General features: G+C 52.2%; 3 protein-coding genes across 17 annotated transcripts in view; 2 read left to right on the top strand and 1 right to left on the bottom strand.

Annotated features, from left to right (window-relative positions):
- Positions 1–1,464, bottom strand: part of TOP6BL (TOP6B like initiator of meiotic double strand breaks) — a 105,836-nt gene extending 104,372 nt beyond the window's left edge. For 6 of the 9 annotated variants that reach the window (XM_058438981.1, XM_058438982.1, XM_058438984.1 and 3 more), the window contains exon 1: positions 1,210–1,390. In XM_058438981.1, the coding sequence (XP_058294964.1) occupies positions 1,210–1,374 (165 nt within the window). In that variant the 5' untranslated portion in view covers positions 1,375–1,390. Of the gene's footprint in view, positions 1–1,209; positions 1,391–1,410 lie in introns of those variants that run through there. The other 3 variants (XM_058438989.1, XM_058438987.1, XM_058438990.1) reach the window with 3 other exon arrangements.
- Positions 1,465–17,207: 15,743 nt separating this feature from the next.
- SPTBN2 (spectrin beta, non-erythrocytic 2) lies at positions 17,208–59,995 on the top strand. 3 transcript variants are annotated; one of them, XM_032153578.2, is made up of 38 exons: positions 17,281–17,296; positions 24,441–24,532; positions 24,620–24,798; positions 29,578–29,729; positions 30,158–30,331; positions 31,146–31,237; positions 31,382–31,462; positions 31,805–31,920; positions 34,531–34,643; positions 34,791–34,978; positions 36,544–36,661; positions 37,264–37,422; positions 37,746–38,048; positions 39,720–39,873; positions 40,089–40,959; positions 43,209–43,346; positions 43,646–44,402; positions 45,620–45,822; positions 46,146–46,236; positions 46,458–46,604; positions 48,704–48,967; positions 50,878–51,102; positions 51,380–51,469; positions 51,797–52,057; positions 52,156–52,286; positions 52,516–52,720; positions 53,585–53,959; positions 54,957–55,201; positions 55,297–55,435; positions 56,060–56,144; positions 56,392–56,588; positions 56,930–57,072; positions 57,163–57,238; positions 57,324–57,374; positions 57,599–57,819; positions 58,079–58,252; positions 58,806–58,848; positions 59,142–59,995. In XM_032153578.2, the coding sequence occupies exons 3-38, from the start codon at positions 24,642–24,644 to the stop codon at positions 59,373–59,375; spliced, it is 7,173 nt and encodes a 2,390-aa protein (XP_032009469.1). In that variant the 5' UTR covers positions 17,281–17,296; positions 24,441–24,532; positions 24,620–24,641; the 3' UTR covers positions 59,376–59,995. The 3 variants fall into 3 exon arrangements, with proteins under 3 accessions (XP_032009468.1, XP_032009469.1, XP_058294953.1); XM_032153577.2 differs by lacking the exon at positions 24,441–24,532 and having other exon boundaries at positions 17,208–17,296; XM_058438970.1 differs by lacking the exons at positions 17,281–17,296; positions 24,441–24,532; positions 24,620–24,798 and adding an exon at positions 27,068–27,438.
- Positions 59,996–66,853: 6,858 nt separating this feature from the next.
- Positions 66,854–69,014, top strand: part of LOC116469058 (RNA-binding protein 4B) — a 12,343-nt gene continuing 10,182 nt past the window's right edge. For 3 of the 5 annotated variants that reach the window (XR_009213568.1, XR_009213567.1, XM_032153568.2), the window contains exons 1-2: positions 66,854–67,217; positions 67,903–68,326. Coding sequence is in view for 3 of the 5 variants with exons in the window: in XM_032153568.2 (XP_032009459.1) it covers positions 67,915–68,326 (412 nt within the window). In the remaining 2 variants the exon portion in view is untranslated. The remainder of the gene's footprint in view (positions 67,218–67,902; positions 68,327–69,014) is intronic. The other 2 variants (XM_058438975.1, XM_032153569.2) reach the window with 2 other exon arrangements.

Raw genomic sequence — 69,014 nt, 5'->3', positions numbered from 1 at the left:
AGAGTCTAAATCTTCCTTCACACGTCCTCTGTTAACGATATTCCCATATCGGGCCGGGCACGGTAGCTCACGCCGGTCCCAGCACTTTGGGAGGCGGGCACATCACTTGAGGTCAGAAGTTCAAGACCAGCCTGGCCAACATGGTGAAAACCTGTCTCTACTACAAATACAAAAATAAGCCGGGTGTGGCGGCGTGCGCCTGTAATCCCAGCTACTCGGGAGGCTGAGACAGGAGAATCCCTTGAACCCGGGAGGCGGAGATGGCGGTGAGCCGGGATCACGCCACTGCACTCCAGCCTGGGCGAAAGAGCGAGACTCCGTCTCAAAAAACAAACAAACAAACCCTAAAGATATTCTCATGTCGGTATGACAGCGCAGTTGGGAAAAGAACACTGGGCTATGAGTCAGCGCCCTGGGTTCTAGCCTGGGTTCTGTTATTTGTAAAATGGAATCCCGCCGCCTTCTTTGATGACAACAAACAGGCAGGACGCCCGGGGGCACTCTCTCAGGTGCCCTCAGAGCCTGTGCTTCTGTCACCTGCCCACTACCCCTCACAAACAGCAGCTCAGCGTCCCATTGGGCACCGGCCGTGAAAGTGGGTAATGAAATGAGCACACGGGGCGTGGCCGGCGCCAGGTGCTCAGTGCCGTCTTCCAGAGCAGCTCCCCGAGCACAGGTGTGGCCTCTGAACCTCGCCCTTTCACGTCCAGCTGCTCCTAACCCAGAAACCTGCACCTGCACCGGGGCCTAAAAAAACTCTCCCTCGCTCCCAGTCTGCACTGGGTCCCTCCTTGCCTCTGTCCTGACGCCCCGATTCCCCCCACCCGCGCAACGCCAGGGCTTGCCCCTTTCCTTTCCCTCTTTCCGCGTCCCCTCCCGGCACCCGGTACATGGAAGGCGCTGCGCTCCGGCGGGCGCCTCCGAGGCTGCGTCAGGCTCTGCCCCTGGGTGTCCGCCGGTGCTCGGCAAACGCCGCAGCTTTCTGAGCCGTCGGCTGGAGAGAAGGCGTCGTTCCCCCACAGAGTACACCGCGAGCGAGAGCCCTCATCTGCTCCTACTTCCTCGCTTCCCCGTAAGAGACAGGCCTCGATTCCCGAACCTTCCTCCACCTTAGCGACGCCCGACCCCTCTGCCCAAACTTCGCGGTCTCCTCACAAAGCCCGTCTCCTCAGAAAGTGTCCTCCGCTTTTTCTCCCTTCCCAGCATCACCTCGAACACGGCCACAGCCGTCCCCTCCATGCCGCGCAGGGAATAGCGGCAAGGCTCAGTCGAAGGGTACCCGCCCGCGGCTGCCGCCCCCTCCTCAGCCCGGGCTTGGAACTCCGCCAGTCCCCACGCCCGAGTCCACGCCCACGGCCGGCAGCGCGAGCCCATCCCTTCCCGAGCTGAGGGCGCGCACGCCCCGCCCACCTGCCCGCCGCGCCTGCGCACTCGACGTTGCACGGCCCCGAGACCGCGAGCCGCCGTCGGGAGCCACGTAGAGCCTCTGACGGCCGCGGGTGCCAGTGGGCCCGCAGGTGGGAGGTTCGGGGCGGGGAAGAGCCCGCCTCGCGGCCAAGGCTGGAGGCGAGCGGGAATGAGGCCAGGCCACGACTCCTCCCTCCTCTCGAAGACAGTTTCCCACGGTGGCGGCGAGATGCGGCCCTTGGCCCTAATCCGGATTTGGCCGCCCTTAGCGCTTTCCAGTACCCTTCCCTCGGCCGGGAGGGGCGACGGTGACGGCGCGGGGCTTCCAAGCGGGTTCGTGACCCCTCCAACAGCCTTGCCTGCTGCGGGGGCTACCCCAGGCCAAGCCCCGGGTCCCAGACTTAGCAAAGAAAAAGACGGCCAGTTAAAATTGAATTTCATATAAACAGTGAATTTTTTTTATAACCATACACAGATCTCGGCAATTTTTGGGACATATACTAAAAAATTATTAATCTGAAATTAAAAACGACGCCCTGGGCTGAGCGCAGTGGCTCACGCCTGTCATCGCAGCACTTTTGGAGGCCGAGGCGAGTGGATCACCTTAGGTCAGGAGTTCGAGACCAGCCTGGCCAACATGGTGAAACCCCGTCTCTACTGAAAATACAAAAATCAGCCGGGCGTGGTGGCGGGCACCTGTAATCCCAGCTACTCGGGAGGCTGAGGCAGGATAATTGCTTGAACCTGGGAGGCGGAGGTTGCAGTGAGCCGAGATCGCGTCATTGCACTCCAGCCTGGGCAAAAAGAGCGAAACTCTGTCTCAAAAAAAGAAAAAACGACTCCCCGTCTTTTCCCTGCCAACCAGCCCCAAGCATCTCCCAGCCTAATCCAGGGGGACCAGCTTCCCCCGCAAAGGTGGGACCCGGGAGTCGACCCCGCCCTATCCAGCCCCCTTTCCACATTTGACTCTGCACTGAATGTGCCAAGACCAGAAGCTGGCTTTTCTGGGCTCTGGCTGACAGGAGAGGCTCTGGGGTTTTCCAAGTGCATTCCTGGCTGGAAGAAGGTGGTCCTGCAGAGTCCCAGCTGCTGCTCTCTGCCAGGTTCCGGGAGGGGCATGGTGACAGGGGCTTAAGCCCATAACTGCTGGTGATCTGACAGCCAAAAGAAAACCCTGATGAGAGATTCCTGCCTGGCAAAGAGTTGCCCAAGGAGAAGGATGGGACAGGGTGTTGGCTGCTTTCCTTCAGGGAAAATTCTTCCACCCCAGCTCCAAGACGCCAGGATTGGACAGAACAGACTGGCGAGCTGGCAGAGTGCCTGCCCAGTACACAGCCTTGGTGCTACTCCAAAGAACATTGTCTATCGAGACCTGAATCATACCCTTCTCGTGTCTATGCTCAGCGCTTCTCCCCATTCCTCCCCATCTCAGTTGCTCACAGGTAGACCTATTGGAGCAAGGCAGCTTTTATTTCTGGAAAATCCATCATAACCATCAAACTTGATAAACAGCTGGCATTTGAGGAATCACTGGAGTCTTCCTTTCATTCCCCCCACCCCACGCAGAGCTCCCCATCCCCACCCCCAGTCTCTTGTCCTTTTTCAGAAGAGGAGTTGCCAAGGGGAAGGGACCAGTAACATGATTGAATGACTGCTTGTTGTCGGACACCACTAGCTCTTTACATAAATGATGTCATCCTCTCAACTATCTTGTAAGAAAATTGTTAACGTCACTACTTTATGGGTGAGAAACCAAGGTATTGAGGATGGTTCTTTAAAATATTTCCCATCGTGGCTGGGCGCAGTGGCTCATGCCTGTAATCGCAACACTGGGAGGCCCAGGTGGGTGGATCATTTGAGGTCAGGAGTTCGAGACCAGCCCAGCCAACATGGTGAAACCCCACCTCTACTAAAAATACAAAAATTAGCCAGGCGTGGTGGCATGTGCCTGTAGTCCCAGCCACCTGGGAGTCTGAGGCAGGAGAATTGCTTGAACCCGGGAGGTGGAGGTTGCAGTGAGCTGACATCACCCCACTGCACTCCAGCCCGGCTGACAGAGCGAGACTCTGTCTAAAAAAAAAAAAAAAAAAATTATCATTGTGAGTGTTGGCCCAGCAGAAAATGCTCCACCTTGAGAATGGCATTGAGAATGAAGATGAGTTGGTTTCCTAGCTTCCAGCCCTTGTCCTTGGAAATGAGCCTCTAGCTTTCAGCCCTTGTCCTTGGAATCAACTTCAGGGATAAAGGTGTAATGGAGCACCCAATACCACCCTAGAGGAAGTGGAGGCCTCTCAAAGGTAGCCAGGGACACAGCTGTCCTCCCCACTAGACATAGGGAGAAGCAAGGAGGGAAGCCTTTGATATGAGGGTTTGCCATCAGGACTTCCGTAGCGTAAACCCATGTATTCAGGCAGCACGCAATATAGGCTTGATACATGGTGAGAATCCACTCTGTGCTAAGTGCTCTTCACTTTTTCTTATTCATCTTAAGCAGTTCTCCCAATCTTGTAATCTTGTAAGAGAGATGTTATCTTTGTTTTAGAAATGATAAAAATGAGAATCCAAGAAGAAGTTGTATGAATAAATCAGGCATGGTGGCTCATGCTTGTAATTCCAGCACTTTGGGAGGCCAAGGCAGGAGGATTGTTTCAGGCCAGGAGTTTGAGACCAGCCTGGGCATTATAGTGAGAGCCTGTCTCTACAAAAAAATTTAAAAATTAGCCAGGTACAGTGATGCATGCCTATAGTCCTAACTACTTGGGAGGTTGAGGTGGGAGGATCTCGAGCCCCTCGAGTTGGAGGTTACAGTGAGCTATGATTATGCCACTGCACTCCAGCCTAGTGACAGAGCAAGACCCTGTCTCAAAAAAAAATTAAAATTTTAAAAACGGTTTTTTGCTCAGACCCCATCCTCAGAATACTAGAATGTTAGAGCCAGAAGGGACTTTGGAAATTACCAGTTATCTATTAAGATGAAGAAATCTGAAGCCCAAGGAAACTAAATGACTGCCCTTGGTTAAGGTCACCTTAGTTAACTAGGCCAACCAAGGAGGCTTTGAGTATGGCTCTCGATATTTTCAGCCCTGGCCTTCCAGGTCTCATTTATTGGCAGTGTCTGTAGGGAGCCAGTTATTTCCAGTCCTTAGACTGGGTGACATATTGTTTCTGCTTCCATTTCTGCACCCACCTCAGAATTTAGATTACTGTTTCATGTTGTATTAGTTCATTCTCACGCTGCCAATAAAGACATACCCAACACTGGGTAATTTATAAAGGAAAGAGGTTTAATTGACTCATAGTTCATCATGGCTAGGGAGGCCTCAGGAAACTTAGAATCATGGCAGAAGGGGAAGTAAACAGATACTTCTTCACATGGCAGCAGGAAGGGGAAGAATGAGTGCCCAGTGAAGGGGGAAGCCCCTTATAAAACCATCAGCTCTCTTGAGAACTAATTCACTATCAGAAGAACAGGATGGGGGAAACTGCCCCCATGATTGAATTATCTCCACCTGGTCCCTCCCACGACACATGGGGATTATGGGAGCTACAATTCAAGATGAGATTTGGGTGGGGACACAGCCAAACCATATCACATGTCTACTTTGGATATCCTGTTTATTCCAAAAAGAAACCCTCTGTCTGAGACACACTCCCCGCCCCCCTATAAGAAGAGCCCAAGACTGATTCTGACCCAAACTCAAGGGTTTGAGTGGAACCAGAACATCCCAGGGAATGCTACCAGATGAATAATGACATTTTAGGGACTGTTGAGCTTTCTTTCCTTTTGAATGTGCCCTCTCTGTCTCCTAGACACTTCTTAAGGCCCCACCTTGTTTCTTAGGCTCCCCTAGAGCTTTCAAATGCCCTGAAGAGGCTGACCCTAGGAACTTAAGTAGAAAATATCCTTGAGGTCCGCCTTTCCAAGCTGATGCAAAAGGAAGTCCCTTTGAAGACTCCCTCCCCTGAGAAAGAACCAAGCAACTATTAAGCTGTTTCCCATCCAGACAGTAGGAAAGGGTTAACTGCTTCTCTCGGGTCCTGAGCAAAGTCTGTCCCCTACCAGTTCCCATAACCGGGTTTCCTGAAATGGAGCAGGTCCCAGGTGACTCTCCACTAATCACATCCTTGGAAATGGGGCCGTGAGGCTCAGATTAGCTCATCCCTTCACCTTCTTGAGGCCTTCTCCACCTGGAGCACAGAATCTGGGGCAGCTTCACCACTCACCTCCCTCTGCTTTCTTATCAGGGGTCAGACAGGGATGTTCTAGTAGAGGAATATTATTGGGCTAATGGGGGCAACTAGAGGCCATAATGGTGCTGACTTTTGTGCAATTCTTGGACTACAGCATCTGTTCTTCCTAAGACTTAGGGGAAAAGAGAGATTCTTTTCCTGGGACAGTACTAACGTTTGTATAACTAGAGTATTTCCTTCTTCACACCCATTCCCTGTTTTCTTCCTCTCCTTAGAATAACTGACTATGATACTGACTAACTTCCTGTTCTTCCTGGCCAAGTCACCCTTTGCACAAAGTCTGATTTCTCATCCACCAGCAGCAGGTGCCAGGCCAGCCCAGGAGATTTCATTCCTTTCCTATTATTGTCCAATTTTTCCTCTGCCTAGGTAGCCAATAAAATCTACATCACAAAGTGGTTCTGCCCTGTGTAACTGGCTTTTTTTTTTTTTAGAAGGAGTTTTGTTCTTGTTGCCTGGGCTGGAGTGCAGTGGCATGATCTTGGCTCACTGCAACCTCCATCTCCTGGGTTCAAGCGATTCTCCTGCCTCAGCCTCATGAGCAGCTGGGATTACAGGCGTGCATCACCATACCTGGCTAATTTTTGTATTTTTAGCAGAGAAAGGTTTTCACCATGTTGGCCAGGCTGGTCTCGAACACCTGACCTCATGTGATCTGCCTGTCTCAGCCTCCTAAAGTGCTGGGATTACAGGCGTGAGCCACCACGCCCAGGCTATAATTGGCTTTTTACCTTATCTCTAAGTAGGGCTAGATTTGTCCTGCCAGCTGATGTCCACTGGAAGAGAAGTATTCTTTGTGGCTTAGAAGCCTTGGGAATGCAAACAGCAGTGTAATCTGGTCACATATGGCCAAGTAAACCTATTGATCCAAAGACCAGATGATCAACTGTATTTGAAAGACAAGTAGGCTAATTGAGACAAAAATTCTTCCAGCAGCCCCATTAAAGAGGACATTGACTCCACATATTCTAAAACTTTCAGATTGTTTCATAGACATTATTTTAACTATACTCCTGGGAGAATTTTCCTATTTTAGCTATGGAAAACTAAAACATAACACCTAAAGAGAGGTAAAATGGGAAAAGAATTGAGACATCCTGACTGTGTGTGATTACAGTACTCTGAAGCACTTTGCCAGGGATACAGGTGTATAGTCTTTAAAGCTAGTTATCTGGAACCTTAGTTGAGCTGATTTTTCACTGACCTCTAAAAGTTGACTTGGCTGTGCACAGTGGCTCATGCCTGTAATCCCAGCACTTGAGGAGGCCTAAGCAGGAGGATTACTTGAGCCTAGGAGTTGGAGACCAGCCTGGACAACACAATGAGACCCCATCTTAAAAAAATTAAAACTTAGGCCCGGCACGTTGGCTCACACCTGTAACCCCAGCACTTGGGGAGGCCAAAGCGGGCAGATCGCTTGAGCTCAGGAGCCCAAGACCAGCCTGGCCAACATGGCAAACCCTGCCTCTACAAAAAATAAATTAGGCAGGCACAGTGGTGAGCGCCTGTAGTCCCAGCTACTCATGAGGCTGAGGTGGGAGGATTGCTTGAATCTGGGAAGCAGAGGTTGCAGTGAGCTGAGATCGGGCTGCTGCACTCCAGCCTGGGCAACAGAGTGAGACACTGTCTTAAAAAATAATAATAATGGCCAAGCGCAGTGGCTCACGCCTGTAATCCCAGCACTTTGGGAGGCCGAGGCAGGCAGGCCATGAGGTCAGGAGATCGAGACCATCCTGGCCAACATGGTGAAACCACATCTCTACTAAAAATACAAAAATTAACCAGGCGTGGTGGTGCGCACCTGTAGTCCCAGCTAATCAGAAGGCTGAGGCAGGAGAATTGCTTGAACCCGAGAGGCGCAGGTTATAGTGAGCTGAGATCACGCCACTGCACTCCAGCCTGGCGACAGAGAGAGACTCCATCTCAAAAATAGTAATAATAATAATTTAAAAATAATAAAGTCAATTTGATTTTCATCTGTTCTGGCATTAAGGCCACTTCTTTTTTTTTTTTTTTTTTTGTTGAGACGGAGTCTCGCTCTGTTGCCCAGGCTGGAGTGCAGTGGCACAATCTCGGCTCACTGCAAGCTCCGCCTCCCAGGTTCACGCCATTCTCCTGCCTCAGCCTCTCCGAGTAGCTGGGACTACAGGCGCCCGCAACCACGCCCGGCTAATTTTTAAGGCCACTTCTGACTTCTGTTTCCTCAACTTTCATTCTCACCAATTGGAAAGAGACTATAGGATCAAAATTCTTTTCCCATTTTTACCTCTTTCTTTAGGTGTTATGTTTTAGTTTTCCATACCTAAAATAGGAAAATTCTCCCAGAAATATAGTTAAAATAATGTCTATGAAACAGAGTTTTCGAATATTTAAATTAGAAGAAATCTTTTTTTTTCTTTTTGAGACCGAGTTTTGCTCTTGTTGCCCAGGCTGGAGTGCAGTGGCGCGATCTCAGCTCACTGCAACCTCTGCCTCCCGGGTACAAGTGATTCTCCTGCCTCAGCCTCCTGAGTAGCTGGGATTACAGGTATGTGCCACCACACCCGGCTAATTTTTGTATTTTTCATAGAGATGGGGTTTCACCATGTTGGCCAGGCTGGTCTCGAGCTCCTGACCTCAGGTGATCCACCTGCTTCAGCCTCCCAAAGTGCTGGGATTCCAGGCGTGAGCCACCATACCCGGCCTACATTAGAAGAAATCTTAAAGTTCATTTAATCTAGTATTTCCCAGCCAGAGAAGCGATATTTTTTTCAACTCATTTCCTTTATCCCCACCTCTTCTCCTGATTAGCCTCTCTCTACCTGCTTCCTCAACCTCTTTCTGGTATCCAAGGTAGAGCGTTGGTCCAGTTTGCATAGTATATTTGGTGTGTTTAGGGTTGGGAAACACTGACCTACTTCACCTCCCTATTTCATGCAGTAATCATTCTAACAGTCATAACAAGTTGGTATCTAGCTTTTACTTGAATATCTCATGTTGGGAAATTTGCCGCCTCAGAGGCAACCCATTCCAGCTTTGGGCAGCAATGGTTTCGTAGAGAGTTTTTCATTATATCAAGCTAAAGTCTACTCCCTCTCTCTGCCCCATGTCTTCCACCCATTGGTCCCAGATCTGCCCGTTGAACCCACAGAGAATCCATCTAATCCCTTTATAAAGGGGCGTGGAGAATACCCAGGAGTGTAATTGTTAACTTGTCACAGTGGCTCAGACCTGGCTTGAATGATTGTATTATAGATATCCTGTGCTTTGTATGCTAGCTGTGTTCCTAAAACATTGTATAAGCCAAGTTTTGTATGAATCAAATCATTTTAGACATACTGAGAAGTTGACTGTTTAAAAGAAACCCTGTTATCAGTTCTTTCATAAATTGAAGAATCCTTTTGTAATGCAAATAATCTCCCCCTTTAACATTTCATGAAAATCTAGATTTTCGTACATTATGCTTTACCTAAAACAAGGTTTGCCTACATACAAAACAAGTAAAATAATGATAACAGTAATAGCTAACACTTATTAAGCCCTTATCTGGTACCAGGTGTCATGCACCTGACAAGCACTATTTAATTTCTCATCACAACTTCCTTCTGTAAAATTATCCCTGATTTACAGATGAGGAAGCTCATGCTTAGAAAAGTTAAATACCTTGTCCAAGTTCACACAATTAGAAAAATATGGACCAGAATTCAAACACGGTCTGATATCTTCACACCCTGGAAGTTTCAGAAGCCATAATTGACATGACTAGCCACTAGCTGTGTGCCACAGCACAAGTAAATTAGGCTGAGATACAGAAAACTGACCTCAAATGTCTATAGCTTCAAAGATGTACACAAAACCTATTCTTCTCTGGGTGTCCTGGGTTTTCTAGTACAACTCAGTTTCCAGTGCAATTCAATTGAGGAACCCCAAAGCCTTCCCCTCAGTTATTAGTATTAAACAGATGCCATCAAAATTTATTTTAAGCAGATGAGTGTAATCAGACACTTTTTCTTTTCTTGTTTTTCTTATTCCTGCTGAACAAATTAAGACACTTTCTCAAAGGTCTGTGTATTCACAGGGGTTAGTGGCATGAGCTTCTTGGGAGAAAAAGTGGTTCGTTATTGGCTGGTAAAGTCAAAGGTATTGAGAATCATGGTTGGTCCCAGACTGCTCCCAGATGAGTCTGAATCATTCATATGGGCCCAGTTTTTAATGGCATTTAGGTTTGCAAGTTAAAAATAGTTTGAGAGGAATCGTCCACAAATAAGTGCTGGTTTGAGTCCCAACTGGACAAAGATAAATGGATGTAATATTTCCATGTTCTCAAATCGGTTCTACTTTCTCCGATTTCATCCACAGCAGCATGCACTCACAGCATTGCTCAGCTTAGAACATCCCCTGGGGCTCTGAGAACCCACACTTTTCTACACTGTGTAAGGGAGCTCGAGGCATGACTGTCTTCAGTGCTCTGTACCCCACCTCCACCTACCCCCACCTATTAGAATTCCCCATCTGATGTGACACTTTATCTTGGCTCATTTGCAGACTTTTGCTTTCAAATACTTGATTATCCTTTGCAAACCATGCCCCAAGCTGGCCAAGACCAAGCTGACATCATGGCCTAAGTAATCACAGGAAATCAGGTCAGTCCTCAGAAGGTATCAAGCTCCCCTAGCAAGCCACCTTTCTGACCTTTACTTGTGCAGCATGCTTGTTTACAATTTCAAGTCATAGACTCAGGTGAGGAAATACGTCATTTTCTTTATTACTCAACTTAGTTGGTCAGCTCTCATTTCTACTGATAGCTAAAAAAGAATTAACTTCACCAATCAAGATAACGCAATCTGACATTTTGGGCTGGATGATTAAAAAAATAATAATGCAATCGTTGCAAGTTTGGTTTTTTGTTTTTATTTGTTTGTTTGAGACAGGGTCTCACTCTGTTGCTCAGACTGGAGAGCAGTGGCATGGTCATGGCTCACTGCAGCCTCGACCTCCCAGACTCAAGCAATTCTCCCACCTCTACCACCCAAGTATCTGGGACCACGGGCATACACCACCATGCCCAGATAATTTTTAAAGTTTTTGTAAAGATGGGGGTCTCACTATTATTGCACAAGCTGGTCTTGAACTCCTGGCCTTAAGCAATTCTCCTGCCTCAGCCTCCCAAAGTGCTAGGGCTACAGGCGTAAGCCACCATGCCCAGCCGTCAATCGTTGCAAGTTTTAAACTCAGTCTCTCAGTCTCTCAGGAGCTCCTCCCAGCCCCCTTCTCCTGATTTTTTTTTTTCTTTTTTTTGAGACGAAGTCTTGCTCTGTCACCCAGGATAGAGTGTATTGGCGTGATCTCGGCTCACTGCAACTTCTGTCTCCCTGGTTCAAGCAATTCTCCTGCCTCAGCCTCCCAAGTAGCTGGAACTACAGGCATGCGCCACCACGCCTGGCTAATTTTTGTATTTTTAGTAGAGACAGGGTTTCACCATGTTGGCCAGGCTGGTCTCCCACTCCTGATCTCAGGTGATCCACCTGCCTCAGCCTCCCAAAATACTGGGATTACAGGCGTGAGCCACTGCGCCCAGCTCTGTGCTATAGATTTTAAAGGGTCTAGTTAAGGGTTCCAAAGCGAAGAATTTAACTTTGATCTCTCTGTATTATCCCTACGCAGAGGGCAGTGCATCTACAAAGAACTTGCTGTTGCCGTTGCTGCTGCTGCTGCTGCTGCTGCTGCTTAAGTGATGGAAATAGATTAGGGATAAAAGAAATGGGAAACACATCATTTGATATGAAAACATTTCATTTCATCTACTTACAATAAGGATTCATCTTCTCTCCCAAGGTCTTTTCTTCCATTCATTAGTTTACTGCACAGATATCTATGTGTTTGCTCTGCTGGGGATACAACTGTGAAATAATTGTGTTCTCTTCCCCCATGGTGCTCATGCTGTAAGAGAGAACACAACCAATGGGCAGTGACAGTCCAGTATGGAGTGCTCTCAGAATGCCCCTGTCTCAGACTTGGAGCTCAAGGAAGGCTTTCCAGAGGAAGTAACATCTAAATTGATACCTGATGGATGAGTAAACATTGGGTGAATGGAAGAGGAAGAGTGATTCCAACCAGAAGGAAGAGCATGCTCAAAATCCCATAAACATTGGGGAAACTCCAAGAGGTTCCTTACGGTGAGGACATATTGTGCCAAGTGCAGAGTGGTGAGAGACCAGGCTGGAGAGGTAAGCAGGGTGTGCAAACTTTGTTAAGAACTTTGGACTTTGTCCCAAGGGCAGTGGGGAGCCACTGAAGGGTTTTCAGAAGATGAATGATCTGTCTGATGTATTAAAGAGACTACTGTAGCCGCACAGTAGATAAGATGGCCCAGGAAGAGTGCAGAGAATAAGAAAAGGCCTATACAAAACACCACCATCGACAACAAAATTAAGCGACAAGCAGAAAAGGAACTCACAAAAGAAACAGAGAAGGGACCACAGGGGTTGAAGGAAAACCAAGAGAATGGCAACCCCATACCAAAAGAAGAAAATTTCAAGAAGCAGGGCATAGTTAGAGTCCATTGCTGCCAAGAGGAGAAGTAAGACAGCAATTGGAAACTAACAGCTGGATTTTGCAATAGGATTATTGACAACTTTGTTGAAAGCAGCTTTAGAGTGGAAGTTCTATTGCATTGGATTAAGTCAATTGTATCAACGCTCATCGATCCCCTTCAATTACCATCTATTTCTACACTGATGTATTCCAAATGGATATCTTAAATCCAGACCTCCCCTTTAAAGTCCACGCCCATATACAACTGACTACTCAATATCTCCACTTGATAGATTCAAAGATACCTCAAACCCAGGTTCCAAAACCAACCATCTCTCCACCCAAACCTGGTTTTCCTGGAGTATTCCTCATCTCAGCAAATAGTAGCTCCATTATTCCAGTTGCACAACCCATCCTCCACTAACCCTTTTTCCTCACCACCACCCCTATATCTATCCCATCACCACATCTGGTCAATTCTTTCAACCTGTGCACTCCATCTCCACTGCCAGCAACTGAGTTCAAGCTACCATCTTCTCTGTCACCCTACCCACAGTGGTAGCCTCCTAACTGGTTTCTCACATCAGTCTTTGCACCCCTCCATAGCAGCTAGAGTAACCTATTCCCCCCATAGCAGCTACAGTAACCTTTTTAAAATACAAAGTTGATCCTATCACTTCCTTATTTCAACCTCTCAATAGTCTCTCAGGGCTCTAAAGGTGAAAATCAAAATTCTTTAAAAATGACATAAAAAGCTCTGCATGATCTAGCCCTTGCCTATCTCCCCAGTCGCAATTCTCTACACATTTCCTCTTCACCTGTTTTCCCTGCACCCTGGTCTTTTCTCCATTTCTTTTGTATTGTTTTGTTTTTGGTTGGTTTGTTTTTTGAAAAAGAGTCTTGCTGTGTCCCCCAGGCTGGAGTGCAGTGGCACAATCTCAGCTCACTGTAGCCTCCGTCTCCTGGGCTCAAGTGATTCTCCTGCCTCAGCCTCCCGAGTAGCTGGGACTACAGGCACTTGCCACCACGCCCAGCTAATTCTTGTATTTTTAGTAGAGATGAGGTTTCACCATGTTGGCCAGGCTAGTCTCGAACTCCTGACCTCAGGTGATCCACCCGCCTCAGCCTCCCAAAGTGCTGGGATTACAGGCATGAGCCACCGCGCCCGGCCTCTTTTCTCCATTTTTTTTTTTTTTTTTTTTTTTGAGAGACAGAGTCTCGCTCTGTCGCCCAGGCTGGAGTGCAGTGGCATGATCTCAGCTCACTGCAACCTCTGCCTCCTGGGTTCAAGCAATTCTCCTGCCTCAGCCTCCCGAGTAGCTGGGATTACAGGCGCGTGCCACCACGCCCAGCTAATTTTTTTGTACTTTTAGTAGAAACGGGGTTTCACTCTGTTAGCCAGGATGGTCTCGATCTCCTGACCTTGTTATCCGCCTACTTCGGCCTCCCAAAGTGCTGGGATTACAAAGGCGTGAGCCACTGCACCCAGCCTCTTTTCTCCATTTCCTATGTACACCATGTGTCCTGCAACATCAAGCCAGTTAGCCATACACTCTGTGGCTAAGAACATGGGTTCAAGGGTCAGATTGGGTTAAAATCCCAGCTCTACCCTTGCCTGGTTTGATGACCCTGAGTAAGGTACTTAATCTCTGAATGTCTCCATTTCCTCATCTGTGAAATGGCGTTAATACTTACCTCTCAGAGTTGTTATAAAGGATTAAATGAAATGTTATGTGTAAAGTATTAGAAATACAGTTCCACGTTAATGTTAGTAACAGCTATTATTATTCCCCACTCTGTCTAGTTAATGCTTCTCATATTTCAGATCTCAACTCAGGTGATCTGAGGTTATGACTCTGTTCAGTTCTCTCTTAACATCCTGAGCTTTTCATTCACAACACTCATTATACTTTGTGGTTATATATCTGATGGATTATTTTATTAACATCTGTCAATCCCACCACAGGCTCTTCCAAGAGAAAACAGACAGTATCCATTTTACTCATCATTATATCCCCAGATCCCAGCACAGTGCCTGGCATATAATTAGCCATATAGTTTTTGCATAAATATTTGATTGAACAGGGGCGAGGAAGTGAAGCCAATGAATGCAAAGGACTCAGGAAGACTGTGAACATAAAGAGCAAGGGGAATGCATGGAGGGAGATCAGGGCTTCTTGATTATTTTTTAAGCTGGCAAATGCTTGAGCATGTTTAAATGCTGATGGGAAGGAGCCAGCAGAGAGAGAGGAGTGAGGGCCATGAGGCTGCGGAAGGGGATGAGACTTAGCATAGGAGCCATAAGAATCCATCTTAGGTGGAAGGAGGGACACCTCTTCCCTGGTATTGAAACAAGAACTGATAATTCAGCTATGTATGTATGTTTGGTGGGCAGAGCCAAGACCTTTCCATGAATCTTGGTAACGTAAGCAGCAAATGTGGATTCACTGAGAAGCTCAACAAACTTGGTGGACATCATTCCATTCGCTTTTGCAACTCAAATAAGAAGGAACCAGATGTTTTCTTCATCATTGACTGTACTGGTTCACTGCAGAGCAAAATAACAAGTTTCCAAAGCAACCCAGTCACAGAGCTGAGATAGGCGATCTCAGTGTTCTCTTTATTCAACGTGCTTCCTCTCCAAATCAGGAAACAGTATGGGAAATAATACGGTAAAGTCATAACAGCTGATACTGATTAAGTGCTTACTATGTGGTGGGCACTGTTCTCTTACTTTACCTGCAATAATTCATTTGATGTTCCCCACATTATGGTGCCATTTTACATATAAGGAAACTGAATCCTAGGGAGGTAACTTGCCCAAGGTCACATAGTGAGTGGGTGGCAGAACTACGTTTTAAACCCAAGGAGTCTGACTCCAAAATCAATGCTTTTAACCATTCTGCTATACTCCCTATCTAGCAGAGAGGAAAGAACATATTAGGATTCAGAAGACCTGGAGTTTCTATGATGAACTAATTCTGTGAACTTGTACATTCACTTAGGTGTCTGAACATCAGTCTGTTCATCAACAGAATAAGAATGAGAATGTTTATCTTACGAGGCTTCTTGAAGGATTATGAAATGCTGAAAATAGGAAATAATTCTACAAAAGATATTATTTTGCTAATCATAAGACTTAATACCCTTGACTTCTAATTGGGTCACAATATTATAGGCTGTCATTGAGACCCTCAGTTCCCATAACCAGTACAGCAGCAGCAGCTTGGTGGTTCCAGTTCCTTCGGCAGGGCAGCTGATTCTACTTTTTTTTTTTTTGAGATGGAGTCTCGTTCTTGTTGCCCAGGCTGGAGTGCAGTGGCACAGTCTCAGCTCACTGCAACCTCTGCCTCCCGGGTTCAAGAGATTCTCCTGCCTCAGCCTCCTGAGTAGCTGGGATTACATGCCCACCACCACGCCTGGCTAATTTCTGTATTTTTAGTAGAGAAGGGGTTTCACCATGTTGGCCAGGCTGGTCTCGAACTCCTGACCTCGTGATCCACCTGCCTCGGCCTCCCAAAGTGCTGGGATTACAAGGGTGAGCCACTGAGCCTGGCCATGGGCAGCTGATTCTCATCCCATTGGCTTTAATGTCCCTGACCAAGTGTCCCTGATGACCGTCATGCACAGGTTGGTGCCTCCTTCCCCCAAACCAACCAACACATACTCCTACCTCTGGGAAGAGTTGCAGTTTATCCCCTTGTTTCTTTAATACCATTGCCTGAAAGAGTGGCTATTAAAAATAATAATAATAAATAGCATCAGGCCCGGCATGGCAGCTCACATCTGTAATCCCAGCACTTTGGGAGGCTGAGGCAGGCAGATCACCTGAGGTCAGGAGTTCAAGAACAGCCTGGCCAACATGGTGAAACTCTGACTCTACTAAAGATACAAAAATTAGTCGGGCATGGTGGCATGCACCTGTAATCCCAGCTACTCGGGAGGCTGAGGCAGGAAAATTGCTTGAACCTGGGAGGAGGAGGTTGCAGTGAGCCGAGATCACGCCACTGCACTCCAGCCTGGGTGACAGAGCAAGACTCCGTCTCAAAATAATATTAATAATAAATAGCCTCAAATGCAGCTAACTGTGAGGTACACACCAGAAAGCCAGTTCCAGTTTCGTGGTAGAAGCACAGATATCAGAGCTAGGAGAGAACTTCAAAGTAATCTTTCAGTGGAACTCCCCAACCCTCCTCCCAACCCATTTTATAGACTAGGAAAACCAAGGGGAGGTAGATGACACCACTAGTTAGGGTTGTCAAAACCATATCTGGAAAGTACTTCAATTGCACGTATTTGTTTCAGTATGGATACCTTTTCAGAAAGGAGCAAAATCCTAAATTATCCATAAATCTATTATAAAACCTTAAATCCAATAATTCACTCAAAGCTCATTCTTCGAGTGCCCTTACTTGGCCATTTCAGGCATTCCCTGGATAGAAACGGGCCCACATCTTCAGGGGCAGTACATAACCTAACGGCTCTGTACAAAGCTTACTCTGTTACCACTGGTTCATCTCTGAGCTGAGTTTTCTAATCTGGAAGAACAGCACCTACTTCTCAGAGCTGGAGTGGGGGTGGGAGTGTCACATGAGATGATGCGCTTTTAGCACCCACCTGGCACTCTGTGAGTTTGTCATGATTTGGGCATAATTCCTTCCTCTCCTAAGCAGGCAGCAGTTCATCTTGGTTAAGGACCTTAGACCTTAGACCACTCAGACGCTAAAAAACCAAGGAGAAACCCAGCCGTGTCAGGCCTAGAAATGTCTGCCCCCACCCCCACCCCCCTCAAGACGGTGACTAGGCCGGAATTCTCCTGGTTGATAAATGAGAGGAGCTGAGAAGGGCTGAGATGCCTGTTCCGAGCATCTGATCTGTAGAAGGCGAATCTTCACTGTGCCATGGAGATGTTCTGGGAGGGAGAGCCGGCCCAGCTGCCTGAAGGAGGACGCGAGAGCGAGGGGACGGGTGAGAGGAATGCTTAGCGGAGACGGACTGGAGGTGCCCGGAGAGGAAAGCGGAACGGAGGCTGGATCTCGGGAAACCTCGTCGGCAGTGTCATTAGAGGAAGGATCGCGTGTCCCGGGGATACGGATTTTGGAGGAAAAGCAGAATAGGTACAAAGGTGAGGTGTCCGAACCCGGGAGATCAAGACCTGTAAGCTGTTGTGGGGGACCCGGGGGCCAGCGAGGACGGGAAGGCGGGGTTTTGGGGCGAACCTGCACGGTTGCTGGGGGTCGGCAGCCGGCCTCGGAGGTGCCGCCGCGTTCGCCCCGGGGCAGGTCAACGACCCCGGGCGGGGAGCACCGAGAGGGGCCTCGGTTGCCATGGCGCTGGGCGGGGAAGGGGCGACTCGGGCCCCGCCCCGAGCCCTGCGGGGCCGCCGGCTCCAGATGGTCCCGGGCCTCCCGCGGGAGCCGGCGGCCTGCGGCAGGGGGAGGCTATTGTCCTCCTTCCGCGGCGCCGCAGTCCCGCCGCTCGCGCCCGCGCGCCGCCGCCACGCGCGCGCCCCCCGCGCCGCCTGCGCCCCGTGACAGCGCCCGCCCGCCGCCCGCCGTGCGCCCGGCCGCTGCCTGCAACCGCCCGTCGCGGCCGGGCTGCGGGCGCGGCAACTACCGGTGCGCCCCGCCCGGCCGCCGCTCTGCGCCGAGGTAGGTGCCGGCGCCCCGCCCGCTTTGTCCCGGCCCGCGGGGCGGCGCGCTTTGTGCGGCCGCGTGCGGTCGGCGGGGTCGGGGTCGGGGTCAGGGTCGGGTCCCGGCGGCCGGGGTGAGCCGGAGCGGGAGCAGGCGGGGACGGGACGGAGAGGGTCCCGTGCCAGCCACACAGGTACCGGGGTGAGGGCGGTGGGGGCCAAGGCCGGGGGGCACTCGGGCCTCTCTAGAGCTGGGAGAAGAGTCTGGAACAGTTAGGGCTGACGGACACGTTCGCGGCGAGGCTGGGAGCGGGTCTGACAGCGCCGGCCCCTCGCGTCGCCGGGGCTGCGGGGCGGACGGGCCGGCGCCGGGCCAGGTGCTGGGGGCGCGCTCGGCCGCCTCTGCCCGGCGGACTGCGGGAGCCCGGCTCCCTCCTCCCGGGAGCCGCGTGGGCTCCTCCTCGCCTCTTTGGCAGCTGGCTCCACGCGCTCCCTTCTGTTCCCCCACAGTGTGTGGGAGAGGGGCACGCGGTTGGCTGTGGTGGCTGGAACTGGCCCGGGGAGAACGCAGACGCTTCGGGCTGCGGGGAAGCGGCCGCGTGCGGCGTTTCTGTGGCCGGGACGCCGATAGGGCTGTGCGGTCCGCCCCGCACGGAACTACCCAGCAAGGCCTGCTCGCGGGGGTGTTCCAGCTCCGGGGCCAGAGTGGTGATTTACCTTCCACTCGCTTGGAACTTTACCCCATTGACCCTAGGACATTGCATGCTTGTGTGAGGTGCGGGTTTGCCCCGGTCTTAACCTGCTACATGTCGTCTGCCCTCCCCGTCTCGGAGCAGCCACAGTTCGAACGCTGGAGAGCCCGGGGGTTTCAGGCATGGGCAGAGGTAGCCACAAACCAGTTTTCCTTGAAGGTGAAGAGGGCAGAGTGAGTTCCAAATATGTGTCTTAGCTTGAGGTGTGGGGCAACCTCTTGGCTTATTCAGAAAGGCAAAGGATTGGCCGAGGAGAAGATAGGATGGAGTATACATTCTTCCCTTAGAGAAATTGATGTGACCCCGGGTTGGGGAAGGGAGGTAGCAAGGGAGTGAAGAATCTGAATATTTGAATAAATCTGCCATAACTGGAGGATTCTAGAAGAGAAAATAAAATTTCAGCCCCCCTCTTCAGCCCAGTTCCTAACTTCCTCCGAAGGAATTGATCAGGAACACAGTCTGAGAGGTGGGTTGGGGTTTTGCTGTTCCTTCCTTCTGCCCTGGGCCCATCTGTCTCTTGCCTTCCTGGGGGCCTTGAGCTGATTTGTGACTTCTTTTTCGTTTTATCTCTCTGCCAGTCCACCCATTTATACTTAGAAGCAAATAAGATTTGAACTTTGCCAAAGTCCCCATTTCTTCTAATCTATTATTCATCTCACTGTCATTTGTTCAACTCTGCCTTCCCATGACTTCTCTAGCTCTGCCGTTCTCCTCCCGCATATCTGCGGGAGGGCGTCAGCACTGTTTCTTTCATTACCTCTGGTACCTACTCCATCTTCATCTTCCTCTCTCATCGCCTGAGCTCCTGAGGGGAAGTGATATTTGAGTTTAGTGTGGGGTAGGGCCTCAGCAGACCTAGAAGCCAACCCTGGGTCACACTCACCCCTGAAACTTTGTGTCTTCTCAGCACTCATGGCTCCTCTAACCAATTCCAGCTGCTTCTCATCTTTGGACAAGGGTGGCCCTCAAAGTGTGGTCCCCAGACCAGTAGCTTCAGTGTCACCTGGGAACAGGTTAGAAATGCACATTCCCAGGTACCATCCCAGAAGTACTGAATCAGAAACTGGGGGATGGGGGGAGTGACCTGTGATTTAACAGTCCTCCAGGTTGTTGTGATTCATGGAAGTTTGAGAATCCCCAGTCCTGAGCTGTTGAGCTCAACCCTGAAAGTATTCCAGCCCAGGAGCAGGTCTTCTTCAATCCCGTGTTCATTCTTTCCTTGAGCTTCTCTCTAGTCCTAAGAAAGACATTAATTCGATGGCCAAAAAAATGAATTATAGTCAAGTCATTCAATATCTCTTTATTGAATATCAATTGTACTGAGTCTGGAAAAACATCAAAACGAGTAAGACAGCCCTTGTCCTCAATGAGTTAAATGTGGAGCGGGCAGAGAGACACATAAACAACTAACCGTAATGCAATGTGATAAGCACAATACTAGCTGCATGCCGAAGTGCCCTGGAAGCACAGAGGAGAGAATGATCAACTCTGAGGGAGGGAAAGAATTCATCAGGAGCAGGATGTGGTGAGAGGAAGAATTAGGGTACAAGGCAACCTGTAGCCCAGGGTATAGGATTTCTAGCTTAACATGTCAGCTGAAAGAGAGGAAAACTGCCCTGGAGGATCGGCACGGTGAGTCTAGTCAGCAGCGCCTGGAGTAGATTCCAGCAGGACCCCAAGCCTGCAGCCGGCGGGGGTTGGCATTCTTCTAGCACTAACAGTGTAAGCTACTTGGGCCTGGCCTTGAGGTCAATTGCTAAGAATAAGGTATGATGAGACTGTAATCTGGATTAGCTACTGCACCACCCTATTGCCAGACTTCAGGAATCCGTGGAAGAGAGGACAATTGAGGATTCTCTGGCTTCAAGAGAGACAGGGGGTCATGAAGCCAGGGGGCTGCTGGCTGACTGAGGAAGTGTCAGCATGGAGACCCTGGTCATAGGTGAGGAATGATCTACTCAGTGGCAAGAAACCAGCACTGGATATGTGTAGGAGAAAAGCAAATAGAAATCAGTGGGAATGTAGAGATGGCAGCCGGGGACACAAGCTGAGAACACAGCATATTGTCCAAAAGGCCAAGGAGCTGCAGAGCCAGAATGCTTGGAAACCAAGACCTAGAGACACAAAGGTAGCAGAGTCTCAGAGCCACATGCTGAACAATGCCAGAGAGCACCATTCACATGGAAGGCTGTGGTGTTGCAACATGGTGGCCCTGTGGGGGTCTATGATCTAAGGACACCAATGCTAGCTTGGTTCCTTATCCATATCACAGCATTTCTGGAAACTCAGGACATACAGCATGCATGCTTCAAATTCAGTTTGGGAAGAGGAGCATTGAAGTGGCTGAGGTTTTATTTGGGGGAAGAGGAAGTTCTAGCTCCATACTTCCTCCTGGTAATGGTAGGAATCCACAGAGACATTCTAACAGTTGGACTTCCCTGGAGGGTCTGGCTCCCAACTGGGCCCCTTTGTAACTTTAACAAAACCCCCAATTCTGCATTTCTCCTGAGCCCTACTTCCTAGGACCAGGGCTGTGGTCTTGGCAGTCTCTGGTTCTGGAAAGGAAGGAGGTATGGAGAAAAGAGAAGTGATGGGTGGTGAGACTCGGGTAGGTAGGGAGGTGTGTGCCCATGGATACACAAAGGCAGAACCTGGCTTCCATCATTAACTGGTTCCACGAAGCTGAACCTGACCTGCTTGAAGGCCAGGGTTGTCTGCCCCTCCCCTTGGGAGGACCAAGTTGGATCCCCAAAAATAAGCCAAAGCAGTCCATGTTTGGGTTCTGTGCAGCTTACAGGGGCCTCAGAGATACTGTAGTTTGGAGACAGGGTCAGATGGTTAGCTTCTTTGAGTTTCTGCTCTTTGTAGAGTACAAAGATATGAGGCAAGGTTTGCAAACCTCAACAGTTGGGGCCAGGCAGGTAACGTAGATATGTGAAGTGGCTGGGCCTGTAGACCCATCTAAAGGAATCCAAATCAGTCTTTTTTTTGAGACAAATTTCACTCTGTCATCCAGGCTGGAGTGCAATGGCGCAATGTCGGCTCACTGCAACCTCCGCCTCCCAGGTTCAAGCGATTTGACAGCCTCAGCCTCCCGAGTAGCTGGAACTACAGGCACCTGCCACCACACCCAGCTGATATTTTGTATTTTTAGTAGAGATGGGGTTTTGCCTTGTTGGCCAGGCTGGTGTCGAACTCCTGACCTCAGGTGATCCGCCCGCCTTGGCCTCCCAAAGTGCTGGGATTACAGGCATGAGCCTCCGTACCCAGCCAAAAAGTCAGTCATTTAAAAATAGCTTATTGGCCCAGCAAAACACTCCTGGGGGCTAGCCTTGGTAAGTTTGTGACTCCTAGTGAGGGGTCATGGAAACCGAAGTGGGGGCAGGGTGAGACTTGGGTGTAGGCGTTTTTGTGGGCAGGTCTGTGCAGGGAGAGTTTGAGTGCTGGAGATGTCCATCCCAGAGCTGAGCTTAAGTGTGGCTGCTGGTTAGGAAGCACTAATCTGAGGGGCCGAGAGAAATGGAATTACACTTGGTCCTGAGGTGTGGACTTCTTTCCTGTCTAGAAGCTGAGAGTATTAGGTGACGCTAGTTCAGGTTATGCCTTGCCCACAGCACTCTTTGCTCAGGGTGATTCAACTCTGCCCTAGAATATATTTTTATACAAATATTTACAGAACAAATCTAGAGAATCTGTGGGGGGAAATGGTGGATTTTTGAATGAGAAGAGTCCTAGGCCTAGTAGAAATTAAGCTCCCTTTCCTTCTACAGGGAATTAAAGCCCAAATCTACAAGCCTTAGACCTTAGCTCTCTTGCATCTCATTAATGCTCCTCCCAAGAAAAATCCTTGTACACATTTTCTCTTTAGGAGAACGGGGAGGGGCAGACAACCCTGGCCTTCAAGTAGGTCAGGTTCAGCTTCATGGAATCAGTTAATGATGGAAGCTAGGTTCTGCCTTTGTGTGCCCATGAGTCTCACAACCCAGCACTTCTCTCTTCTCCAGACCTCCTTCCTTCCAGAACCCGAGACTACCAAGACCATAGCCCTGGTCCTAGGAAGTAGGGCTCAGGAGAAATGCAAAATTGGGGGTTTTGTTAAAGTTACAGACCCAGTCCCCTCCCCCTCTCTTGAATGCTGCTGAATGCTGAATTACACAAGAACTGTGGATGGTAGAGGTTTTTTTTTTTTTTTTTTTTATCCCCAGCAGATATTCTGAACCTCATTTGTTAGTTTTGAGGACAGAGTGTGTTTGCATAAGTTAGAGCCGTAAGTAGTGCTGGTGAGCAGACATGGTCCACATTTCCCCAGCCTGGGCCCTAGGCAGGAGCCACAGCTGCTCATCCCGGACGGTTGAGGAACCTGTGTATGTTCTGTGTTCAAGAGGCTGCGATTAAGAGCGTGTCCCCCAGAGTCAGAAAGAACTTGTCAAAACCCAGCACTGTTTCTTCCAGCTGCGTGACCTTGAACCAGTAACTTAATGTCTTTTTTTTTTTTTTTTTTTTTGAGGCGGAATCTCACTCTGTCTTGCCCAAGCTGGAGTGCAGTGGCGAAATCTCAGCTCACTGCAGCCTCCGCCTCCTGGTTTCAAGTGATTCTCCTGTCTCAGCCTCCCTAGTAGCTAGGACTACAGGTGTGTGCTACCACGCCCAGCTAATTTTGTATTTTCAGTAGCGATGGAGTTTTACCATGTTGGCCAGGCTGGTCTCAAACTCCTGACCTCAGGTGATCCACCCGCCTTTTTCTGAGATGGAGTCTTGCTCTGTCGCCCAGGCTGGAGTGCAGTGGCGCGATCTCGGCTCATTGCAAGCTCTGCCTTCCAGGTTCACACCATTCTCCTGCCTCAGCCTCCCGAGTAGCTGGGACTGCAGGCGCCCACCACCACACCCAGCTAATTTTTTGTATTTTTTAGTAGAGACGGGGTTTCACCATGTTAGCCAGGGATGGTCTTGATTTCCTGACCTTGTGATCCACCCGTCTCGGACTCCTAAAGTGCTGGGATTATAGGCATGAGACACCGCACCCGGCCAACTTAATATCTTTTGTGCAGCTTCCTCATCTATGAAATGGAGACAACAGTGGGCCCTCACCCCACAGGGGGTTATGGTGAGGTGATGCATGTCAATGGCAGGGACATGTCACAGCTGACATTTATTGAGTACTTACTAACATTCTCTGTGGCAAACCAAAGGAAACAAAGTGGAGAGAACCATACTGTGTCCTCCTTTGAACTCCTGGGCACTTGCCAAACAGCGTATCAATCTTCCTGGTGTATCATAGCTTTTTCTTAGCTCAGGAGCAGAATCTAGGTCTTTTTTTTTTTTTTTTTCTACAAGTCTCGCTCTAAGGCGCGCCCAGGTTCAAGCAATAATCCTGCCTCAGCCTCCCGAGTAGCTGGGATTACAGGCGCCTGCCACTATGCCCAGCCAATTTTTTGTATTTTTAGTAGAGACAGGGTTTCACCATGTTGGTCAGGCTGGTCCTGAACTTCTGACCTCAGGTGATCCACCCACCTCGGCCTCCCAAAGTGTTGTGATTACAGGCGTGAGCCACTGCGCCCAACGAATCTGGGTCTTTTTCTCTCAACTTCCCTACAGGGTATAGGAGGCCATCTTGGGTTGATCATGGGCTCAAAACAGTTTGTAGAAGGAAAGAATGCCACTTTCTAGTCATTATTGCCCATGGGGCCCCATATGTGCTGCCTGCATTACCCTGGCCTGCACACTGCTGTCTGAAGCACTGAAGCCCATCACCCCTTTCCTCACCCCCCAAACCCGTCCCTCTCTGGCCCGAAGCCATTAGAGCCTTTCCTGACCACCGCATCGCTCTGAGCTGCTGCTGCCTTCCTGCTTCACTTTCTGTGCTTCTGATGCATTCCTGTCCCCAGGCTTCCCGGGTGGCTTCCCCTCTCCCCCTGGGGGCTGATTTCCACTGAGCAGCCAACTGCAGCCTCTGGCCACAAGGAGAGCGGAGCCACAGGTAGGGGAAGAAGACAGAAGGGGCTGGTGGTGAGTGGAGGGCTTGGTGGTCCCTGGACGTCCCTCACTGGCCACATTCTCCTTGCAGGAGCAGGAAGCCGCCTACCACCATGAGCAGCACTTTGTCACCCACAGACTTTGACAGCTTGGAGATCCAGGGCCAGTACAGTGACATCAACAACCGCTGGGACCTTCCTGACTCGGACTGGGACAATGACAGCAGCTCGGCCCGCCTTTTTGAGAGGTCTCGCATTAAGGCTCTGGCAGGTGAGGTCAGGGGAGGGTCAAGGTGGGGGGATGCTGGAGGAGGCTGTGTCAGTTGTCACGAAGAGCCCTTTAACTTTACGGGAAGACTGACTTTTCTTTCTAAGTGGGAGACCCAGAGCACCCTATCAATTCCCTGGTCTCCACATCCAGCTTCAAGAATAGGCTCCAGGCCATTCAGAACTTTCCCCAGCTCCTCCCCCAAGCATAGAGACGCTTCACTGGCCCCTGGACTGGCTGAGCTGACTAAAACAGCTTCCCCCTCTGGCCCCCGGGTCATGTCCCTTTATCCTTCGGCACTCTCGCTCTTGCCACTCCTGTCTCCGCCCACCTCTCCCTTACCTGTCATGCCCTTGTTGTGTCTTCTTTGATTTCCACTGTCATTTCCCACACCTGTTCCCATTCTATTATTCCCCTCTGCTCCCTCCCCACCTGTTCCTTCCACCTGCCGCCTGTTACTCCCATTATCTCATCTGCCTGTTCCCTGAAGCAGGTTCCCTCCACCCGCTGCTGCTGGTTTCTGCAGCCGCCCATTCTCCCGGGTGTGCTCTCTGCCTGCCTTGGCCCCTATCCTTCCCTACAGCCCAGGGCCTGGGCTCTCCGCTCTGAGTGGAAACTCGTCCAACAGCCTCCCTGTCTTCCGGGGGAGGAGTTGTCATGGCAACAAGAGTTCGGCTGCCACCTGACACCACCAGTGGCTGGCATGGGGCTGACTCACCCACACACCCCAAGGCCACCCATCCCGTCTGGCTTCCTCCTCCATCCCACCCTTGTCATTGCCATTGACCTGCCGGCCATCCAGCCCAGCCCAACCCAACCCAGTCTGAGAGGCCCCAGCTACTCTCACCCAGAGGTGGTGCTCCCAGTGGGGGTGGGGTTGGCCCCTAGAAGAAGAGAGACTCCAAGGGGGAGGTTCCCAAACCTGGCCACATGTTTTACAGGATCACCCAGGGATGTTTTTTACAAATACAGGTTTCCAAGCCCCTCCCTAGACACAATAAGTTAGAATCTTGGTCTAGAACTCAGGATTTTTCAAAAGCTCCCCAAGTGATTCTTTTGAGCCAGCTCAGCACCAGTCTGAGGACCCCCTTGTGGCAGCCATAGCTTCCCAGGACCCCTTCTCATTTTCTCCTGGGCCTCTCTGTTCTTCTGGTTGGGTCTTCAGGCTGGCTGTGAAATACTCCTACCAGTGCGTCTATACATCAGAGAAGACAGAAGGTGTGGGTTATGGAGAATGTCATGTTTGAGGAAAATGTTCCTGGCAGTCTGGTTTTGGATTCATGTAGCCTCTAGAATGGTCATGATGTCTATGTGTGTACAACATGTGCCACCCACCACGTTTGCACACATGACAAGTGCCTCCCAGGACTGTCACCATGCCTGTGTACATAGGACACATGCCTCCCAGGACTGCCACCATGCCTGTGTACTTAGGACACATACCACCCAGGACTGTCACCATGTCTGGCTGCACATAACTCGGGCCACCCAGCACTGTCACCATGTCTGTGCACACATCCGTGCGACCTCGTGCTCTCATTGGGTGTTTATCTCCATCACTAAACTGGGCTCTCCTGAAGAGGCAGCTCTGCATGGGCTTTGCCTAGCACTGTGTCTCCAGCCAGCAGGTGTCAAATAAACACTGAATGAGTGAAGATGGGGAAGGGCAAGTGTAGGCTGCACGTGACAAACGCTGAAGCCCAGAGGAAGGGCGCCTGGTAGATGTGCCCAGCAGCGGGGTGTCTGGGGGCAGGGATGGCCTGGTGGAGGATAGCCCTGGTGGGCCAGAGGGCAGGGAAGGGGCTGGCACTGGAGGTGGTGATAAGCAAGTGGAAAGGATGGTAACAGCGCCCGTTTCACAGATGAGGGAATGAAGAAAAATGCCTCGCACGGTGCCTGGCTTTTCCTCTTCGAGGATTTCCTCATTTCCAGATTTCTCTTTGTCTGTTTCTGAGCTGGGGCTCAAAGCCCACACATCCTGGAGAAGGACCTCCCAGAGTCACCCAGAGAGGGGTCGCCCTCACTGTTCCTGCAAACCTCTGGGAAACAGGAGTTTGCACTGGGGGCCCCTCTCGTGGGTCCTGTGCATTGTTAGGTAACTTGGGGCCTGATGGGCGGGTCTCAAAGGCGTTGGCAGTGCCCTCCTCCGCCACCCCGCCACCCCGCAGGGCCTGGCCCTGCCCCCGCCGGCCATGCTCCGCCTCTCTCCCCTCCCCAACACCGTCCAACCTGTTTGTCTGGAGCCGCCTGTCTCCTCTCACCGCAGCCAGGCGTGCCCCTACTCTCTGTCTCAGGAGCTCAGGACACCCCGTAACTCTTTTTGCCACTCTTTGAAATTCCCACCATTCTTGAATCCCCCAACCCTGGACTCCAGCCTGAGGTTCCACTGGGGAACGGAAACTGGCCCCCTGCCGGCGGCGAGCATGGACTCTGGGCCCTGGGCTCTGTAGCTAGCAGCTGGCAGCATGAATGGGAACGGAGTGAGCAGGGTGCACGGGAACGGCCTGCACGAGGCCTGCGAGTTTTACTATGAGGCTGTGGAAGGGGCCCACAACCCCGGGGGCCTCCTGCTCTCACCAGCTGCCTTCATCAACCCTGTTCAATATGCCAGCGTGCTGGAAGGACGCTTCAAACAGCTGCAAGGTGAGGCCCGGGGGCTCCCTGTGGGGACAACTGCGCCTGGGCGAGAGGGACCTGGGTGTGGGGAGAGTGGCCAGAGCTGAGGACCTGGCATGGGACACGGTGTGACTCCAGTGTTTGTGTTGGGAGACAACGTGATGCAGCTTAGAGGGGATAATTACAAGAGGCCGGAAAATACACAGATGTCAACGGAATGGGGAAAGGCTTGGACCCGCTGGCAGGGACCGTGTATGATGGCATGGGTGGGTGTGACTGCTGGGCCTCGGGGTGCTGCATGGAGCAAAGGCAACCAGCCATGGAGGGCGTGGGGGCGCCAGCACCCGGGGAGGCACCAGCAGTGCCTCTGAGGTGGATCCAGATCTGGCGGTGGAGCGCTCGCCAGGACAGTTAGGGGAGGTGGAGGGGTGACCCAGGCCCAGGGACCTGGAGATTGTGTTTTCCAGGCTTCTGAGCGTGCGTCTGAATGTGTGCAAGGGGGCAGCGTGTGTGAAGCAAAGGGAGTGTCTCAAAGGAGAGGATCTGTGCAAACAGGCCCAGGTAGATGTCTGTGCAGGTGTGTGTTCACTCTGGCACAAGCGCTTAGGTGTGTTTCTGGGAATCACTGTTGTATGTGTGTGTAAGGATCTAGGGATGCTGTGGGCGTCTTGTGACGTGACACTTGGTTTCTGGTGCTTGGCTTTGCCCATTTTCCTCCTAGTTGCCACTAATTCTGTGTCTTCTGCCTGTGTGCCAAAATGGCCTCACCCGAGGGTGCCCAGCAGTAGGGAAGTGCCCCTGGATCCAGCAATGGCCTGTGACCCAGGCTCCTCCTGGCTCACTCAGATGGGGCCTGTAGACCTGCCGGGAGGCCCGAAGGCACCCTTGGTTTCACGGGTGCTGGGGAGCATGGGGCCATCCCATGTTGTTATTAGGACTCCAGGTTTGGTGCTGGTATAGTGGCTGGAGATAAGAGACAGGGAGTGACGTGGATGTGTTGCTGTGTCTTATGGGTGAGGTGCTTAGGAATGTGAGATTAAAGGATGAGTCTTTCCGGTTTCTGAGATGCTGGTGCTGAGGTGGAAGCAAAAGTGACTCTTCAGACCCCAGCCACTTGGGTTGGGTCCTTGCACAGGGCTCTCTGTGGGGAAGTGGCAGAAATCCTTATCACCAGAGCAGTTTCTGATGCTTTCACTTTGTCACTTAGAATGTTCTTAATTTTTATTTTCCTACGGAACCTAGTACTTACTTCGCCTCTTCGGTAACTCCCCTCCCCTGTGGGCTGGGCAGCAGGGCATTGCCTAACTTTTTTTGAGATTGGTACCTAACTCTGCCTGGCTTTTTTTCCCCCATGTTTCCTGGCCTCACTGTTTTCCCAGTTCCCAACTCTCAACATCTTGTTCTTCTGAGCAATGGGGTGTTTATGTCCTGGAACTGGATCCCCTTGCAGCCAGCTGAATGTACCGTCCCCAACCCCCAGAAGCAGAGGAGCCTGCCTTTTCTTTAATTTATCCAAGGACAGTAAGCTGACTCAGGAGGCCTGCAGCCTCTATACCATCAAGTCCTAATAAGCGCTTGGAAGAGCCGCTGCTATAATTTTAGCCCACACCCTCTCCTTTGTCCGCAACCAAAAGAGAACAGCCATACCTCCCCCTGGCCCGGGCAGCTGTTGCTCTCCTTCAGGTCAGATCACACCACTTTATAACAGCAGCTCACCAAGGAGCCATTTTGTGCCAGGCACCAGCTAGTTGTTTTATATATCTTATCTCATTTAATCAACACGATGACCTGTTGAAGTAGAAAGTGATGTTCCCATTTTACAGATGAGACATTGGGGCTCTGATGAATGAAGTCACTTGACCAGCATTCCACCGCTTACATGACTGCCCCATCCCAGCCCCTCCCTGCATGTCCCATGGTTTCTGAGGTCTTCATCCTTTCTTCTCAAAGCCTATTTTCTTTCTTTCATCTTTCTTCTTTACCTTGCTTATGAGCTCATTCCAAGTTACGGGCTTTCCTCCTGGTCATCTTCCTTCCCTTCCTCCTCCTTAGAGGACCCCACTTCCCATCTCTCAGGCTCCTCTATCCCCCACCCCTGCCAACTGGTGTTTAGAAGCAGGCATACTGAACTCGAGGGACAGAAATAACCCCCTGTTGCCACCACAGATGAACGAGAAGCCGTGCAAAAGAAAACCTTCACCAAGTGGGTAAACTCGCACCTGGCCCGGGTCACGTGCCGGGTGGGGGACCTGTACAGCGACCTCCGGGACGGACGCAACCTGCTGAGGCTACTCGAGGTGCTCTCGGGAGAGATACTGGTGAGCTGTGGTCATGAAGGGAAGCGGGGAGCTCAGAAAAGTGTCCAAGGGGACCAGCTGGAAGAACAGCCCTCAGAGAGAGTGATGGCACAGGGCAGGAAGCAGTGGCTCCCTCTGCTCAGAGGATGGTTTCGTTTCCAGCACCTTTGCCACTTAGATTACATAGGAGCATTGCTTCGTGGAGACAGGAACAGTGGCCCCATTGAAAACATTTCTTTTCCCACCTACTCTGGGTGCAGTTAATTCCCTTGGGAATCTTAATCTGCCCAAGCCTCATCTGTAACCTCAGCTTTGGCTCCAGCCCTGGGGCTGTGCCCGTGTTCCTGAGGTAGGTCATGGGGAAGGTGTGCAAAGCCGGGCCCTGCGAAGGCTGGGGAAGAAGGTGGAAGCCCACAGTCCCGTGCCATTTTGCCCCCGTCCCTCCACAGCCAAAGCCCACAAAGGGCCGCATGCGGATCCACTGCCTGGAGAATGTAGACAAGGCACTGCAGTTCCTCAAGGAGCAGAAAGTGCACTTGGAAAACATGGGCTCCCATGACATTGTGGACGGAAACCACCGACTGACCCTTGGGCTGGTCTGGACCATCATCCTTCGATTCCAGGTACCCCAGCACACTGTCACACAGAGTGGTTCCTGCCCTGGTTCTTCACTGCAAACCATTCCTGCTGGCCCATGACACAACAAACACAAAGATGGATGATTTAGAACCTTATGTAGCAGCTGCCATTGCGGTGCTATCCAAGCACCGGATCAGTGGACTCCCCTCCTTCAGCAGGGTAGAAACCAGCTTGGGTGAATGTCAAACCCCTGTGGCAAGTTCCTTGTGTGCTGGTCTGTGTATTGGTCATGTGCAATAGGACCAGGACCACAGGTTGATCCACAAGGGACTAGAAGTTTTACCAACTGGTCCTTCACCTCAAGGGATTTGGGAACTTCTAGAGGGTCTGGTCACTGGCACCAATCCCCTGCCATAAACTCTGCCTGTCTCCCCCAGTGGAACGTCACCCTCCTCCTTCCCACGCCCCAGTGTCCTCATGCCATCACAGCGTTCCTGATCACCCCCTTCCTTCCCGGGTTCTGTCGGCTTCACCTTGGAGAGCCAACTTTTAGAGACCTTGGAGAGTCAGCTCTCAGAAAATGTTCACTCTTCTGCCTGCAGTTCCCCACCTGGAGGGACCAGCACCTTCCACTCAGAGACACACCGATTCTTCAGCATCCTACCCTAATCTGCTGCCTCAAATCCCTTGCTCCCAGTGTTTTGTGGTCCCTGGCCTAGGTTGAAAGGACCTCAGGCTATGCCTGTCCACCCCTTTACCACAGTCTAAAGAGCGGTTTCCTGCCATTTATCTGAGCATCTCTGATAACACCAGGAGTTCCTGTCCAGGGAGTGAGGGCCCTGCTTGCTTCCTTCCTAGATCCAAGACATCAGTGTGGAGACAGAAGACAACAAGGAGAAGAAGTCAGCCAAGGATGCCCTGCTTCTGTGGTGCCAGATGAAGACTGCAGGGTGAGGACACCCTGGGCGTGTGGCACTGGAGGGTCAGTGACCCCCAGGCTGTGCTGGGCTCCAGGAACCATGAGCTGGTGACTGTCCTGGAGTCATTGACCAGGGCTCAGCCCTAGTCACCAATTTCTGAATCTCTGTTTATAGTTATCCCAACGTCAATGTACACAACTTCACCACCAGCTGGAGAGATGGACTAGCCTTCAACGCCATTGTGCATAAACACCGGTGAGAAGATGGGGTTAGCACGCAGCAGAGCAGCTGGGTTGGCTAATGACCTGGGGTGCACATGTGGAGACAGAGAAGAGACGAGCTGCACAGCAGTCAGAAGGAAGGAATAGCGCTCGGAGCAGAACCAGAACATGCGGGTGCAGGGCTGCACAGAGCACTTGTGATGGGAAGCAGGGGAGGCAGTATGGGGAGGGGCTGTGAGCAGCAGTGTGGGTTTGGGATGCCTACTTCTGGACAAAATTGGGTCGGTGACTTAGGGATAAAGATTGGTGTGGGTTTCCTCTTCCTCTTTAAGATCTCACATGTTTCTGATCCCTTCTGTCTTTCCTCCCCACCCAGGCCAGACCTGCTGGATTTTGAGTCTCTGAAGAAGTGTAATGCACACTATAATCTGCAGAATGCATTCAATCTGGCTGAAAAGGAACTGGGACTTACCAAGCTGCTGGATCCCGAAGGTGGGGCCAGAGCTATGTGAAAAAGAGGTGGTAGGGTAGAGACAGGAGGTGGACCAGTGGTTGCCAGGGGCTGCGGAGGGGGAAGACATGGAGTAACCACCAACCGATACAGGGGCTTCTTTGGTGGGGGAAGAGAATGTTCTGGAATTAGAAAGTGGTGATGGTTACACAACCTTGTAAATATACTGAAAAACGCGTGGTTGCTCACACCCAGCACTTTGGGAGGCCAAGGCAGGAGGATCACTTGAGCCCAGGAGTTTGGTACCATCCTGGGCAACATAGTGAGACCCCATGACTACCTCGCCCCCGCCCCAAAAAATATATATCTTTACACTGAAAACCACTGAATTATATACATTAAAAGGGTGAATTTTATGGTATGACAATTATTTCTCAGTTTTTTTTTTTAACAAAAGACTGTAGGTAGGAAGAAAAGCAGCCCAGTGACAGAAAGAGCCCTGGGCTGTGGGTTGTGTGCCAGACAGAGCACAGAGGAGCTCCGTGACATATAGCCAGTGGCTGGTCTCTCTGTGGCTCAGTTTCCTCATGTCTTAAAAGAGAGAAGTGGTCTCTAAGGACTCTTCTAAAATTCTAGGATTCTAAATTAAGCTACATGTTGCTGGCCACAGTGGTACCTGCCTATAGTCCTAGCTGCTAGGGAGGCTGAGGCGAGAGGATCACTTGAGCCCAGGAGTTCTAGGCTGCAGTGGGTTATGCTGATTGGGTATCCACACTAAGTTCAGCACTGGTGACCTCCTGGGAGCAGGGGACCACCAGGTTACCTAAGGAGGACTGAACCGGCCCAGGTCAGAATGGAACAGGTCAAAACTCCCACACTGATCAGTAGCCACTGTCAATAGCCACTGTACTCCAGCCTGGGCAACAGCGAGACCTGTCTCTATTTTTTTAAAACAAATTTTTAAGAAAAAAAATTAAGCTGCATGACCTTCTGCTCTCACCCAGAACTGACCTGTGGTCAGCCGACCTTGCTGATTGGTTCCTGTGGTTCTGGTCATAATGCCGATGAGATCAATGAGATCAGTAACAGCGACTGGGCTCTTTTTTTTTTTTTTTTTTTTTTTTTGAGACAGAGTCTCGCTCTGTTGCCCAGACCGGAGTGCAATGGCGCAATCTCGGCTCACTGCAACCTCCGCCTCCTGGGTTCAAGCAATTCTCCTGCCTCAGTCTCCTGAGTAGCTGGGATTACAGGCGCATCCTACCACGCCCGGCTAATTTTTGTATTTTTAGTAGAGACGGGGTTTCACCATGTTGGTCAGGCTGGTCTCTAACTCCTGACCTCGTGATCCGCCCACCTCGGCCTCCCAATGTACTGAGATAACAGGTGTGAGCCCCCGCACCCGACTGCGATTGGGCTCTTATTTGGTACCTGGTTCTGCGCTTGACGTGCTTTAATCTTCACAACACCCCTTTGAAATCAGTACTGTTGTTATCCTCAGTTTATGGAAGAGAAGATGGGGGCCTATAATGGGTAAGCAACTTGCCCAGGTCCTCTGGCAGATGGAGCTGAGACTGGCATTCAGGCAGCCTGGCTCCAGAGCCTGTTTCCTCCGCTGCCTCTGGGAAAGCGGAGACCAATCTTGGTGCAACCAGAACAGGGAGGAGAGAAAGGCCCAGTGACTCCCCTGCTGGAGATGCTCCTTAAGTTCAGTGGGTGGATGTTCACTGGTCTTGACCATTTTCTCCCTGTTTTCCATTCTACCTGTAGCCATATCACCTGGGCCCTTTTACTGCAGAATGACAAGTGTCAGCAAGCTAGCAACAGACGTAGGCTTCATGCAGTGCTCCTTGGAGAGCCTCTGGGCAGCATGGCTGTAATTCAGAACCTGGAAATAAAGCTAAGCATTCTGTAACTTTCCGAGATGACTTCAGTGGCTCCTGCCTGCCCATGTGTTTCCAGAAATAGGCAAGAGGCTTCTGGTCTCATAGTCTTACCTTTAGGATAAAATCTGGCCTATTTAAGAGAACCCACAGATTTCAAGTTATGGTCAGCCTCAGTTGGGCGCTGGAAGCCAATTCGGCTTGAAAGACACTCCCTTCCTTGGGCCCACAGCTGAGCTTTAGGATTGAGGTTAGAAATGGTGTGATCACACCTGGAGATGGTGCTGAGAGCTGGCCTCTGTCCCCACTGAGCTGCAGGGATCACAGGGCCCATCACTCTGAGCATCCTAGGTTCAGGAGGCTTAGTTCATGCCTTCCATCCTGCTGCCCCTCAATCCATTGACTTCTTAGACATTATTCCAGCCTAAAAGTCCATGATCCATCCCCACATAGCAATGCTGTTTCTTTTCTTGCTTTTCTTCCCCAAACAACTAATTTTGGTCTCCACAGGGAACTCTGGGTAAAAGCCTCCTTGTGCTTCTGGAGTTTGTGCTCTCCTTGGAGGGCACTTCTTGTTTCCAGGAGAAGGGGAAAAAAAGATGAGCTTTTTTGGTGCCCTTTTCATTTGAATGGCTGAGTTGTCATTTTGCTCTAAAAGGAGATGGAGAGATGTCAGCCTTGGAGGACTGGGCAGGCCCAGGGTTTGGGGTAAGTGATGCAAGTTATGGATGAACTTCTGGGAGGCCTGACCCAAATGGTCCTCTCTTGCAGATGTGAATGTGGACCAGCCAGATGAGAAGTCAATCATTACCTATGTGGCTACTTACTACCATTACTTCTCCAAGATGAAGGCCCTGGCTGTGGAAGGCAAGAGAATTGGCAAGGTACTGTCCATGGGCAGTAGGCATAAAGGCCAGAGGAGGCCCGGCTGAGGGGTCTTACTCCCCCAGTGCAAGGGCAGGGTGGAGCTGCAGGACTGGGCCAGGGACCCTGTGGCTGGGACTGTCATGTCCCTGTCTTCTGCCTCCCAGGTGCTGGACCATGCCATGGAGGCAGAGCGCCTGGTGGAGAAGTACGAGTCCCTGGCCTCGGAGCTGTTGCAGTGGATCGAGCAAACAATTGTGACCCTCAATGACCGGCAGTTGGCCAACTCCCTGAGCGGGGTCCAGAACCAGCTGCAGTCCTTCAACTCCTACCGCACCGTGGAGAAGCCGCCCAAGTAGGTGTCCCTGGGGCCCCACCCTTATCTGAGCTATGCTCCCACGAGAGGAAGCCTAAATTAGCACAGCCTTCAGGGAGGGAAATTTGGCAGTACGTAAATGCAGTGGAGATTTCCCGCACCAGAAGCATCCAAACAACATAGCTGATACAAAATAAATTTTTTTAATGATTAGCTGTTTTTAAAAATCATGCTGTGGGCCGGGCATGGTGGCTCACGCCTGTAATCCCAGCACTTTGGGAGGCCAAGGTGGGCAGATCACCGAGACCGGTCTGGCCAACATGGTGAAACCCCATCTCTACTAAGGTCGGGAGTTTGAGACCAGCCTGGCCAACATGGTGAAACCCTGTCTCTACTAAAAATACAAAAAAATTAGCTGGGCTTGGTGGCACACGCCTGTCATCACAGCTACTCGGGAGGCTGAGGCAGGAGAACCACCTGAACCCGGGAGGCAGAGGTTGCAGTGAGCCGAGATCATGCCACTGCACTCCAGCCTGGGTGACAGAGCAAGACTCCATCTCAAAAAACAAACAAACAAACATGCTGTGGAAATGATTGCTATGATGTGTTGAGTCAGTGCGATCCATCAGATAAGATTACTGATCAGATGTCATGGCAACCCAATCCCAGCATAGGATAGAGGGGACTGGACCTGACAGGCAGGTCACAACTGGCAATGTGGGTGTGGCTGGTAACGTGAGAATTGCAGAGGTTCTTATCATTTCAATATTTTAGCAATTAACTGTTCCAAGTATGTGACTGCTGTTAGGCAATTCTGTTCAGTACCTGCCAAAACGTCTGTGTTTATGTTGTCATGGAGTTCTTTTGGAGTTAATATATATCAGCTCTGAAACTAATATTAGTCCAGAAGACGATTGTTTCTATACATTCCAGGGAATGATTTAAGGTGTACCCTTTAACCTAGGAAGTCGTCTTCTGGACATTAAACAAAGATGTAGCTTCAAGGATGTTCATCAACACAACCACCAGAAAAGAAAAATAAGTCATGGGCAGCCACTGAAAATAATATTAAAGAAATGCATTTATTGACATGGAAAGATGTTCATGAAAAATAAGCGGGGAAATAGGTTATAAAAGAATTATTTCGGCTGGGCACCATGGCTCACGCCTGTAATCCCAGCACTTTGGGAGGCTGAGGCAGGTGGATCACTTGAGGTCAGGAGTTTGAGACCAGCCTGGCCAGCATGGTGAAACCCCGTCTCTACTAAAAATACATAAATTAGCCAGGTGTGGTGGTGCACGCCTGTAATCCCAGCTACTTGGGAGGCTCAGGCAAGAGATTGGCTTGAACCCAGGAGGCAGAGGTTGCAGTGAGCCCAGATCGGACCACTGCACTCCAGCCTGGGTGACAAAGCAAGACTCTGTCTCAAAATAAAATAAAATGATGTTCTTTTGGTTAGCCCGTATTTTCTGGCTTCCACATAAAGAGTTTATATTGCTTTTGTAAGAAGAAAAGCAACACAGGACACCCATTTGGAAGAGTAAAGAGTCCTTGTGACCCTTGTGGGCTTTAATTCTGACCCCAACCCGGCCTCCTGCCTCAGGTTTACCGAGAAAGGGAACTTGGAAGTGCTGCTCTTCACCATCCAGAGCAAGCTTCGGGCCAACAACCAGAAGGTCTACACACCCCGCGAGGGCCGGCTCATCTCGGACATCAACAAGGTCCGTGGCTGCCCACAGGCTACCCACCCTCAGGGCAGCCCCTAGCCCAGACACCTTGCACACATCCCCAAACCCAGGGCCATCTCAACCTTCACCAAGTTCTACTATCTGCTGCCCCATCTGGAAACTCGAGCACTCTACCCAGCTGCCCACGCTGTGCCAGATGTGATTGTCCCATCCTCTCAGGCACAAGGCTCCCTGTCCCTTTGTCTGACTCTCCATACAAGGTCACGTAAGGAAATTATGCCCCAAGTCCCTCAGCTTATTAAACTTGTCCCCAACTTACTATCCCTTCTTTTATTTTTTTCACAATATTGTAAGATTACTAAAAGTAAAAATAAGGTTTGCACACAGTCCTGCCAATACAAAGGAATCAGATGGTTTCCACTGTTTCTGCTCCCTCCAGTCCTTTTCCAGAAGCTTCTACATGGCTTCACAGACTCCCAGCGCTGCCCTTTTTCCTATTTCCACGCCCAGCCATCTCACCCACTGCATTCCACGGATCCACCAGACCAAGCTTCCGTGGGACTTACCATGTGCCTCCAGCCCCACTGAGCCCTCCCTGCCCTGTCCCTTCCACTAACCCTGTCCCCACCCCACAGGCTTGGGAGCGGCTGGAGAAGGCGGAGCACGAGCGTGAGCTGGCCCTGCGCACCGAGCTCATCCGCCAGGAGAAGCTGGAGCAGCTGGCCGCCCGCTTCGACCGCAAGGCTGCTATGCGGGAGACATGGCTCAGTGAGAACCAGCGCCTCGTGTCCCAGGTAGGACTTGAGGCTCCTAGGATGCTTAGGCTGGTCAGAACTGGGAGAGAGACAGGGGTGGATAAGAAGCCCTGTGGGGTGGAGAGACAATGAACCACAAAATCCGTCACCTGGGTAAAAAGGCCTAGAGGTCCGGGAGCCAGGGGCCAGAGGCTGGGACAGGAGAGAGGGTTGGTGACACAGGATGGGGGTGGGATAGGGAGGGAACTTAGAGCCACCGCATGGATCTGGGATCTTGCAGCCCAAGTGCCCTGCAGGATAGAGGAGCAGGCAGAGGCACTGTCCCTTGGTCCCCGCACCTCTTCTCCCTGCCCGTGACACAGGACAACTTTGGGCTGGAGCTGGCAGCTGTCGAGGCAGCAGTACGGAAGCACGAAGCCATTGAGACGGACATCGTGGCCTACAGTGGCCGGGTGCAGGCGGTGGACGCCGTGGCTGCAGAGCTGGCCGCCGAGCGCTACCATGACATCAAGCGCATCGCCGCTCGGCAGCACAACGTGGCACGGCTCTGGGACTTCTTGCGGCAGATGGTGGCCGCCCGACGGGAGCGGCTCCTCCTCAACCTGGAGCTGCAGAAGGTGTTCCAGGATCTGCTCTACCTCATGGACTGGATGGAAGAGATGAAGGTACCAGTGAGGCATGCTGGGTGGGGTACGGATGATCAAGAGTCGAGGGGGCCCCACAGCGGGTGCGTTCGCCCGTCTGCTCGGTCGATATCTGTGGAGCGTGAACCAGCACAGGGCCCTGTCCCCAGTTGCAGGGAACAAAGTAAACAGGGCCCTGTCCGCATGGGGTTCGTGTTCCAGATGGAGGAGGCTGATGACAAAACCCACGGAACTTTCCATAAACAAAAGAGCAGGGGCCATAAAACCACTGATGAAACTGGAACAGGGTGGTGTGAGGGGCTGGTCAGACAAGGCCTCTGAGAAAATGCCATTTAAGCCGAGACCAGAATAGTGCCAAGAGCCAGCACAGAGAGCTCTCAGGAGAGAACGTTCCGGGCAGAAGGAACAGCCGGCACAGGCCCTCAGCCTGAATCAGCATGGTGTGTTCAGGATCAGAAGGAAGGCTGGTGGGCTGTGAGCATGAGGCGTGGGGGCCGTGGACAGATTTGGGAGGGCACAGCCAGCCCACCAGGGCCTTACAGGCCTGGTTAGGGAGTTTGGATTTTATTCAAAGTAACATGGATCCTTTAAAGTGATTTGAAAGGGCCAGGCGCAGTGGCTCACGCCTGTAATCCCAGCTCTTTGGGAGGCCAAGGCGGGCAGATCACTTGAGGTCAGGAGTTCAAGACCAGCCTGGCCAACATGGTGAAACCCCATCTCTATAAAAATACAGAAATTAACCAGGTGCGGTGGCATGCGCCTGTAGTCCCAGCTACTCAAGAGGCTGAGACAGCAGAATCGCTTGAACCCAGGAGGCGGAGGTTGTAGTGAGCCGAGATCGCACCACTGCACTCCAGCCTAGGTGATAGAGCAAGACTCAGTCAAAAAAAAGAAAAATGCAGCTAGGCAAGGTGGCTCACGCCTGTAATCCTAAGACTTTGGGAGGCCGAGGTGGGTGGATCACCTGAGGTCAGGAGTCCGAGACCAGCCTGGCCAACATGGTGAAACCCCATCTCTACTAAAAATACAAAAATTAGCCGCGCGTGGTGGTACACGCCTGTAATCCCAGCTACTCAGGAGGCTGAGGAAAGAGAATCGCTTGGACCCAGGAGGTGGAGGTTGCAGTGAGCCGAGATTGTGCTACTGCACTCCAGCCTGCACTACAGGAGCGAGACTCCATCTCAAAATAAATAAATAAATAAAGTTATTAGAAGGTTTTGAGGGGGGGAGAGACTTGATTGTACCTTACGTTTGGAAAAAAGTCACTTTGGCTACTCTGAAGAATGCCTGTGGGCAGGCAGCATGACAGCGAGACCTGTTAGAGATTGCTGCCATCTTCCAGGCAGGCAGCGGCCAGGAGGGTGGATTGGGGAGAGATGTGGAAGGAAGGCTGCTGGGTGCTGGGGTGGAGCGGTGGTGACAGGAGGGTGTCGATGATTCTGAGGCTGAGAAGATTAGTCACAGCAAAGCTTCCAAGAGCAGGAGTTAGTTAGAACATTGTTCCACAGCAGGGGAGTTCAGGATAAGGAGGTCGGGGTGCCAGGGCAGAACTGGAGTATCTCAGTGTGTGTGAACAAGCAGGTTCTCACCTGGGTGCAACACCTGGAGCCGTGGAGAAGTTGGAAGGAAAACGCAGCCAGGTTAGCGCGTGCGTGCTCAGGCGGGCATCCGCACTCCATGTGTGCTTGGCAGGGCCGGCTGCAGTCTCAGGACCTGGGCAAGCACCTAGCGGGAGTGGAGGACCTGCTGCAGTTGCATGAGCTGGTGGAGGCAGACATCGCCGTGCAGGCCGAGAGGGTGCGGGCCGTCAGCGCCTCTGCCCTGCGCTTCTGCAACCCAGGGAAAGGTGAAAAGTCAGCGAAGGCACTGGAGAGGGAGGGGCTGGGAAGGAGCACATCAAGAGCCGAGGTGGAAGGGTTGGGAAACCTGGGGACGGGAAAGATGGTGGCCAAACGATGGTGACTGAGCTAAAGCCAGGGAGGGAAGTCCAAGAGAGTGTGGTGGCAGGGAGCAGCCGGAGGGCTGGGTTAAGGCTCTGACCCTCTCCTGTGACTTTCTCAGAGTATAGACCTTGCGACCCGCAGCTGGTGTCGGAGCGGGTGGCCAAGCTAGAGCAGAGCTATGAGGCACTGTGCGAGTTGGCAGCGGCGCGGCGGGCCCGGCTGGAGGAGTCACGGCGGCTCTGGCGTTTCCTCTGGGAGGTGGGCGAAGCTGAGGCCTGGGTGCGGGAGCAGCAGCACCTCCTGGCCTCAGCTGACACGGGCCGGGACCTGACCGGTGCCCTCCGCCTGCTCAACAAGCACACGGCCCTGCGGGGCGAGATGAGCGGCCGGCTGGGGCCCCTGAAGCTCACCCTGGAGCAGGGCCAGCAGTTGGTGGCCGAGGGTCACCCTGGGGCAAGCCAGGCCTCTGCTCGTGCAGCTGAGCTCCAAGCCCAGTGGGAGCGGCTAGAGGCCCTGGCCGAGGAGCGTGCCCAGCGGCTGGCCCAAGCTGCTAGCCTCTACCAGTTCCAGGCTGATGCAAACGACATGGAGGCCTGGTTGGTTGACGCACTGCGCCTGGTGTCCAGCCCTGAGCTGGGGCATGACGAGTTCTCCACGCAGGCTCTAGCCAGGCAGCATCGGGCCCTGGAGGAGGAGATCCGAAGCCACCGGCCAACCCTGGACGCCTTGAGGGAACAGGCAGCAGCCCTGCCCCCCGCACTGAGCTGCACGCCTGAGGTGCGAGGCCGGGTGCCCACCCTGGAGCGGCACTATGAGGAGCTGCAGGCCCGGGCAGGCGAGCGAGCACGGGCCCTGGAGGCAGCCCTGGCGCTCTACACCATGCTCAGCGAGGCTGGGGCCTGCGGGCTCTGGGTGGAGGAGAAGGAGCAGTGGCTCAACGGGCTGGCCCTGCCTGAGCGCCTGGAGGACCTGGAGGTCGTGCAGCAGAGGTAGGCCCCTCAGGCTCCCAGTGGGACCGGCCTTGGGAGGCGGGGAGGTGGTGGGGTGGGGGGGCAGGATGTGGGTGGTGAGTCCCTCCATGAACTGCCTGCCTCACCCCTTTGAGTCTTAATGGTTGTCCATTTCTAGTTTTAACAAAAAATGTTAACCATACTCACAAGTAGAGACATTTCACCACAAACCCCTCTACACCCGTCACCCAGATTCAGTCATTGCCAATATCTTGCTCTATTTGATTCTCTGCCCTTTTAAAAAGCAAATCCCCGATTAGCACGTCCCTCCTACATTCTTCAGGGTGTGCCCTTTAAGAAATACGAGGAAGCGGCAGGGTGCGGTGACTCACACCTGTAATCCCAGCACTTTGGGAGGCCAAGGCTGGTGGATCATGAGGTCAGGAGATTGAGACCATCCTGGCCAACATGGTGAAACCCCATCTCTACTAAAAATACAAAAAATTAGCCAGGCACGGTGGCAGGCGCCTGTAGTCCCAGTTACTCTGGAGGCTGAGGCAGGAGAAGGCATGAACCCGGGAGGCGGAGCTTGCAGTGAGCCAAGATCACGCCACTGCACTCCAGCCTGGGCAACAGAGCGAGACTCTGTCTCAAAAAAAAAAAAAAAAAAAAAAAAAGACGAGGAAGCATTCTAACCTACAATATATTATTTTTAAAGTGTCTGTGTGGACTTAAAATAGCTGAGGCTTTGAAGTTATAAACCTTTTAGACAGAGACACTAAAATAGCTTTATTTACAGAATAAATCTTCAAACCATTTATTCAATAATCTTAAATTTTTTTTATAGAACCACAATACCATTATCACATAGAGCAAAATTAGGAATTTCTTGATATGATCTATGATCAATGTGTAATCAAATTTCCTGGTGTTTAAAAAAATGTAATTAGGTCAGGCCTGGTGGCTCACACCTGTAATCCCAGCACTTTGGGAGGCCAAGGCAGGAGGATCACTTGAGTCTAAGAGTTCATAACCAGCCTGGGCAACATAGTGAGACTCCACCTCTACAAAATTTTTTTTTAATTAGCCAGGCATGGTGGCAGGCACCTGTAGTCCCAGCTACTGGGGAGGCTGAAGCAGGAGGATTGCTTGAGCCCAGAGGTCGAGGCTGCAGTGAGCTGAGATCGTGCCACTGCACTCCAACCTGGGTGACAGAGTAAGACCCTATCTCAAAAAAATAAATAAAAATAAAAATGTAATTAAAGATGTTTTTTAGTTTTCAAGGTATCCTAATGTAGAGGTTAACAAAGTGCAACCCTTGGGCCAAATCCAGCTGCTGCCTGTTTTTGTAAATAAAGTTTTATTGGAACAGAGCTACACTCGCCCTTTTGCATATTGCCCATGGCTGCTTTCAGGCTACAGCAGCAGGGCTGAATAGTTGCCGCAGCAGCTGCATGGCTCACAAAGCCTATAATATTTACCATCAAGCCCTTTACAGAAAACATTTGCAGACCCTGCCCTATTAGAACATAAAATGTTGGCCAGGCGAGGTGGCTTACGCCTGTAATCCCAGCACTTTGGGAGGCCAAGGCGGGTGGATCATGAGGTCAGGAGTTCAAGACCAGCCTGGCCAAGATAGTGAAACACTCATCTCTACTAAAAATACAAAAATTAGCTAGGCTTGGTGGCGGGCGCCTGTAATCCCAGCTACTCGGGAAGCTGAGGCAGAGAATTGCTTGAACCCAGGAGGCAGAGGTTGCAGTGAGTCGAGATTGCACCACTACGCTCCAGCCTGGGTGACAGAGCGAGACTCCATCTCAAAAACAAAAACAAAACATAAAATGTCCCTGGAAGAAGTTATCCTTCACATTTTCATCACCCAGACAAATATTTTTGGTTATTACTTCATTTTCTAACACATATTAGTGGGATGAGACCCAGATAGGCAGCTAAGGGTGAAGTCCCAGGAGGGTGAGCGGATCTGATAAAGGGTTGGCCCCATGCCAGGGTCTAGTTTGACTTGTGTGTCTGTTCCTGACCTTTACCTTTCACCATCTTTTGAGCATTTCTAGTGATGACAGTTATTCTGCTTGTTTTGGGGGAGTTGGGGGTTCCTCCCTTGACCCACAGATACTATGAACCTCATAGGCTGACAGGCACAGAGACTCCTGCAGATAAGCCTCCTGGTGAAGGAGACACCCTCCTGGGTGTCTAAGAGAGGTGGACTTAGGTGGAGTGGGCACATCGCTGCCTCCCACTGTTCACGCCTGGCTCTTCCACCCTCTCAGGTTCGAGACCCTGGAGCCTGAAATGAACACCCTTGCAGCACAAATCACTGCGGTGAATGACATTGCCGAGCAGTTACTGAAGGCCAACCCCCCAGGCAAGGACCGCATTGTCAACACCCAGGAGCAGCTCAACCACAGGTGGGTTTGGGAGGGCAGGACTGGGAAACTGACAGAAAAATGAAGCAATGGGGATGGCAGTGAGGCAGGTTTTGTAGGGCCTGGAAGGGTGGCTACAAAGGAGGAAGCAAACCAGTCTGGAATATGTTAGGGAAGGAAAAAGGATGAAAGAGACGAGAGAGGGGGTCAAGGTAGTCTGAAGCGGCTGCTGGCCAGAAAGGGAGGAGTCAAGGGGAGATGCCAAGGGAGAGAGAAGCAGGGAAGAAGCTTCCAAACAGGCCTGGCCAGGGCAGGAAGCTGAACCTTCCCCCTGCTCTCAGGTGGCAGCAGTTTCGGTCCCTGGCAGACGGCAAGAAGGCAGCTCTCACCTCAGCCCTGAGCATCCAGAACTACCACTTAGAGTGCACGGAGACCCAGGCCTGGATGAGAGAGAAGACCAAAGTCATCGAGTCCACCCAGGGCCTAGGCAACGATCTGGCTGGGGTGCTGGCCCTGCAGCGCAAGCTGGCCGGCACGGAGCGGGACCTGGAGGCCATCGCTGCCCGGGTGGGTGAACTGACTCGAGAGGCAAATGCCCTGGCTGCCGGCCATCCCGCTCAGGCAGCGGCCATCAACGCCCGGCTGAGAGAGGTGCAGACCGGCTGGGAGGACCTCAGGGCCACCATGCGGCGTCGAGAAGAATCGCTGGGGGAGGCACGACGGCTGCAGGACTTCCTGCGCAGCTTGGATGACTTCCAGGCCTGGCTAGGCCGCACTCAGACTGCTGTGGCCTCTGAAGAAGGGCCGGCCACCCTGCCTGAGGCAGAGGCCCTCCTGGCCCAACACGCAGCCCTGCGGGGAGAGGTGGAGCGGGCCCAGAGCGAGTACAGCCGGCTGCGAGCCCTGGGCGAGGAGGTGACCCGGGACCAGGCTGACCCCCAGTGCCTCTTCCTACGACAGCGACTGGAGGCCCTGGGAACTGGCTGGGAGGAGCTGGGCCGAATGTGGGAGAGCCGGCAAGGTCGCCTGGCCCAGGCCCACGGCTTCCAGGGATTCCTGCGGGATGCTCGTCAGGCTGAGGGCGTGCTCAGCAGCCAGGTGAAAGTCCAGGGCAAAGTCCCAACCAGGAGGAAGAGCAAAGTAGGGACCCGGGGAAATGTAAAGGAGCAGGATGGGCAGGATGGGCAGGAAGGACATACTAGCAAAATGGGGCAGCGCAGTGGTTCACGCCTGAAATCCCAGCACTTTGGGAGGCTAGGAGGATCACTTGAGGCTGAGAATATCCATACCAACCTGGGCAACATGGCAAGACCTTGTCTCTACAAAAAAATTTTTTAAAGAAAATAGAAGAATTTTTTAAAAAGAAAAATGGGAGCCAGATAGGATGGCTCACACTTGTAATCTCAGTATTTTGGGAGGCCGAGGCAGGAGAATAACTTGAGCTCAGGAGTTTGAGACCAGCCTGGGGCAACATGGTGAGACCCCCATCTCTACAAAAAAAAAAAAAAATTAGCTAGGCATGGTGGTACATGCCTGTAGTCCCAGCTACTGGGGAGGCTGAGGCTGATGGATCACTTGAGCCAGGAGTTTGAGGCTGTAGTGAGCTGTGATCGTGCCACTGCACTCCAACCTGGGCCACAGAATGAGACCCTGTCTCAAAAAAAGAAAAAAGAAAGAAAAGTGGGAATGAAAAAAATGTGAATATAATTTACTAAAACTGACTTTAGAAGAAATAGAAAACCCAGTTTGTCATGTAACTGTTAAATGGAATCAGGAGCTAGCTAGCAGTGAGATAGAACAGGATTTGGGCCGGGCGCGGTGGCTCACGCTTGTAATCCCAGCACTTTGGGAGGCCGAGGCGGGCGGATCACGAGGTCAGGGGATCAAGACCACGGTGAAACCCCGTCTCTACTAAAAATACAAAAAATTAGCTGGGCGTGGTGGTGGGCGCCTGTAGTCCCAGCTACTCGGAGAGGCTGAGGCAGGAGAATGGCGTGAACCCGGGAGGCGGAGCTTGCAGTGAGCCGAGATTGTACCATTGCACTCCAGCCTGGGCGACAGAGCAAGACTCTGTCTCAAAAAAAAAAAAAAACAGGATTTGGGCTGGGGAATGGAAGGTCCTTCCCACCCAGCTTCCCTGTGACTTTCTGAGACTCCCACGCTGGCTAGCAGGCTCCCTGTCTTCAGAGCTCTCTGGGCTACCCTCCCTGTCCGTGGGTTGGCCCCTACCTCTCAGATTTGCCCCTGGGTGGGTCCCTCCTAAGGGGGTGAATTGTGCTGGGGAAAATGAGCTGAATGTCACCCCTCCCACACAGGAATATGTTCTGTCTCACACGGAGATGCCAGGGACACTCCAGGCTGCTGATGCTGCCATTAAAAAACTGGAGGACTTCATGAGCACCATGGACGCCAATGGGGAACGGATCCGTGGGCTCCTGGAGGCTGGGCGCCAGCTGGTATCTGAAGGCAACATCCACGCCGACAAGATTCGGGAAAAGGCAGACTCCATCGAGAGGAGGTCTGATGAGGACAGTCCATGAATTAGGGGTCCCGGGGTGAATCGGAGAAACAGGGTGGCCTCAAAGATAAATGTGGCACAGGAAACCCACAGATGGGGCAGGAGCTGACAGAGAAGTAGAGGGGAAGAACCAAGTGGTTGGAGAGGGCTGGGAGGTTCCGCCCCCCAACCAGGGCCAAAAGGAAGTCAGGATTCCTGGGTAGCCTCATTGTGCTCCCAGAAGGCGTTATTCCCCTAGAAGAAATGGAGGCCCCTAGGTTAGCCAAAGGGTCACAACCCTTTCACAGCAAATTCCAGAGTTTCACAAGAGGGTGTCGTTCCAGGCACAAGAAGAATCAAGACGCAGCGCAGCAGTTTCTGGGCCGTCTTCGGGACAACCGGGAGCAGCAGCATTTCCTGCAAGATTGTCATGAGGTGAGGCTCCCTGGGGCCCTGGGATATTCCTTAGCCATCCTTTTCTCACCTTGAGCCTAGAATAAGTCCAGCACAAGGTCACCGGAGACTGTGAGCCCCTTCATAGCTTCTTCCCAAGGCGCCCACTTCTCCTGGCTCACTGTGGCCCTGCTTTTATGCCCCCCTCTCCCCTCCCTTGGAAATGTCCCCTCTCCTTTGTCCCTGTTTTATGTTTGGTCCAGCTGAAGCTCTGGATTGATGAGAAGATGCTGACAGCCCAGGACGTGTCCTATGACGAGGCCCGCAACCTGCATACCAAGTGGCAGAAGCACCAGGCGTTCATGGCTGAGCTGGCTGCCAACAAAGACTGGCTGGACAAGGTGGACAAGGTGAGCAGTGCTGTGGGGGCTGCCTCTGGGCAGAGTCCCCTACGGTGCAGGGGAGGCCTGGCTCCAGGACGTGGTTTTTGTCATGGTTAGAGATTGTGGGGTTCTGGTGCCACAGCTCCACGGTGGAAAGTTATGGCCTGGGAAATAAACGTCTTTGTTGGAGGCAAAGAGTGGGACAGTGAGTCTAGAACCTTGATAAAGTACAAATTAGTAGGTAGCCAAACTGCAGCTTGGATTTGACACCATGACTGTTCCTGAGTTCAGAGCAGGATGATGCTCTTCCGCAGGCTCTGCAAACCTTGTCTGGAAAGGGCTTGGGCTGGATGGTCAATATCTGAGGCTTTGCAGTCCAAACAGTTTCTGCTACAACTACTCATCTCTGTCGTTGTAGTGCAAAAGCAGCTGCAGAGAACAGGTGAATGAATGAACATGGTTGTTTCCCAATAAAACTTTATTTGTAAAAACAGGCAGTGGGCCAGATTACCTCATGGGCTGTATGTAGTCTGCCAATCCTTATTTTCAAGTCTTGCTGTCCTTGGTTCTTGGTCTCCCACCTAGCTCTTCCTCAAGAGTCAAGGACAGATAAAGCTTTATATCTGCTCAGCAAGTATCCCTACAGAACATGGTTATGTGCTCAACAGTCTGCGAGGCACTGCAAGGTCTACGAAAAGACACTTTCCTTCCCTCAAGGGCATGATGGTTGGGACAAAAGGAGACCAGTGTGCTTTCAAGTGTTTCCATTTGTTCAGCAAACATTTACTTGATGCTACTATATCCAAAGCATTGTATTAGGCCCTGCGTGGGGTCTGAAAGGGATCCCATGGTAGGCTCCACCCTGCAGGAACAACACTGTAGCCAGGATATGAGGCATATATGCAGGTAGCTAAATTGAATCCAGAGCAGAATCTGATGAATGCCGTGAGAGTGGCCCCACTGAAGCCTGGGGAATAAGGAGAGAGGAGATATGGAAATTCTAGAAGCAGCAACATCCAGGGTAGTCCATGGAGGATGAGTAGAATTTGGACAAGTGGAGATATTGAGGAAGAGATGTTTCCAGGTAGAGAATACCAAACAGAAAACCAGTGGCAGGCAGTGCCTGTTTGGGAGCAAGGGGGTGAGTGAGTCCAGCAGCAGCACAGAATGTGTGCAGGGCCCCATAGAAGAAGAGGTGGGAGAGAAGCCCCGGAAAGCCCTGACCACCACATGCGTGTGCTTCCAAGTGTCGATTGTGCTCAAGGTTGTGAAGCTACCCAGGCAGTGCTAGCCTTTGATGCTCTCCATCCATCCTGACAGCCACAGCCACCTGCAAAATGGCCTGAAGGCAGTGTCTGGGTTTGTGTTCCCCTAGAAGCAGACCCTGAAACAATGATTCTAGGGAGGTGACCCCGGGAAGCATCAGTAGCGGGGTGGAGCCATGAGAAGGGACAGAAGTCATGCCAGTTACCCCCATGGGCAGCAGGAGCCCAACCCTTATGAGGCATTCTGCGGGGGTGTAGATGGAACACAGAACACAGCTGTCTCACAGCCAAGGCACAAGGATGCTGTGTATTTATCTATCAGCTCCCTGTGTGTCACTGGTTGAGGGCTGCTTCTGGGCTCGTTAACTCTCTGGCTCTTCCAATTTGCCTTCCACACAGTTCAAGAGAGCACACTTCCCTCACCACCCCAGACACAGAAATCCTCAAGCCGAAAAGCTGGCAGTGGGGAAAACAGGTGGGACTCACTTGCTATCACTGAAGTGAAGAGTAATGAGTTGGGAAATAAAAAATGATGGCAAATAAGTCAAGTCAATGTGCAGTGTAGCACTAGAAACCACAGGCACCAAGGAACCCAAACTAAAGAGGATGCAAGGGCTTTCTTGTTGAAATGCTGTTTGAGCTGGGTCTTGAAGGAGGAGTGGGGTTCATCAGCAGTGAGGGAACAGCAGTTTAGAAGGGATTTTAAACCTCTGCGAAGAGTGTGTCGATAAGAACACACAAGGACTTGAAATTATTGCCCACACTTCAGGTCTCTACTGCCCATAAGGCCGCTGGTCTGCTCTCAGCCTCTAAAGTTCAGGCTAATTTGGGCACTTTGACATTCTCTGTCCTGCCTTCCAGGAAGGGCGAGAGCTCACCCTTGAGAAGCCAGAGCTGAAAGCCCTGGTGTCGGAGAAGCTGGGGGACCTGCACAGGCGCTGGGACGAGCTGGAGACCACCACCCAAGCCAAGGCCCGCAGCCTCTTTGATGCCAACCGAGCTGAGCTGTTTGCCCAGAGCTGCTGTGCCTTGGAGAGCTGGCTGGAGAGCCTGCAGGCCCAGCTGCACTCGGATGACTACGGCAAGGACCTCACCAGCGTCAACATCCTGCTCAAGAAGCAGCAGGTGTGCTCTGGGCCTTTGATGGGGATGGTGAACAGCAGAAGAAAGGAGGGGGTCTGCAGCTTTCAAGATTTGGGAGGCCAGCTAAAGCCTGGCAGATAACACCTTCACTAGCATTTCCCAGAATCATTTCTCTGGGCAGCCAGTATCAGAATCTCTAGGGATATGTCACAGTCAGGGTTAGAGTTAGGAGACAGACCCCCTAATAATTTGAAGATGAGAACTTCAGTAAAAAGAAATATTAATTAGGCCAGGCATGGTGGCTCACGCCTGCAATCTCAGCACTTTGGGAGGCCAAGGCAGGCAGGTCACTTGAGGTCAGGAGTTCAAGACCAGCCTGGCCAATATGGTGAAACCCCGTCTCTACTAAAAATACAAAAATTAGCCAGGCATGGTGGTGCATACCTGTTATCCCAGCCACTTGGGAGACTGAGGGCTGAGGCAGGAGAATGGCTTGAACCCAGGAGGCAGAGGTTGCAGTGAGCCGTGATCATGCCATTGCACTCCAGCCTGGGCAACAGAGCAAGACTCTGTCTCAAAAAAAAAGAAGTATAAATTAGTAAAAGGTGGTAAAGAGAACTCTACAGCAGGAGTCAGAAAACTTTTTTCAGTAAAGCGCCAGATAGTAAATATTTGGGGCTTCGTGGGTCATAAGGTCTATGTCACAGCCCTTCAACTCTACCCTTGAAAGGTAAAAGCAGCTGCGGATTATATGTAAAATAAGGGGTATGGCCAGGTGTGGTGGCTCACACTTGTAATCCCAACACTTTGGGAGGCCGAGGTGGGCAGATCACTTGAGTCCAGGAATTTGAGACCAGCCTGGGCAACATGGCAAAACCCCATCTCTACAAAAAAATACAAAAATTAGCTGGGCGTGGTGGTGGTATGTGCCTGTAGCCCCAGCTACTCAGGAGGCTGAGGTGAGAAGATTGTTTGAGCCTGGAAAGTCGAGGCTGCAGTGGGCTGTGATCGTGCCACTGCACTCCAGCCTGGGTGGCAGAGCGAGACTTGTCTCAAAAAAATTTTTAAAAAGGGGTGCGGCTGTGGTCCAATAAAAACTTTATAAGGCTAGGCAGTGGGCTGGACTCGCTCTAAAGAATGCAGAATGGGAAGCATAGGGAGCAGCTGACACCTCTGGGGTTGAGGAGTCCCCCAGGAAGGAGCAAGATGGCTGAGTCTCAGACCTCCTTGGAGAGGGCAGAGGCCCACTGAATGGCCTGGAAATTTGCTGGAGTATCACAGGCCAGAGCATGTCTGAAGCCAGCAAGCCAAGACTGGCCAGCAGGAAGTAGCCACTGGAGTGCAGCAAAACTTGCCAGAGAGTAAGAGCCACAGGGTCTCTTGTGCACTGTGGACAGTTTTGCTGTAGGAGGAAGAAAAGCACCTTGGAACCCTGGAATGCCCCTCATCTGCTAGGCATTGTGGTGTCCCTCCAGCGCCCTCTGCTGACAAGGCCTAGATTATGCCCGCTGGCAAAGGAGGAATGTTTCCAGGGGCCAGTTCCAGTGTCTCAAAGCAGGGCCACGATGGATTGGGAATGGAGAGACAATGAATTGATAACGGGCACAGTTATCACACTACCCTGGATTTTTTAATTTCAATCTTTTAGATTCGCGGGTGTGGGTGCAGGTTTGTTATAAAGTTATATTGTGTGATGCTGAAGTTTGGGGTATAATTGAACCCATCACCCGTGTAGTGAGCACAGTACCCAATAGGGATTTTTTCAACCCCTGCCCTTGGATTCTTGTGCATATAAAGTTCGAGATCCACTGATCCAGCCCATGAGGGGATGCTCTCCCTAGGTGAGCTGCAGTGATAAGCAGCCACAGTGGGCTGGATAGAGACTGGTGTCTCTGCTGGGCGTGAAGGCGGAAATGCAGAGCTAACATGTCGTTCCTCCTGGCGGTTTGCAGATGCTGGAATGGGAGATGGCTGTGAGAGAGAAGGAGGTGGAGGCAATCCAGGCCCAGGCCAAAGCGCTGGCCCAGGAGGACCAGGGTGCAGGGGAGGTGGAGAGAACCTCGAGGGCCGTGGAGGAGAAGTTCAGGGCCTTGTGCCAGCCCATGCGGGAACGCTGCCGGCACCTGCAGGCTTCTCGCGAGCAGCACCAGTTCCACCGGGACGTGGAAGATGAGATTGTGAGTCACTGGGGCCAAGGACAGCAAGCTGCCCCCAGCCACGTGGCTCTCCAGCCTCCCTCCTGGATGCCAGGAAGATGCCAGCAGGGCTCTGTTCCCTCTTCTCTTTGACATTGACCGTCTCCCCTATAGGGAGACTTGGAGATGCCCCCCAGAACCAGAGATGACCGTTCCCTACACACACAGCGGTAGCCCCAGGTGTCCCCACTCCCACTAATCAGTCCCTGGTGCTTGCCTTGCCCTCTGGGCCTCCACTGACCCCCTCTTCCTCTTCCAGTTGTGGGTGACAGAGCGGCTGCCCATGGCCAGCTCCATGGAGCATGGCAAGGACCTGCCCAGTGTCCAGCTTCTCATGAAGAAAAACCAGGTGAGGCAGAGGCTGAAGGCAAGAGAGAAGTTCCCAGGAGCCTCCCCAGACTTGAACGTGTGTTTTTTCTTAAGACCAGGCCCCCCTCGATGCTGAGTGTAACCCTGGACTTCAGTGGCTGTCTTTCCTCACCTCGGGAGGGTGGGTCCACTCAGTGGGAGATAGTGGGGGCTGGGGGGCTGACGGGTGTTACCTTCGCACCCCCAGGCTAGGAGAGGGAGCAGAGGACCCAGGAAGGAGAGAGGCACAGGGGTGAAGGGTGGTCTCCGGGAGCACGTGGGGCTGGGGCAGGCCTTTCAGCATTTTCTCTTCTGTGGCTGTGGGCAGACCCTGCAGAAGGAGATTCAGGGCCATGAGCCCCGGATCGCAGACCTGAGGGAGCGGCAGCGTGCTCTAGGTGCAGCAGCAGCAGGCCCAGAGCTGGCTGAGCTGCAGGAAATGTGGAAACGCCTGGGCCACGAGCTGGAACTTCGAGGGAAGCGACTGGAGGAGGCCCTGCGAGCCCAGCAGTTCTACCGTGATGCCGCCGAGGCGGAGGCCTGGATGGGCGAGCAGGAATTACACATGATGGGCCAGGAGAAGGCCAAGGTGAGGGCCAGGACAGAGCCCAGTGTATGTGGCCAGTTCTGCCCTCCTCCGACCTGCTGCTTGATGCCACTGTCCCCTTCCACCGTCCCTTCCCCCAGGATGAGCTGAGTGCCCAGGCAGAGGTGAAGAAGCACCAGGTGCTGGAGCAAGCCCTGGCCGACTACGCGCAGACCATCCACCAGCTGGCGGCCGGCAGCCAGGACATGATTGACCACGAGCACCCAGAGAGGTGGGTGCAGCGGCAGCCCGGCCCAGCCTGGGGGAGGAGGTGGGTGCAGGAACAGGAAGGTGCAGGGAATGTGGAGCCTTCAGTGCTGCGTGCACGGAGCCTTCTAGACAGCTAGAACGCAGGGTGGGCGAGCTGTTGGGAGACTCAGAGGGACAGGGCTCCACAGAACAGGCCGGAGGTCAGAGCTACACCCCTAAGTCCCACAGTGCCTCCCCCACTCTTTCTGCAGCACTCGGCTATCTATCCGCCAAGCCCAGGTGGACAAGCTGTATGCCGGCCTGAAGGAGCTGGCGGGAGAGCGGCGGGAGCGCCTGCAGGAGCACCTCCGGCTGTGCCAGCTCCGCCGCGAGCTGGATGACCTGGAGCAGTGGATCCAGGAGCGCGAGGTGGTGGCGGCCTCCCACGAGCTGGGCCAAGACTACGAGCATGTGACTGTGAGTGTAGGGAGGGCACCCAGCTCAGATCAGCCGTGGGAAGAGTGGAGGACCCACAGGGAGACTAGGACCTTGTCCCAGGCAGAGCACTGGGGGGCCAAGGGGCAAGACCAGGCTGAGCAGGCACTGGTTTTGAGGTATATGATTTGAAGAGGCCAGACATAGGCTTACACCTGTAATCCTAGCATCTTGGGAGGCTGAGATGGGAGGATTGCTTGAGTCCAGGAGTTCAAGACCAGCCTGGGCAACATAGTGAGACCCCCATCTCTACAAAAAATTTATTTTTATTAGCCGGGCATGGCAGTGCATGCCTGTAGGCCTAACTACTCAGGAGGCTGAGGTGGGAGGATCTCTTGAGCCTGGGAGGTCGACACTGCAGTGATTGTGCCAGTGCACTCCAAAGCAAGACTCCATCGTCTCTAAATATACACACACACACACAATTTGAAGAATTGTGCAGAAAGGGGACATGAAGCTGAGCTGAGACAAGGGCAAATAGGAAATTATCACTCACACTTTTCAACAGAATTCAACAAAACGGAGTGTGATCCCCTCCACAATTTGGGGGCTTGGACCCTCAGTCGTACAGAAATATGGACCATAGTTAGGGCATCCTTGTCTGAGGCCTAAGGGTCCCAAGCACCTCAAAACACCTTTGCTGGGGGTGGAGGGAGTCTGTCAAATACAGGGTCAGTGGGAAGCGGCTGCACCTGCTCCTTAACCACGGGGAAGAAACCTGTCCCGGCCCCCGTGGCCAGAGGGGAGAGGTGGGTTCTGAGTTTGGAGTGGAAGACTCGCTCCATCAGGCAGGGACCACATCCCCCAACATCACGGTATGGTCTGTCCATCTGCTTCCTCTACCAGATGCTCCGAGACAAATTCCGAGAGTTCTCCCGGGACACAAGCACCATCGGTCAGGAGCGCGTAGATAGCGCCAATGCACTGGCCAATGGGCTCATTGCTGGGGGCCATGCCGCACGGGCCACCGTGGCCGAGTGGAAGGACAGTCTCAACGAGGCCTGGGCTGACCTGCTTGAGCTGCTGGACACACGGGGTCAGGTGCTGGCCGCGGCATACGAGCTGCAGCGCTTCCTGCACGGAGCACGCCAAGCCCTGGCGCGGGTGCAGCACAAGCAGCAGCAGCTTCCGGATGGGACTGGCCGCGACCTCAACGCTGCCGAGGCCCTGCAGCGCCGACACTGTGCCTACGAGCACGACATTCAGGCCCTCAGCCCCCAGGTCTGACCCAAGCATGAGGAGGTGGGGGAGGCTTAGAGGAGGTCATGGGGGAAATGCCGGGAAGAGTTCCCAGGAGCTAGGGCAGAGCTCAGAAATGCTGGGAGGACGGCACTCTTTGGAGGGCCCTTTCGAGATGAGGAAATTGCTCCAAGAAAACATCTCTGGCCGGGCACAGTGGCTCTCGCCTGTAATCCCAGCACTTTGGGAAGCCGAGGAGGGCAGATCACCTGAGATTGGGAGTTTGAGACCAGCCTGACCAACATGGAGAAACCCCTTCTCTACTAAAAATACAGAATTAGCCAGGCGTGGTGGCACATGCCTGTAATCCCAGCTACGCAGGAGGCTGAGGCAGGAGAATCACTTGAACCCGGGAGGCAGAGGTTGCAGTGAGCCGAGATCACTCCACTGCACTCCAGCCTGGGCAACAAGAGCGAAACTCCATCTCAAAAAGAAAGAAAAGATCTCTGGCAGGGGACATCTAGCCACTGCATTCACACTTTTGATGACAAGACCCCTTGAGAGCCCATGATGTCTTCAGGGGTTCCCAGTGGCCAGGAGACTCTTCATGCTGCGCTAAATCTGCCTGTTGGTGCTTCCCAGGCTTGAGCTCTAGGCCCACACTCAATAAGGATAGATCCTTCTTTCAACCACTAAAACCCATCAGCCCCTGCCTGAATCCCCTTTTCAGGCTAAGTATCTCGTTCTAGCAGTCTCCAAGGTCTATCACATTCTAGACAGGCCTCTGAAAGTTCAACTGGCCAATGGCTCTTTTCCAGATCCTCCCCCAGTTAAGCCCAGGTGTCCAGATGAGACCCAACAGGGCAGAGTGTGGCCAGGCCCCTGCCTTCATCTTTCTCAGCACCCCCACTCCCTGGCTCCTCCCCCTGCTTCTTTGGCTGTGAGACAGGCAGGAGGTGAGAGTGGCAGCCAGGACTGAGGCAGGCTGCGGCACCTTGGAGTCCCTGGCTCTGCCTGACTCTGACCCGGGGCCCCACAGGTCCAGCAGGTGCAGGACGACGGCCACCGGCTCCAGAAGGCCTACGCTGGAGACAAGGCTGAGGAGATCGGCCGCCACATGCAGGCCGTGGCCGAGGCCTGGGCCCAGCTTCAGGGAAGCTCTGCCGCCCGCCGGCAGCTGCTACTGGACACCACGGACAAGTTCCGCTTCTTCAAGGCTGTCCGGGAACTGATGCTCTGGATGGATGAGGTCAACCTGCAGATGGATGCCCAGGAGCGTCCCCGGTGAGAATCCCAGGGCCCTGGGCCTCCACGGGTTGTGTGGCTGGGCTGTGATGGGGCTGTGGGCAGCAGGTGATGCTGTTTCTGCCACCCCCCAGGGATGTGTCCTCTGCGGATCTAGTCATCAAGAACCAGCAAGGCATCAAGGCAGAGATAGAGGCCCGGGCAGACCGCTTCTCCTCCTGCATCGGCATGGGGAAGGAGCTGCTGGCCAGGAGCCACTATGCGGCCGAGGAGGTGGGTGAGGCCTGGGTGGCCGGGCCATCCTCACTGTGCAGTGCTGAACACTGACTTCTTTGTGGCTTTCTGCTTCCTCTCGTTCTCTCTTTGCAAGAAACCTTTCATTCTCCCCTCTCGGTGCCATTCAGGGGTTTCTCGCATTCTGGAAATCTCTCCCCAGAACTGTCTGCCTCTTGACATCAGAAATCACTGGTCCTGGGCCAGGCATGGTGGCTCACGCCTATAGTCCCAGCACTTTGGGAGGCCCAGGCGGGCAGATCACCTGAGGTCACGAATTCGAGACCAGCCTGGCCTCCACGGGTTGTGTGGCTGGGCTGTGATGAAACATGGTGAAACCCCGTTTCTACTAAAAACACAAAAATTAGCCGGGTGTGGTGGCGGGCACCTGTAATCCCAGCTACTCGGAGGCTGAGGCAGGAGAATCACTTGAACCTGGGAGGTGGAGGTTGCAGTGAGCTGAGATTGCACCACTGCACTCCAGCCTGGGCGATAAGAGCAAAACTCTGTCTCAAAAAAAAAAAAAAAAAAATGAAAGAAATCACCTGTCCCCCTGGGTGACTCCCCAGGGGCCCTGGAAAGACCTCACATCCTGGTGCTAACTCACATCTCTGCCCCCACCAGATCTCAGAGAAGCTGTCTCAGCTGCAGGCACGGCGCCAGGAGACGGCTGAGAAGTGGCAGGAGAAGATGGACTGGCTTCAGCTGGGTGAGCCGTCGAGGGAGCCCCAGGCCCTGTGGGGAGTGGGGGGCATCCTACACCCTGTGGTTTCCAGAGTAGGTGAGACTAGGAACCTTGGGTATGAAACTGAGGATGCCCAACCTTGACGCTGCCTGGCACAGCTCTGGGGGCGGTGGCTTTCTCTGTGTCCCTGTTCTTGAGGTTGCCATGGCCACTGTACCCTGCCAGTGGCCACTCTGACCCACCATCTTCCTGCAACCCCCGATCCTGCCAGTTTTGGAGGTGCTCGTGTTTGGAAGAGATGCAGGGATGGCAGAGGCCTGGCTCTGCAGCCAGGAGCCGCTGGTGCGCAGCGCTGAGCTGGGTTGCACGGTCGACGAAGTTGAGAGCCTCATCAAGCGGCACGAGGCCTTCCAGAAGTCAGCAGTGGCCTGGGAGGAGCGATTCTGTGCGCTGGAGAAGCTTACTGCGGTGAGGGACACAGGACCCCAGATGTCCACCCCAACCTGCTCCCCCGACCCATGCTTGCTTCTGCTTGGAGAAAACATGTCTTCTCTCTTCCCATTGCACCAGCGGCCCCCAGATGTGAGCTGAGAGTGCCGTTGTCACCACACCTTTAGGAGGTGTCAGTTCCCCTGGGTGATGCCGAGACACCTTTTCCCACTTTGTTTCTTGTCCCCACCGTCTTCTCAAATTCTATTCTCCTTTTATCATATTTCATCATATTAGAGTTGAGACATTTCAGCTCTCCCTGTTTCCCTGGCCCTCTTACATGCGACCTTCTACACACTGAATGCAGCATTTTTTGACAGCTAGAGGAGCGGGAGAAGGAGCGAAAGAGAAAGAGGGATGAGGAGGAGCGGAGAAAACAGCCGCCTGCTCCCGAACCCACAGCCAGTGTGCCTCCAGGGGACCTGGTGGGCGGCCAGACAGCTTCTGACACCACCTGGGACGGGTGAGAGCCAGGACGCCTGGGGTAGGAGGAGGAGGCTGAGCCCAGGCCACCCAGGGACTAATGATTCTGTGTTGCCTTTGGTCATCCCAGAACCCAGCCACGGCCACCACCATCCACACAAGCACCCAGTGTAAATGGAGTCTGCACAGATGGAGAGCCCTCACAGGTGACCCCACTGTCCCTCTGTGCCCCCATCGGAGTCGTAGCCCCTCCACCCCCACACATCGTTTTATAGATTCTTGTCCTTGCAGCCCCTGCTGGGACAACAGAGACTTGAGCACAGCAGCTTCCCCGAAGGGCCGGTGAGTTCCCCTGCAAGTGTGGGTGTTGATAACTGTGAGGCAAAGCGTCCAGAAGGGGTGGTGAGTGTGGGTGGGGGAGTACTGGGGATGGGATGGGAGAGGGCAGAGGTTCACAGGCAGCTTGGAGGCAGGAAGACCAACTCCTGGACATGGAGCTTCCTGGCACCCAGGTTAGGGATCTCCCATCTCATCCTTTGACACTTGACACTGATTTCCCCCACCAGGGACCTGGCTCAGGGGATGAAGCCAATGGGCCCCGGGGAGAGAGGCAGACCCGGACTCGGGGCCCGGCCCCATCTGCAATGCCCCAGAGCAGGTCCACCGAGTCAGCCCATGCTGCCACCCTGCCGCCTCGAGGCCCAGAGCCATCTGCCCAGGAGCAGATGGAGGGGATGCTGTGCCGCAAGCAGGAGATGGAGGCCTTCGGGAAGAAGGCTGCCAACAGGTACAGCCTCTCTGGAGCCTGCCCTCAGAGGGCACTTCCCCAGAGCCTCTGCCCAGATAGAGGGAGGGATGCCCTTTAGAGTATATCTTCTGGGCAAAGGGTAGGACTTGGGACCAGAGCAGGGCCTCAGGGGAGGACCAGAGGGTGTGAAGACCATGGCCTAAAGATGGGAACAGAACTGGAAGTCCTAGGACACCCAAGAGGGCTCCGGGTTGCAGACGCCACTGAGGCCGGCCAGTCAGCACCGCATGCCTCACAGGTCCTGGCAGAACGTGTACTGTGTCCTGCGGCGTGGGAGCCTCGGCTTTTACAAGGATGCCAAGGCAGCCAGCGCAGGAGTGCCATACCACGGAGAAGTGCCTGTCAGCCTGGCCAGGGCCCAGGGCAGCGTCGCCTTTGATTACCGAAAGCGCAAACATGTCTTCAAGCTGGGGTAGGAACAGGGAACAGTGCTCTCGGGATGGGAGGGGAGTTGGGAGTGACACAGGTGAGCCATGAGTCAGGTCCAGAGGGAGGGGAGTTCCTGAAAGGAGCCTGAGTGGAGTAACCAGGCCAGCCACTTGGGAATAGTGTAGATGAGGGAGGCGGGGATTCTGGTTGTCTCCACACCAAGGAGAGCAGAAGAACCAAGACCCAGGCCTGATGGCTGCCAATGTCAAGGTGAAAAATTACCCAGCGTGGGAAATCCAAAGGCAGGGATCTGGCAAGACCTCCAGAGGCCTGTCCCTGCCTCCCAGCAAGCAGCCGGAGCAGGAGGCCTGGGCTGGGGTGGAAGTGAGCTCCCCCTGCCTCTGCAGCCAGTCAGAAAGGATGTGCTTCTGCACAGTCTGGGGAGGCTGAAGAATGTGCAGAGCGTGTCTGGTCCGGCTCCAAGGGCTGCAGCCAGATGTCCCAGCCCGGTGTTGGGTCATGATTACGCTCTCACCAGCAGCTACCTGGCAGATCCGGATTCTCAGCTCTGCCCTGTGGCCTCTCTCTCCCAACAGCTTACAGGATGGAAAAGAATATTTATTCCAGGCCAAGGATGAGGTGAGCTGTCCTTCATGTTCCTCTCTGTCCGTGCCATTCCAGAAGCTTCCAGCTGCAGACTCCCCTTCCTTCCCCATCCTCCCTCTTTTTCCTGGTCTTGTCCTTTGTGGTAAGACTGGATGTGTGTGACGGCCGCACCAGGCCGCACTCCCTGTCTAAGCCGGCCGCATCCTCCTCATAGCATGAAACAGTCAGCTCACTTTCTGCCTCCTCCTCGTACACTTCCCTGCTGTCCAGTGCGGCCACCCCAGCACAGTGTCCTTGAAGCTGACTGAGGGTCTTTCCATCCACAGGCAGAGATGAGCTCGTGGCTACGGGTGGTGAATGCAGCCATTGCCACTGCGTCTTCTGCCTCTGGAGAGCCCGAAGAGCCAGTGGTGCCCAGCACCACCCGGGGCATGACCCGGGCCATGACCATGCCCCCAGTGTCACCCGTCGGGGCTGAGGGGCCTGCTGTGCTCCGCAGCAAAGACGGCAGAGAACGAGAGCGAGAAAAACGCTTCAGCTTCTTCAAGAAGAACAAGTAGTTGGGGGCAAGGTCCCAGGCCAACTCCCTCCCTCCGTTCAGGAAACTGCCAGGGACAGTCGATAGGGACCGCCCTCGTCAGGACAACTGCCTGCTGCTAGGGTCTGTTGCCAAGGTCAACCCATCACCAGGAACTGTCACTGGGGACAAGTCCGTGTTCCCAAGGACAGCCCTTCTCTTCTGCTGTTTAATTCCAGACTGGTGGTGGGACCCAGGCAACCCCCTCTCCCACCCCCGCCGACTTCTCCCCTCTTTCCCCAGCCTCGTGCCTCTGTCCCTCACCACGGTGTGGGCAGTGCCGCACCCTCAACATAGGCCATGTGGGGAGTGGCTGCCCCTGCCTCAGGGTCATTCTCCCGCCACTGCGAGGGCACTCACCTTCTGCCTTCTGGTTCCTCACCCCTCGGACCAGCCAGGAACCTCTCAGAGCTGAAGCAGGCCCTGGGGGCAGGAGTGCCAGATGACAGTCAGAGGTGCAGGAGCCCTCCCTCCCCACCCCCACCCTGTAACTCCAGCTGCCACTCCATCTCCAGCTGCTCTCAATGGCTTCCAAGGTGTGTTGTTCAGGGACAGCCACCGCCTTGAGTCTGGCCAAGGAGGTGATTAAACAGCTCAGCTTCTCTCACCGCCTCTGGGTGTCTTTGCTTTCCTGACCACAGCCTCTCTGCCCAAGCCTGTGTCCCCTCCTTTGGTTCTGGTCTCCTGCATCTCAGGTTTCCACTCTGCCCCAGCTTCCAAGCTCTTGAAGAGCCGTGTCACACTGAGAGCTTCCCTGACCCGGTCTCATTTCCCTGTGACAGTGACCTCCAGTGTGCTGGGTTGACCAATGCCAAGCCTCTTTTTAAACCAAAGTAGTTCACCATGGGTTGGGATGATGTCAACAAGCAGTATTCATGTTAACAAGCAATGAGGGACTCCTTCCCTGGTGCACAATTTTCTTCACTTGTGATCTCTAAACTGTTTTCAAATTGGAAGACTGGGAAGCATTGCTACAGCCCCAGCCAGTCTCAGCCACTGCTCAGCCCGGTGGTGGAAAGCTGAGCACAGTGGGTGCTTACTGCCCCCACCTGCCGTCTGCTCTCCAGTATATCAAGGGACCTCAGACAGGGATCTGAGAAGTGGCAGGTTCCAATAAACTGACCAACAGAATGAAGTCACTCTGGGAAGCCATGAGGTGACTTTACAGCCCAAGTGTGTAAATACACACACAGAGGATAATATATATTCTTGGTTTTTTTTTGAGACAGAGTCTCGCTCTGTCAGCCAAGCTGGACTGCAGTGGCGCAATCACAGCCCATTGCAACCTCCACCTCCCAGGTTCAAGCAATCCTCCCACCTCAGCCTCCTGAGTAGCCTGAACCACAGGCACATGCCATCACACCCGACTAAGTCTGTTTGTTTTTTGTAGAGACAGGGTCTCACTATGTTGCCCAGGTTGGTCTCAAATTCCTGGGCCCAAGTGATTCTCTCACCTTGGCCTCTCAAACTGTTGGGATTACAGGCGTGAGCCACCATGCCCAGCTGAGACTACCTTCTGGATCTGGCGAAGTATTAGAAAGGAGCGGGTGGCTTCTCCTTTGTCTCTGGTTTGGCAATCGGAGCTTTCAGGGCACAGTGTTTGTCTCCAGATGTTGATGGAAGTGGGCACTCCTTGGTGGCCTCCAACAGGAAAAGTGTGTTCTTTCATTGTTTTCTATACAGACAGACAACCGTTTTTCCAGGAAGGCAGCCCCATCTTTAGTCATTGACTGCGGGCCTATCATCAGTCATGACGAAGACCGAGTCAGGTGTGTGCAGGCCCAGAACTAGCACATCACAGCCCCAGAGTGGGCTCCAAACCTGAGACCTGGTAGACCAGAGAGCCTGCAGGATAATTTCCCCCTTAAGATGGGTAGATTTACTGTTCCACAGCCAACAGGTGGATACGTGTAACTAGAACAATCTGTCATGGGACTAAGTGGAAGAATCCATCAGCACTACACAGGCATCTTTTCTTCAAATACAACTGTAAAATCTCCACTGAAGAGACAGTCATACCTTGGGGGTGCTCAGGGAATCTAGGTATTTGCACTCCAAGGTGGCAAGCCTGGGGGCATTGAAGGGAAACAATAATTGGAAATGTCTGAAGGAAATGTATATGGAGAAATTAATAGAGAAATGATTATTTTAACGTGACATGTAAGTGTAAATAGGACAGCCAATTGAAGCAGTCCCGCAGTAGGGGCAGGCATTGAGAACGGAGAGGTGAGACTGAAGGCTCCGAGCAGCATCTGCATATGCGGCAGCAGAAGAACTTCAGGACACGATTCCTTTAGAACAGGACATAGAAGAGGGGAAGCATAGTGTCAGGAATGAAGTCAGAAAACACCTTCAGCTGTGAGTAGAAGAAAAAAAAAATTCCAGGAAAGACAACAGGATGGAATGGGGAGGTGAGGGCTATGAGACAAGTTAGACACAAAAATACAATAAATGCAGGCACTACACATCAATGGAGAGAGATGGCAGATAAAAATGGATTACTTGGCTGGGCATGGTGGTTCACGCTTGTAATCCCAGCACTTTGGGAAGCCGAGGTGAGTGGGTCACTTGAGCTCAGGAGTTCAAGACCAGCCTGGGCAGCATGGTGAAACCCCATCTCTACAAAAATTAGCCAGGTGTAGTGGCACGTGCCTGTAGTCCCAGCTACTTGGGAGGCTGAGGCAGGAGCATTGCTTGAACCTGGGAAGCAGAGGTTACAATGAGCCGAGATCATGCCACTGCACTCCAGTCTGGGCAATAAAGTGAGACCCTGTCTCAAAAAAAAAAAAAAAAGGATTATGTAGAGAAAAATATATTTGCATTCTTAGCATCACCTACAAGAGTGGACTTTAGGTCCATGCTGTCCACAGCAGCAGCCACCCAGCCATGTGTGGCTACTGAGATGTAGCCAAACCAAGTGTGTCATGACTCTGAAACACCAGGTATCGAGCATGGAAGAGGACAACAACTTCAAATACCTTAATTTTTATATTGCTTATATGTTGACATAATATTTTAGATATATTGGGTTTCAAAAGTATCATTAAAGTGAATTTCAACTATTTTGATTACTTTTTTAATGTGTTTGCTGGAAATTTTAAAATTACGTATGTAGCTAACATATTTTTATTGGACAGCACTGCTGTAAATGGGCTCCAGATCTAAATGCAAAAGGTAAAAAATATGTTAATAGGCCGGGTACAGTGGCTCACACCTGTGATCCCAGCACTTTCGGAGGCCAAGGCAGGCAGATCACCTGAGGTCAGGAGTTCGAGACCAGCCTGGCCAATATGGTGAAACCCCCGTCTCTACTAAAAATACAAAAATTAGCCGGACGTGGTGGCGCACACCTGTAGTCCCAGCTACTTGGGAGGCTGAGGCAGGAGAATGGCTTGAACCTGGGAGGCGGAGGTTGCAGTGAGACCAGATCACACCACTGCACTCCAGCCTGGACAACAAGAGTGAAACTCCATCCCCCCAATAAACAAAAAAAAATAACGTTAATAGAATAAAATGTAGGAGAATATCTTGTGACTAAGGAGGCTCCAAAAGAACACCTTATACAAAAGTTCAAAAGCAGGCCAGGTACAGTGGCTCACCTGTAATCCCAGCACTTTGGGAGGCGAGATGGGAGGATCACTGGAGCTCAGAAGTTCAAGACCAGCCTGGGCAACACAGTGAAACTCCATCTCTACAAAAAAAAATTTTTTAATTAGCCGGGCATGGTGGCACACACCTGTAGTCCCAGCTACTTGGGAGGCTGAGATGGAAGGATTGCTTGAGCCTGGGAGGTTGAGGCTGCAGTGAGCCAATGATCACACCACTGCACTCTAGCCTGGGCAACAGGCTGTCTCAAAAAAAAATAAAAAAAAATAAAAATAGAAAAGCACAGCTTTGAGATAAAAATTAATTTCATTGCACAAGAAATAAGGATTTCTGTTCAATGAAGGACACCATGGACAGAGTTAATAATTAGTGGAATGAGAGATGGTATTTGAGACCAATAAGAGATTAGAATATATGAAAAAGCCTTACAAATCAACAACAAAAAAGGAGCCTACAACCTGAAAAGAAAGATGGGCAAAAGATATGAACAGGAAATTTACAGAAGCATAAACTCGAAAATTCAAGAGGCCAGGTGTAGTGCCTCACACCTGTAATCCTAGTGTTTTGGGAGGCTGAAGTGGGAGGATCACTTGAGGCCAGGAGTTCGACTAGCAACACAGTGAGACCTTGTCTCTACCAAAAACAAAAAAATTAGCTGGGCATATAGTCCTAGCTACTTGGGAGGCTAAGGGCTGAGGGCTTCAGCCTCCTGAAGCAGGAGGATTATTTGAGCCCAGGAGCTCAAGGCTACAGCAAGCTATGATCGTGCCACTGCACTCCAGCCTGCATGACAAAGCAAGACCCTTTCTCAAAAAACAAGTCTGGGCACAGTGGCTCACGCCTTTAACCTCAGCAATTTGGGAGGCTAAGGTGGGTGGATCACCTAAGGTCAGGAGTTCGAGACCAGCCTGACCAATGTGGTGAAACCCCATCTCTACTAAAAATACAAAAATCAGCCAAGTGTGGTGGATACGTGCCTGTAGTCCCAGCTACTTGGGAGGCTGACAGGAGAATTGCTTGAACCTGGGAGGCGGAGGTTGCAGTAAGCTGAGATCGCACCACTGTACTCCAGCTTGGGCTACAGAGCAAGATTCCGTCTAAAAAGAAAAAAAAAAAAGGTTGTGCATGGTGGCTCACACCTGTAATCCCAGCACTTTGGGAGGCCGAGGTGGGCGAATCATGAGGTCAGGAATCCAAGACCAGCCTGACCAATATGGTGAAACCTCGTCTCTACTAAAAATACAAAAACTAGTCGGGCGTGGTGGTGGCACACGCCTGTAATCCCAGCTACTCAGGAGGTTGAGGCAGAAGAATCGCTTGAACCCAGGAGGCAGAGGTTGCAGTGAGCCGAGATAGTACCACTGCACTCCAGCTTGAGCAATAAGAGCGAGACTCCATCACAAAAAAAAAAAAAAAGAAGGGATGCTTAAAATCATTAATAACCAGAGAAATACAAATTAAAGCAACAGTGAAATATCACTTTATATCTATTAGACTGACAAAAATTAGAAAAGTGGATAATGTGTATCACTGGCAGGGACGTAGAGATACAAGGCCCCTCATATGCTACAGGTGGAAGAGTATGCTGGTGCAGCTTTTCCAGAGAACAGTTCAGTGCTACTTAGACAGGTGAGTTCTACGTATACTCTATGACCCAGCAATTCTACCTCTGGGTTTATATCCCCCCAAGTTCTCACACAGAATTAAGGCACATACTTAAGCATGTTCACTGCAGCCTTGTTTATAATGACAGAGAGATGGAAGCAAGCTGAGTGCCCTATGCCCAGAGATGAACAGGTACAATATGTGACTGTACACCACGGAGGACTGCGTTACTCACTAGTTAGACATCATGCGGCGACATAGCCCTTAGTGGAAAAATAGTTAAGGCACAGTCAGCTATACAACTCAAAACACACCATTTACATAATGTATACAAATGTACAATGTTTAAGTCCAGATTAGAAGAAATCAACTGTAAAAAGACATTTGTAACAATCCAGGAGAAATTTGGGCATAAACATTAGATGATATTAACATAGGATAGTGCTATTTTAAATTAGAAGCACATAGTAAGCCAGGTGCAGTGGCTCACACCTGAATCCCAGCATTTTGTGAGACTGTGGTGGAAACATCTTGAGCCCAGAAGTTTGAGACCAGCCTGGGCAACACAGTGAGACCCCCATCTCTACAAAAAAAAAATTTTAAATCAGCTGGATGGGGTGGCCCACACCTGTGGGCCCAGCTGCTCCAGAGGCTAAGATAGGAAGATCACTTGCGCCTGGGAGGTCGCAGCTACAGTGAGCCATAATGGTGCCACTGCACTCTAGCCTGGACAACAAAGTGACACCCTGACTCAAAAATAATAGTAGTAATAGTTAAGGGCCGGGCGAGGTGGCTCACACCTGTAATCCCAACACTTTGGGATGCCAAGGCCAGTGGATCGCTTGAGCTCAGGAGTTCGACACCAGCCTGGCCAACACGGTGAAACCCTGTCTCTACTAAAAATACAAAAATTAGCTGGGGGTGGTATACGCACGCCTGTAGTCCCGCTACTTGGGAGGCTGAGGCAGGAAAATGGCTTGAACGCAGGAGGTGGAGGTTGCAGTAAGCCAAGATTGCACCACTGCCCTCCAGCCTGGGCGATACAGCAAGACTCTGTCTTTAAAAAATTAAATAAAAAATAAAAATAAATAAAATAAAATTGGAAGGACAGTGCCTCTTCTGAAATGGCTGAGAAACAAAAAGAACTCAGGGAAAGAACATATCCAAGTAGCTGGGGTGGAAGAGGGCAGCCTGGGGAATGTGTCCCCGATGGTATCAGAGAAGCCATTATGGAGCCACTACAATGAGGAATGGTGGCTGACAACCTCCCTGGCAGGCTCTACTAGGAGATAAACCCAATCCATCAATCTCCATAAAAGGCTACTCTTTGTTGGAAGGTGACAGTGGGGAATCCGCCTAAACTTCTTTTTTTTTTTTTTTTTTTCGAGACCTGGTCTTGTTCTGTCACCCAGGCCGGAGTGCAGTGACTCCAGCCTGGGCTGGACTCCATCTTGGCTCACTGCAACCTCCGCCTCCCGGGTTCCAACGATTCTCCTGCCTCAGCCTCCCGAGTAGTTGGGATTATTACAGGCGCCCGCCACCACACCCGGCTATTTTTTGTATTTTTAGTAGACACGGGGTTTCACCATGTTGGCCAAGCTGGTGTCGAACTCCTGATCTCGTGATCCGCCCCGCCTCGGCCTCCCAAAGTGCTGGGATTACAGGCGTGAGCCGCCGCACCCGGCCCGCCTAAGCTTGTTTTTACCGCCAGGAGGTGCCCTTGGACCACGGCTGAATTTTGAACGTTAGACAGTCGGGAAACTCACAGTTGCCTAGACTTCCAGCTTGGTGTGTACGAGGAGACCCTGTCCCACCCCAAAACTAGGGACCTCGCTGGGCCTCTCCACCAAGTAGTTCTCTGGTGTGCTCACCACAGACCAGGACTGTGATGGACACACAATGAGAGAGAGAGAACCAGACCACGGATACTCACGAGCAAACAAAACATGACTAAGCGTAGCCTGGTTAGCAATGCCTCTTAGGCCTGTCCCAGTTCTGCCAGGTTATCTTTCTGCTCCTTGGTTCTCAGTTTCCGTACCAATAAATAACACGTCTGCAATGACAAACTTTAAAATAATGTTTAAAGCGCTACAAAACAATGACTAGTTTTGCTTAAAATGTTGCCCCAAGCTGCCACAGAAGTCGGCCAGCCCGCTATAAAAGCCCCTTTTTAGGGCCCTCGGGGAGATTCCCCTTTGTCATTAGCTCCCCGCCCCCCTCAGAGGGCCCAAGAGCAGGACCCATTGTGATGATGAGTGACTCCCCGAGTCCTCCGCTTTTCTAGGCGGTGGTTGCGTCCAGAGCCCCTCTGACGCAGCAGTGGCGACCCTTTCCAGTGTGGTGACTGGCTGTCTGGGGCTGGGGGTGGGCTGACCTCCGCGGCGCCGCGCCGCCACCCACAGGCCCCGCCCCCGTGCTGTGCGGTCATTTGTATGCAGCTTCGGGATTGGTCACTCGGCTCCCGCGAGGGGAAGGGGAGGGAAGCAGCGCGCACTCGCGCGTGCGTGAGCTGGCGCGCGAGAAAGGGCCCGGTCGCGTCGAGGTTCGAGCGGCCGTCGCCATTTTGTAGGGTTCTCTCTGACGCGGGAGCCGCTGCCGCTGCCGCCACCCGGAGGTGCGAGGGGGTCTTGTGTGTGTGATGTGGGGAGCTCGGGGGCGGGTCGGGCCGGGCCGGGCCGGGCCTCTGGCAGACGGCACGGCCCGGATTTGGGTTTCTCATTTTGCAGCGGGAGGTCCGGGAAGACAACGGGAGGAGGCGGGGCCGGGTCTCCGGAAGGAGGCGGGGCAGGGGTCGGGTCCAGCCTTTGTTGGGGCGAAGAAGCTGGAGGGTGGGCCGCTGGGGGGCGGGGTAGTTGGTCCCCGGTTTCGGGGAAAGGGGACTTTTTTCTTTTAGAGTATCTTGAAAGGCGCTAGTGCGCGGAGGAGAGGTACACAAATTTCCCTCCAAAACCTTGTTACCAGGCGCACTGCGATTGATGCCCCTTGCCTTTGCTTGGGCTTTTCTCTTTCCTCATTTTAAGACATGAAACAGCTAATTCTGGTATTTCATTGCGCTCCACTTCACGGAGATGATGCACTGTGCTATATGCATGCTGACCCTCGACCTCCTGTTTGCATGTCACACATAGCTCGCACTTCTCGAGAACAAACCGCCCTTCTTCTATTGAGGAAGAATAATGAATGTCTATACGAGGGTCTTGAAGGTGCAAGAACTTTGGAGGATTAGACGAAAATGCTGCAGTGCACCGAAATTTCCCACCACACCCCTGACTTTTGAAGTCTTGTTTTTTTTCCCCCAGGCTCTTGTCAGGATGGTGAAGCTGTTCATCGGAAACCTTCCCCGGGAGGCCACAGAGCAGGAGATTCGCTCTCTTTTCGAACAGTATGGGAAGGTGCTGGAATGTGACATAATTAAGAACTACGGCTTTGTGCACATAGAAGACAAAACTGCAGCTGAAGATGCCATACGAAACCTGCACCATTACAAGCTTCATGGGGTGAACATCAACGTGGAAGCCAGCAAGAATAAGAGCAAAGCTTCAACCAAGTTACACGTGGGTAACATCAGCCCCACTTGTACCAACCAAGAGCTTCGAGCCAAGTTTGAGGAGTATGGTCCGGTTATCGAATGTGACATCGTGAAAGATTATGCCTTCGTACACATGGAGCGGGCAGAGGATGCAGTGGAGGCCATCAGGGGCCTTGACAACACAGAGTTTCAAGGTGAACTGCTCTGGGCCTGGGTAGTAGCGCCGAGTGGGGTCTAGCTCAAGACAGGCAAGAACATAAGACTATAGAACTGGCAGGGTGGTCTCTTCCATTCTGTTTTAGCTGGAAATAACAGATTATGTTTACCGCTCTTAAGCATAATTTACCCCTGGGGAAGCAAACACTTCCCCTTTTCAGGTTTGCTAAGATGTTGCTCACCGACTGCATAGAATCACAAACTGTGGGTGACTTTATCCTGCGGGATTCTTGCATTGATTCGAGTGCTGTTGGAAGCGTAATCTGCTTGGGGAAACGAGTACCTCATGAGAGAAGGGAGGATAAAGATCCGTGGCTTACCTGCTTCTTTGGTGATGATCAGGAAGCCTTGTATTTGAGGTTAAGTGCTTAAGATTTATATTCTTTACTGCTTTGGGTGGATACTGGTGGGAAAGAAGAAAAAAGACATCTAGAGGAAGCCCTATATTATAAGTCTGGGTGGCAAGTCTGGATCTGCGGGAGTATCTTTTGGTTGCTCAAAGTTGTGCAGTCTCTTCAAGCAGAGTCAAAAAACATGCTATGGAGTGTTCCGCTCCACCTGTTATTTCACCCTCAGAAAAGGAAATTTCTAAATATATCAGACTCAATGGGAATGATAGTCCCGCTTCTGAAGAAATTCCAGTACAAGCATCGTAGAGCATATCAT

This window comes from Hylobates moloch, unplaced genomic scaffold (assembly GCF_009828535.3).
Source record: "Hylobates moloch isolate HMO894 unplaced genomic scaffold, HMol_V3 SCAFFOLD_5, whole genome shotgun sequence".
In the NCBI taxonomy this organism is placed as follows: Eukaryota; Metazoa; Chordata; class Mammalia; order Primates; family Hylobatidae; genus Hylobates; species Hylobates moloch.
The sequence above is the reverse complement of the archived record's forward strand: the minus strand, read 5'-3'. Positions and strand labels throughout refer to the sequence as shown.

Coding starts and splice junctions, on each gene's coding strand:
- SPTBN2 (XM_058438970.1), top strand. CDS start 27,261: ATGAATGGGAACGGAGTGAGCAGGGTGCACGGGAACGGCCTGCACGAG. Junction 43,347..43,645: donor CAGGAGCAGCTCAACCACAG/GTGGGTTTGGGA, acceptor CCCTGCTCTCAG/GTGGCAGCAGTTTCGGTCCC. Junction 51,103..51,379: donor GGGACGTGGAAGATGAGATT/GTGAGTCACTGG, acceptor TTCCTCTTCCAG/TTGTGGGTGACAGAGCGGCT.